Source organism: Malaya genurostris, chromosome 3 (genome assembly GCF_030247185.1).
Source record: "Malaya genurostris strain Urasoe2022 chromosome 3, Malgen_1.1, whole genome shotgun sequence".
NCBI classification, from domain to species: domain Eukaryota; kingdom Metazoa; phylum Arthropoda; class Insecta; order Diptera; family Culicidae; genus Malaya; species Malaya genurostris.
The window spans coordinates 29,679,569-29,738,304 of record NC_080572.1 but is presented as its reverse complement, the minus strand read 5'-3'; the positions used below and the strand labels follow the sequence as shown (position 1 = coordinate 29,738,304).

Sequence of the window (58,736 nt, the reverse complement as noted above, 5' to 3'; positions counted from 1 at the left end):
ATAATAATAAAATATTTGTTAAAATGGCTATTTTTTTAGTTGAATTCACCAATTAAACGTGCTGTCATTTCTAAGCTAAGGCACACTTCATTTCCATTCAACTAATTTTTTAGTTGAATTAGAGAAATAAACCGTTGTTTTCAACCAACGTGAATGGTTGAATTGGCTTCTGAGATTTGCACCTATATGGCGCTCTGTCACCGAGAAAATGTTAACACTGTAATGACTACTAGCCACTAGATGGCACACTAGAAAAAAAAATTCAGTCGCGGTTCTCTTTTCTATATTGGCAGGTATAAATACGATGTTGTATTTGAGAAAAAGATATAAACGAAACATAAACTTCTTTTTGGTAATTTTTCTCCTAAATCACTGTTTTCTTCATTCGACTTCGCGAAATCGACTCTCTCACTGAAAACTTTGAGCACTCGGAAAACAAAAACCGAATACGAGTAGCACATCGGATTTCGTAGCCCAGAAGGTTGGAAGATACAAAAAACATCATTTGACATATACAATTAGAGTGCAACATTCGAAAATTACTTCACTGTTCCGCGTAAAAACATTATTACGCACAATCGCTTCAAATGCGCACAAATTCTGAATAAATACACTTTCCACTAACAGTTTACGTCATTTTACATATCGGTTTAGAATTTTGTATTTGGGTATATCGTAACACATGCGAAAAACATCTAAACAATTTGCAAGCAGTTTCAACAAGACTGTCCCTTTTAGCTTTTTAATGGATTGTTTTGCTTTGACACTTCTCATGAGTTTTTGGCTAATAAACTAGTTAATAAAACCAATTTCATTTTTGTTTTCTTTGTGCTGTGCTTCAGTAATGATGGTGATAGAAAAATAGAAACAAATTTTCTGATTTTAATAACAAAATTAGTTGTCAATGAGAATTTCGTGTTGGATTGAAATATTGCTGGTTTGTGTCCAGGATATTCGCCAACTAAACACATTCTCTAAAAATAAGAGTTTTTTTTCAGCAAAGTAAATTCTCAATTTTAACTAATTTTATAGTTATTTTGGAAATTCTGTTGTTAAAATGAACTAATTCAAAAACAGTAATACGAATTAGGCGCAAAGCTAATTTCGTTCGTTCCGTGTAGAGAGAATCTCTCCGTATTGGGACATAGTTTTACGAATATAAGGATCGATGACGCTTGAGGGAAGATCATGCACACGCACTTCTATAGCACTATCTTCCATATATACTGGAATGTTGTACTTAATGTTCTCGTGCTCCACATAATGCACATTATTATTGTCTTTTGCGAATTGAATTGCATCCAACTCTTTATAAAACTGGATGTAAACAACATTATATGTCTTATCGCATTGAAGTAAATGCACACGTTTAATGTCAAGATGCATTTGCTCCTTCAGCAAACCTTCAAGTTCTCGTATCGTTCTCGTCGAATTTTGCACTGCCTGAAGTCAACAATAATTGTATTCTTTCGTACCGGCGGTATCTTTTGTTCGTTTGGGTCACTCATTTCGAGATCGTTCTATTGTTCACTACACAATACTGTACTTGGATTCTTCCGTCCCGAACGTAAGCGATTTTGTTTTATCGACTGACTTGGATGAGATGTGAAAGCGAACTGAATTACCGATATATCTTTGCAGTCTATCTACAACGATCTAAGCGAAGTTTTTATAAAGGCTGCTCGTGGTTATCTGTCTTCTATGCTGTCAACGCCACGAAGGAGCAGTTCTCAACATCTGTGTCCATTTATACTTTAATTCTTCAACCCTTTTATGCTTTACCAGAAAAAAACAATTAAAAAAATCGCAGAAAAACACGACACTTCGGAACCTAAAATTTATTCATTCTTGCGTATCCTCTTTGTGATACTCACAATAAATGAAGATGGGGGTCAGTAAATTGCAAACTCCTCGCATGAACAAAAAAAAAATCTGCGATTTGTGGCACAAAATCTGTGTAGCAAATTGGATTACAAAATCTGGGGTTGTCTATAATATATGTGAATATGGCACTACTGCGCACAATCAGCTTATGTACCTGCTCTAGAACCAACGAATGAAAACAACAGCCGTCCTAGTGCTCTGCTCAATAAATTGCACCAAACATAGGAACGAGTGCGAATAGCACCGGGTGAAACTCTTTCGTTCGCACACGTTACTTCAATCCTCATTTCATAACACTAGACACTAACATAACAGAACACCAGCACAGCCATGCTTCGAAAACTCGCACACAATCCCTCTGTTACCATATTCTAATCAATTGGTGAATTTCACGTGTATTCACGGAAACCGTTTATACTACTATATTTGTATACGGGATAAACATGTGTATGAATACATTTTTCGGTCCCGAAACTTATCCATAGGGCATCAGCTGCTACTCAATCCAATTCACATTTTGATTGAGCCCAAATGTTTACAAAGCAGTGTTGACAATTTCTTTTGTTTTTAATTTTTTTCACATTCAATTTTTTTGTGATTTTAATTTTCCGATAGTGACCATGAGCTTAACTCGGTGCAATGAACTTCATATCGGCCATTGGCTACACCCGATGCAACAGTTTTTCTTTTGATTCTTCAAAATTGACTATAAGCCTGACTTGGTGCAATGAACTCTACGTTGGCCATGGGCTCTACCCGGCGCAACTAAGGCAACAAATATTAGGCAATAACCTAAACTCAAGTTTTATCATTTTTTTAATGCACTAATCATTATAATTTTTTTTTTCGCATGCATTTGTTTACTTTGATTTAATATTGGCCATGAGCTAAACTCGGCTCAATCAATTACATGCTTCTGGCAACACTTGAATAAGTATTCCCTCGAATTTTTTTTCGACTTCTCATGTTCTTTGTTTTATTTTTAATACACTTGATCATACTTACGAAGCAATTAATTATTGTCGTACAGTTGAGGTCTGAAAAACGCAACCAGCGATAATCGTTTTTATCACGTGCATTGACCAATCCATAACGTCGCTACTAGTGCGCATACTAGTGCATCGCTACATGAATTAAGCGCGGTACTTGCGACATCATATATTACACGTAGAACGTGATAATAATGATTGTCGCTGGAAGTATTTTCCAGTTTTCAACTGCAACGAGAATACAAATACTTCAGCTGTATTCACCATGGCAGGATCGCCAATGTTATATTCTCCATTAGGCAGACATCCTCTTATTTTCTCAACTTCCGTTCGCGTTCTTTCACCATCGTGTTCACCCGTCCTCCAGCACTCTGACAACCCCCTACACACTAACCCAATCATACTCAAACTTTTTGTGGATATTACATAGTACAGGATACCACAATACGGTTTACTTAATTTTAGCTTATTGAACGAAACTCTCGCTGTTGGGTGGTTTTGCTTTTTGTATTTGACAACAATGGAAGGAGCGAATGAAAGAAAAGATTCAAAAGAACTCAAAATTAAGTATAAAGAAATCAAATAATAGGTTGTTTTTATTTTCCGTATACATTTGAGAGCAGTTGAGGTCGAAACTGGGTTGGGTTTTTGCTTCGAGAGAAAACGCCATTAGTATATTTCCAAACTATTTTTTTATATCAATAATTTTACCCCGGTTTTAACCATTTTGGTCGTTCACCGGGGGATAGATTTATGTTTGTTTCGACCTGGAATATGATTGGTTTAAACCGATTTCTGCCATTAAGGTGGGCACTATATAAAACGGTTGAAAAAAAATTGTAAATTTTCTTTATTTTACTATTCAGAAACAGAAAACGACAAAAATCGGTTTAAACCAATTTATTCCAGCTCATTGCCACAAAAAAACTAAAAATTGAGGATTGGATATTCGTTTGTGTTGTTCATTACAATGTAATAATAATTACATAATTCAATATAATGTGATATCCACATTGAGTATGAGTATGATTGGGTTAGCGTGAAGCAGTGGGCGAGAGTGCGGAATGACGGTGGAATGCGTTGAGTCAAAGGCCGCGAACGTGTTTAGAATATAAGTGGATATCTGTAGAAAGTAGAATATCACAATATCTTGGCTTGATGGTAGCATTAGAATTACTTATTCTTAAACCTGTGCAGTAACTCGTGTGCATTGTAAAGACAGTAACACAGCGGCGAGAGATTCTGGAAATTTCTGTATGGATTGTGTGTGAATACACGCAATTTCGGTGCACAAGGAGAAGTGCTCGGGCTACGGCAGATCGTTTTGGCTGTCATTAACCAACAAGTGCAAGTAGCTTAGAGCATATTTGTGCACTTCGTGCAGTGCACCAATTTTCTCATTATTTTCATTTCGATATAGAATTGAATACAAATGCGAATAAATAGAGAATATGTACAAATAATTAAAAGTAGATGATACACTCAATTTCTTCAAATTGAGAGGTTGTGCAGTGCGCGAGGTGCACATGAGGACGAGACGCCACTGCTTTATACCATTCCAAAACATCGTTGGCGTAGTGACAAGATACCAAATCTAGCCAGAATAGCGAGAGAGTGTGATGTCTGCATAGGAATCGTAATAATAGCTTCTTTAGGCATTCTTCACGGTATATTTCCTTGTTTACCGTTCTGGTACTGATGAGGATTTGATTTGCACGACCACAGGTGCATATTGTGATGTGATGTGATGTGATGTGAAGTGAAGCCACCATCAGTTCAAGGACTTGCCAGTGGATGCGGGTAGACTTACAGTAGCCCCGATATGACTCATCCACTCACCTTCTTACTATAGCTGTTACCGAAAAGCAAACAAAAAGGGTTGGGCGGATACGTAAGTAGAGTCACTTACTCGTATTCCGCGGGAATAAAAGATGCTCTTCCAACCATAATATCCAGTGCATGGATGAAGCATATCGCTATACATGCTTGAACCCGCCTGATGGTTTGTTTGAGAAGGGCGCGTCAGACTCATTTCAAACCTTCAGAAGGAAACAAGTTTCCTTCAAGTGACTTGGGCTGGCTATCCACAATCCCTCGTCCAGTCATCAATTCGTCCGATGCCCTGATGCTCCCTCCCCTTTACGCCTCCGTGCAAAATGTTTTATATTGATGAATACAATGAAACATAGTGTAATGAAATTAATATAACATAAAATGATATAATAGATTACAAAACAATATAATATAACATAATATAATATAATACAATGATATAAAATAACAGTTAATGTAGTGTCAGTTATGCTCTTATCTTCGCAATACTGCAGGAAGTAGAATATTTCTCTTCTAATAATAATAATAATATCCACATCTATAAAAATAATATATGTTATTATTATTGATGACAAATTAATAATAATAACAATAAATATAATAATGAAAATAACAATAAAAAACAATATAATATAGTACAATGAATTATATAATAAATAATAGAATAAATAAAATGATATGTTGCGATATGCTATGATATTATATTACTTGAATTTATATGTCATTTCTCATCCTCTCATTCTGCCATCAACGCATTCCATCGACCATCTGTCACCACAGACACACGTGTAGGCATGAAGCTCAGCTTGTGACGACCTTGATATTTAGTTGAAAGTTACTTTAAAAATGATAACTTATAAGGAAAACAAATTTATATTTTGCGCAGAGGTACGTAGTACTACTAATAATAAACCCTATAATATAATATAATATAATACAACATAATGCAATACAATATAACACAATACAATAGAATACAATATAATATAATATTATATAATATAATAAAATATAATACAATATAATATGATATAATGCAATGCAGTATAATACCATACAACATAGTATATAATAACATAAAATAGTGTAAGACGATAATATATGAAATAATATGCTATGATACAATATAACAGGTAATATCGCAGTGTAAGTTACGCTCTTCTAATAAAAATAATAATAATAATACATGATGTAATAAACAACACAATTATATGTTGTAATATACTATGATAAACACTGCACTTTAGGATGGGCTTCAACCTACAAGCCATTTCGCACCCTCTCATTCTGCTACTAACGCAGAAGGCGATAGCACCCAGTCGACGCCGTTCTATTGACCAAATGTCATCATAGACGCTCGGGGAGGCATGAGATAGGGACTTGTGAGGACTTAGTTATCTCACCATTTGACGACCACACGACCACAGGTGCATATTATCTCCCAAACCCTATATTTGTTGGAAAACTTGGCTTTCCTTCATCCTGAAATGCTCCTCTACACCGTTCCGTTTCATGACAGTATAAAATAACTTACGGAAAGCTGCTTAAAGTCTTTCTGTACATAAGTTCCATCACAGATAACAGATAACTTTTTTCCATGTCGCATAAATCACACGATAATTCAATCGAAACAATATAAAAACAAACGTGTCATTTTAACCAACACCGAAACAAAAATCTATCGTGAAGTGAATGTTGCACCCAAAATAGTGTCTTATGTGCAAGCGGCGCCCAAATCGTGGCGATACCTCGTGTCGATCGTAGTGACATCTGAAAGTGTTCGCCGTGCAGATTGAGCAAATTTTACACACAGTTCCTATGTGAGCCTGTATATTTGTTTTCTGTGGTTTCATCGTCCATTATCACGCAGGAAATCTTCGTCAAATATTCGCGATACAATTATTCTGTTTATCATTACGGTTTGGTGAAAACCTTGAACGACTTCATAACAGTTCGGCTGAAAAGTTCGTATCGTTGAATAGAAACACACATTTTTTTGCCAAAATTCGTTTTTATTATTCAACATAATTGCCATCAGAGGCGATACAGCGATTATAGCGATCTTCCAACTTTTCGATACCATTTTTGTAGTACGATTTGTCCTTTGCCTCAAAATAGGCCTCAGTTTCAGCGATTACCTCTTCATTGCTTCTAAATTTTTTACCAGCGAGCATTATCTTTAGGTCTGAGAACAGGAAAAAGTCACTGGGGGCCAAATCTGGAGAATACGGTGGATGAGGGAGCAATTCGAAGCCCAATTCGTTCAATTTCAGCATGGTTTTCATCGACTTGTGACACGGTGCATTGTCTTGATGAAACAAAACTTTTTTCTTCTTCAAATGAGGCCGTTTTTTTTTAATTTCGTCCTTCAAACGCTCTAATAACGCTATATAATAGTCACTGTTGATGGTTTTTCCCTTTTCAAGGTAGTCGATGAAAATTATACCATGCGAATCCCAAAATACAGACGCCATAACCTTACCGGCCGATTGTTGAGTCTTTCCATGCTTTGGGTTCGGTTCATCGCGTGCAGTCCACTCAGCTGACTGTCGATTGGACTCCGGAGTGAAACAAATGAATCCATTACAAAATCATTACAAAATTCGATTTTTACGTGTGAAACGCCGGTCGTTTCACATATTTTTATCATTCTTTTGTTTTTTGAAAAATTTAGACGGAAAATGTATACATTTTTACGTGACATATCAAAAACTTCGCAAAGTAAAATTTTCCGTTATTAAGTTATAATCTTGAAAAATTCAAGTTGAAATTTGATCGATAACTATATAAGAGAGATCGTATCTAGTTTTTTCAAGGAGGTGCAGAATAAACAAACTAAGTCGACTCCCAACTCGCCTGATTTAGTGGGCCCCTTAGTCTACAACCAATACAAATGATACCTATTTATAAAACAAGATCACATTTGATCACTGACATAGAGGACGATGTCGTAACTTACCCTCGTCGTGTCGGAAGCCGTTATTGATCCCTTATTTCATTTCACCGAAGTCGAAAAACGTACCAGCTATGAATGATGTTTTGAATTTAGATGTTATTATTCATATAAATACCTCTTCGATATTGATAGCAAACCACATTTGAGTAAACCAAGTTAGCAATGGAGAATTTTCGAAATAAATCACAAGAATACATTGGTTACAATGAGTTATAGACTTATTATTGTGCTCACACATTTCCTCCCTTTGTCAACCGAGTCTACCAGTATCTGCAATTTTAGTCTCAGTTAAGCCTAAAACAAATACTAGTTTTATACTTTAAAACGTTCTCTTAGCAAATATAAACAGCTACAATTTTATCTGTACTTAATTTGGTTAGTTCCATTATTGTTTCCAATAACTGCTAGTAAAGTGGCATGTTTCGGCCAAATGCAGACCAGAGTTTATTTCCCTTATAATTAACTACTTTCTTTGTTTCACTTGCCAGCTGCTTCCGACATTGCAGCGAAAATGTGCATATAGACTTTCCATAAACCACGTGTTTTCCACTTTCATTGCGTGTATTGTAAATATTTCTGAAATGACACTTTTATAGCGTGCAGCTGCTAGAATGATTTACACGTTGAACGGTTTTTCTGTATTCTGTATAAAAATATATGCTATATTTTTTAAAATATTTATGTATAATAGGCTCTCTTCTTGTTGGCTCCTGGTGTGTAACTATCGCAATATTTATTAATACAATCAAAGTACTCAATGCATACCAAAAGCCAAATGAACCATATGGTTATAAAGACTATACTCAAAAAACTAGCTAGCCCCACAGGTGAATCATGGAACAGTTGCGAATCGACAATTCGACCGTGTCCCGTGTGTTGAAATAGTTCAACGGGACCCAGATGATCTCATGACGAGCTGGTAGTGGAACAAAAGCGAAAAAATGCAACCCTACGAACGCTGAGAAGATAAGGGTTTCTTCAGGCACAATCCGTGCCTTTTGGTTCAGGAGAAAGCCAAAAGGTTCAATTCGCCCGTTTTGTTCATCAAACAGACAATAAAGCGAGCCGTATGTTTAATGTAACGAAGGGTCTAACCGAAACTATAAACAGGATATTATGGTCAAATCCCACACCAGGAAGGTGTACAGCGAGTTGTTGAATCCAAAATGTATTTATTTATTTCTCTCTAATACATCCGTCAATAAAAGGTCGTAATGAATATAATGTAGTCAAGTTATAAAATAGTTGATCATAAAACATTCTGCACAAATTTATGTGTAAGTACGCCGAAATAGGAGAGTTGTTCAACAGTACCAAATGTGAAGGATGGCTTTTATCGTATCAAAGAACGTTCACTGGCAACTCTTCAACGATTGAATCAGTGCCATCAAAGAGAAACGGAAATCATCGCAACAACAAAAAACTGGCATGGCTCATTTAACATAGAATCGACACTAGTGCGAGAGCGAATTTCTCTCGATGACATTTCTGAGAATCAAAGGTTAGCACGCTGCTGTGGGGATCCTCTATGAAGCAACAAACGGTCGCTTATTCTCGTTTCGCGATAGGGATGGTACTCGGAAGGCAAAGTATCGATACCTAGGGTATCGGGATACCGAAATTTTGGGTATCGATACAAGGTATCAAAAGGCAATAAAGTATCGATACCTGTAAGTATCAATTGATACTTGCGCAGCAATCATTTCCGAATAAAATAGAATTTTCGACTGTGGCGTTATTTTATGATGTACAGAAAGGTTTTTCCATAAATTTGTTATGCCAACAGAATACGCATATTTCTTGACACATATATTGCACTTCGCCTTTCGCGACTCTTGGCCCACGTTAAAGAATTTCCACATTATGTGCGTGTTTTGTTGATGGTTTTCTCTCATCGCACTCTCTTTCAGTGCACTTGTGGGACGAAGCGAGATTGTCGAGACCGAATTTCAACAACGGCTAGTCCACGTCATACCAATCCATGCACGAGCCTGGGACTTCGTCGAAGCCAAAAAATAAAGTTCTACTGGGGACTGATATAGCGTGATGCCTTTCACGCAGCCCACCTGGGTTCGATTCCCAGTGCTTTTTTGTGAGTGACGATGAAACACCGAGCACTCCTATCGTGCATATTCCACCGTTCACTCTTTCGTCGGCCAACTCATTGGCGTGCATACTCTTACTGAAGGTATTCCCCATAGATAGTCACACTTCTGCTCCCACTCGTACTCTCATACCGTGTTTGGTTTTGATCCAATGCCTAATATGCAATCTGATCAAGCTCGAAGCATGTTTTATACAGCAGTTTCAGAAATATTTAAACTATTCACTTGAATTTCATACACAAAAGTAACAGGAGCGCAGTACTTGGCTAGAGCGAACACAAACAAGCGTTCAAACCCGCCCGGTGGCAAGAATAGAGCGTTCTTTAAATTTTTCGCAAAAAGGTGTCAATATTGCATTAGATTAATGCACCCACGCACTACTAGATCATCTGGAATAAAATTTATTCCTTTCTTTCGTAATTGGCAATTTTTTAAGATGGAAGTTTTCAACGGTACCATATGCCCATGTCAGATTCAGCACAAGTTATGCATTAGGACTTTTTTTAGCATGTATTACTATCATACAGAAGAAAACATTACTTGATGAACATTAGGAAAGGTCTCAAGAGCAAATTACAGTTGTTCTCTTTGTTTACTTTCTCTTTCAATTATTACGGCCGATTCCAGTAATTCCCAATCAATTCTACAATGCATATCGAAAGTTGATAATTTTTGTCATTATCATATGTGAAGTGGTAATTGGGGAATGCTCTATGCATCCCCACATGGTAGCGGTCTTTTATATATTTTCGAAGGATCAGCCATACTCGTGCGGCTATCATGATGCTACTATACACTTCGATTTACTAAAATGAAAACTAACCTGTGCACCACACTGCTAACGTACTGAAGGAGTGCTTCCTCTTTGAGTGAGTACGGACATGATCTGAAATAGAGCGAGCTGACTCGGAGCAGTAACCAACTAGCAGTAAGTGTTTACTCCTACTGACTCTCACTCATCGTACCCAAGAAAAACATCTCTCATGTTTAAAATGCACCTTTTTTGAGTGACTCATAAGCGTGCGCGGAGGAGTGCGAGTAAGATAGAGTACATCTAGCACTCGCTCGAGAATGTGCTTCATGCACTGGGTTCTCGCTCTATTAGCAGCACTGGGAATTGACTTGCATTTAACCTTTGTATAAGTTGTGTCTATGAAAATGTCTGTGAATGCTCCACACAAGGGTTTTGAAATATTGCAACCTAGTATGAGAATCATCAAGTTGAATCATCGATTCGATTTTTTGCGATAATTGTCAGCTTGCGATTCTCTCTTGGGAAATTCCACACAGCAACGATCATTATCAGACTGTAAATATTTTTAAGGGCGTGAAATACTCAGAGTATGAAGTGGAGCGAAGAAATATAGCAAAATTCTCTCAAGGTTCATGCATTGAGAGACTCGAGTTCTTGTAGCATCTTCTACCGGATTGAAAATGTTGTATACAATATACATAGCAATATAGCAGCTTCTGTCAAATTTTCGGCAATCACCAACACTGCCAAATGTTCTGATGCATGCTGTTATCGGTTCATAGAACTGGTTAAACGTAGTAATCGTTGTGATGCACGAATATCAAGACTTGATAAAGGCTCCGGAGAACCCAGTGGCGTTTTTTTTTCACTAAACCAACGATGGGGGCGGCAAATCTCTTATTTTGCTCCGGGCGCCAAATTTCCTCAATACGCCACTGGGAGAACCAATATCGCCGTTTAATATTTTCGCAACAATAATTAATTGCTGAATTTTTCCGTTCCAGTGTGTCCAGACCAATTAGACGGCAGCGATCGGGTTACGGTGGAAGATCTAGCGGATTTTACCAGGGAAGGTTTCTAAGAGCGAGTCGAAATAATCTTTTCTGCACGCATTCAATTCGTAAACTCCAAGCTTGCTGATATGGACTCTAATCTATACCAGCATTTTCAAGTAGAACGATGCAAACTAAAATTGAGTTTGGAATCCAACATAACACCAATGTCATTAACACGAACAACTCTTTGAAGCGTTTGTCCGTCAAATTTATAGTCTAAATGTAATGGATTCAATATTCGGAGAAATGTTATGACCTGACATTTTGCTATGCTGACGGCAAATCCAGTTTCTTCAACAACAGGGAACGAATTCATCCAGAAGCTTTTGAAGACGCAATAGAGCGTACCTCAAGATAAAGTTTCAAATCGTCAGTGTAAACTAATTTGCAGCCACTACCGAGCAGCAAAATAGCGTCATTGAAAAACAGCGAGAACATAAGTGGACCTATATTGCTGCTTTGTAGTACATCTAATATGTTCGAGCACAAGGATGACATACAGGAATCAAGCTTTACTCGTAAGACTCCACCACTCCACCACAGGTAAGAGCGTAGCTTGCCAATGAGCTTTTGTGTTGCGCCCAGACGCGATATCTTGCATAAATGAATTCGGTGATCAATTCGGTCGAACGCCGCTTTTAGATCAGTATATACGGCATCAATTTGTACTTTTTCCTCCAAACGCGAAATACAGGTCGAGGAGAAATTCAGAAAAAAATACATGATCAACTGAGATGTTATATTTTGTAGAAGAGAACAATTCATTACTCACTATTATTTCGAAGAGCTTAGAAGCAGCAGACAAATTTGTTATACCACTGTAGTTCATTACATTGTTACGATCACCGCTGTTGTACACGGGAAACATATAAGACTGCTTCCAAATCATCGGGAAGATTCCTCCCTCAAATGATTTGTTGAATATTATGCAGAAAGGAACGGCTAAAACAGTTGCACAATGGCTGTAGACTGCTACTAGTGTAAGACCTGGCCCGGTCGAGAATGAACGTTTGAATTTCGTTACCGCTGCACCAACCATTTCAGAAGTAATGCATCGTAATGGACGACGAGACGTACTTTGAACTCGGCAAGTCCCATCAGGATGTTCCGAAGAAGTTCCGGAAGATGAAGGTTGTATAATTTGCCAAGAAATACTTGGAGTGAGAGTGACAAACTCAACAAGCCATACATAACGACCGACTTCAGAAGTGCCTTCCCACGGTCCAACATCTGTTTTGTGCCGTTACACGCAACCGGTGATCCAGTGGTGCAAAGCCAACGTCGTCAGAGCTTCAACAAACATCTTCCGGGAAAATACTAGGGAAGGTCTTAAAAAACGACAAGGATTTGAAGAACGAGATGATGAAAGTGTGGAAGAAAAATGGCTCAAGTGTTGCACAGAATTTGATGACTAGTGTTAAGTCGAAGGTACGGAAATTTACCCTAGGAGAGGAGGTTGAATAAACCAACTTAGAAAAACAAAACTAATATGTGTTTATTTGTTCCCTGAGACATAAAATGAATTTTTGTTGCATTTTCTTCGAGTACAGTCCTAACGTTTAAAAAAAGAAATAATTGCGAATTTTCATATAGAAATATGAAAATTTTAATTCATAATTACAAGGGTTGCAATAGTTTTCCAACCGGAGTTGTGTTTGCTGTCGTGATGCCTTATTATTGTTCCGGAGTATAATTAGTACAAATTAGTGAACGTGTTTACAAATTTCTATTTCATAGAAACTAAGTATTTTTTGATGAAAAAATTCTCTTTTTCAAATTAATTCTATTTCTGAGTAAATAATTTCACGATGATAAATGATTGTTTCAAATATAGCAAATCATTTGACAATTTACACTCTAATTTAAAAAAATGTGTCAGGGCAATTGAGATGTTCGAGTTTATGTTTAGTAAGCAATTGGACCTTACCAATACATCAGCGAATGCCGGAATTGAATGTATGCCAAATGTTTATTTATTAAGTCACAGCTTATTGTTTTACGCCATTGCAATATTGTTGGCAAGATACATGATATTAGAAAGCCCTTGGAATATTTTTCAACAAATGGAAAAGGCACTTATTGTTGAACTCCGAAACAACTGACAAGCATATATTGATACAGTCTCTTTTACTTGTTTATTGCAGTAAGATCACAAAAGTACTATCGATACGTCAACCACCGTACAGCCGGATCAAAATACTGGTAAACTTACCTTAGAATCCAAATGAACCAATTACAATAAAACTTCTCGAAGCTTGCTTTTCTGTTTGTTCACAAACATTACATGATTTATAGGGGGAAAATAAAGCTTTTCTTTTGATTTAAAAGATAAAAAGTAACCATATGGAAGCGCAGCAAGTAGAAAACCATAACTAACTAGTGATAGAAATGATCTTGTCAAGCTCAAAAGTGCGACTGTGCCTGTTCTAATCGATGCACAATATTTTTGTAGAATTCAATCTGTCCACCGATGAAGTTTCGAATTGTTTCCTTTAGATGAGTATCACGCTCCTGTCGGAAGTGCGCCATTTCCGCCAGCATCGCATAGGACATCACGTCCACTCGTCGATTCACCTCCGCCAACTGACTGTTCTCCATCTTCTGTTCGGATGTTAGCTTCTCGCAATCTTTTCGTTTCTGAACTGCATTTTTGTACTCGTTTAGCGAATCGGGGAAACTGTTCAGCAGACCACGATAAATGTGTAGCCGATCGGAGAACGGAATGAAATCGTGCTTTGGTTGATCGGCGAACATCTGCCCGATACTGATAAAAATTCCCGCCGCTTTTCCTACCGAGTTGGATAAACTAACCTGAGTAACCTGTCGTCGTTCATCGATGTCCAATGAGCGTGCTAATTCCGAAAGACCCTCGCCAATCCGTTGATAATCTTGTTTCCATTGGGTCTGGAACTTTTTTGTTTCATCGGTGCATATTTGGGCTAACGTTTTCACTGCTATGTTCATCTGCGGCACGAAAAGAACACATGAATCAACCTGTGGCTCTACTTGAGAGTGAAGAAGGGTTTTATCAGGTGGAAAAATAGCAGCACAAAATGTGGTTCCCACCAATGGATCTTTCTCGGCGGTTCGTTTACCAACTTTCCACTTTTTCTCATCGGTGCAGGTTAGAAAGTGCATCCAAACTGCACAGGTGGAAAGTACGGGATGCCGACACATCCAGTCCACGAATTCCTGCAGTTGGACTCGACGGTGCTCCACAAACTCTTCGTCATACCTACCAGAGATCTGTTTATCTGGTAGTGGTGGGATTGGTATGAGACAAAACTTTTCCACCAACCTTTCGTGAAGCCAATCAAAATGTTTATAACGACGGGATACCGCAATGTTGTTAAACGAAGGCGTCAACTGATAAGCGATAAAACTTTTAAGGCCATTAAACTTTTTCTCTTTCTTTGGCGAATCAACCGTAACTGTGTAGCCGTCCCGTATTGGTTTCCAAATAATGCCACTATCCGACTGCAAAATCTGCACACGATCACTTTCAGAAACTGCAGGAACGCTCAGCCCCATCAAGTATGTATCTCCACTCTTGAAAATTTTCGTAGACGAAGTTGTTCTTCTAGTTCCACCTACGACCGTTGAGGCAAGAGACACCGAATCTCCATCGTTGCTTCCCGCAGGTAGGGCAGGTAAGTTGGCATTCGCGTAATAATTACTGCTTTGGAAATTACCATTCTGATACTGGTTATTATTTGCTCCACCTGCATGACCACCACTGGATGGTCCAATCTCCGAATAAGTGTCGTTATCGTCGTCCCAGTCGTCTTCCCAATCGTCCTGCTGCTCTCCCCAATCATCCGCTGCTTGATCGTATCTGGCTCCCTGCTGTGGCTGCTGCTGTTGCTTCGCCGTTGGCGTAATCAGAGGTGGTGGTGGCATCTTTGGTGGTCCAGCATTGTTTGGCAACGCTTCCACGTACGCTGCCGGAAATAGTCCCCGCTGTCCGCGAGAATTAGTTCCTTCCCACCAACCCTCTCCCACCTCCGTGCTGGTCACTGTCAGAATTTCACCAACAGTAATGGAAATCTCGGCTGAATTGGGCTCTCCAGCAAAATCGTACAATACCTGAACTCGAGACATTCTGAAAAGAAATCAAATATAGAGAACATTTAAAAAAGACATTTTTTTTACAGCGCACCATATATATAGATGATACCTTCATTTGAAATTATATGCATAACTTTGTGATGAAGATACGAAGTTTTGAGCGTAGTATGACAAGATCAAATGAGACTGAAAAGGAATGAAGAAAAATGAACACAACCGGGCTGACACATTTGCTACCATGTAAATAGCCGATATAGAAACAATCAAATTGTGGGTGTGCAAACAACAGATAAGGATGAACAAGTGTCAAATTTTATCAGTTCACTTGGCTTTAGGTTTGCATCGAATGAGTTAACTACCCGCTAGAAAAAAGGTGTCAAATCTCTATTGGTGATGGAATCGCCTTGACCTGAAGTGATAGAAATATGCATGAGTAGGGAAGAGACCGATCGATACATTCGTGATAAAATGCTGGCCCTCATCCAAACTCGATCCGATTACAGACTTAGAACGCTTCATAGACACAACTTTCAGCAAACTGGAAACTGTGTAAAGGTGACTTCAAGAGTTGCGTCTACAAACTGACCTACTAACTAAGAATAGCTTCAACCCTTTTTTACCCTAACAATTCCATCCAATTTGAACCGAATGGGGCGAACATGCTAAATTTACTCTCCCATTCATGCCGCGGTGCTTCAACCCCACCGACATTATCGTCAATTACTTCGCATGGTCCTGTCTCTGACCAGCGATTCCAGTTAACTAGGAACGAGATTCGGCTGGTCAGTTTTGATGAACTGTGTTCTCTAAGCCATAACAGAATACAATGACTGTAGGTGATGCGTTTACCAAATGTAAGCCACTATAACTAATTAATCTTTCGGTTGGATGGAATCGGACACGCCATAAAATGTAGCGATGCTATTGATAGGGAGTTTTGATGAACTGTTACTGTCCATCACGACACGAGAATAGTGTGAGGAGTTTCGAATAAATTCATTTAGGGGACATTGCTTTCACAGACAAACCAACAAATGTAAAGTTAAGTCCGATAAGCAGCTGTGCTGAGGTGCCCGCTCATTTTTTTTCAGATTTTTTCAATTGATTTATATGACGCGAATCAGTGTGATAAAGCAGCAGAGCGAGTGTATCATTTGAAATATTTACAAAATATAAACAAGAGGGTGTTTGTGTTAAAGTACTGTTTTAGGGTACGTTTGCCTTTCTTTATAGAAAGAATATAGAAATACTGGAAAACCGACTTTTGATCAGAAACCACGGAGACCCCTAGTATTATATACCCATCGACTCAGCTTGACGAGATCAGAGACTGAATACCATTTTTACGAATTTGAACACTATTTTCGGTGCTTCCGGAATCAGAAATCGAAAACCAGGATAACCGGAGTTCATTTGATAGGTCGTCTACTAACAATGACCAACGATTAGGATAGTTATGAACCCAGGTAAGAAAAAAAAATTGTTTCGCCCCATTAAATGATATAAAATTTTGACCACACTCTTCACTCTATAATTCCGGTACCGAAAGTCTTATGCGAAAGAAATTCTAAAGTTTTGTATGGGACCATAAGACCTAAATTTGTGAAAATTTGTCACGATTTATCTGAGGATAGTTAGTAAGTAATCGGAAAATCATTTTTTTACACTAGTCACCCTGTAATGCCAAAACCGGAAGTCGGGTGAATTTGAAATTCTGAAATTTTTTATGGCATCCTAAAATCTTCTATTTGATTTTATCTTCGAGAAAAGACTTCGAAGAATCAATTCATAGACATTCTTCTATTCTTTCGGTCGCACTTATCGTAAAATAACTAAGATTTTCCTCAACCGCAGTACCGTGTTTTACCACAATCACACACCAGTAGCAGACATTCGTAACCGCACCGTGATTCTGGTTGAAAAATTTGAAAAATCCTGGTCATGTGTTCACGGTGCTGATGGACTCGGTTGTGTTTTCAAACCCAAGCTTTGGTGTTGGTTTTCGTTTTCTTTATAGAGTATATGAAATTAATCAAATCGCACTGTGTGTATCGTTCGTAAAGTTGTGTTGTGTTTTCTTCTTCCGTACCAGTACGTACAAGTTTTGTATCATCAGTTCAGATGACGGTTCGAAAGTTTTGACACACCCTGTAATTGTAGAACCGGATGTCGAATCAGGATGAAATTTTTCAGTAGCTTTGGAGACAATGAGAGCTTAATTTCAAATCAAGATCTGTTAAAATCTGTTTAAGCATCGCTGATAAATCGAAGTGAGTTCTACTTTTGGAGTTTTTCTTGAGTACTTTCGGTGATTCCGGAACAGGAAACGGAAGACCAGCAGTGCCGCAATATGTTTATATACCAACAATTAATCAGTCAGTTTTATGGGATTTGTATCTGTTTTTGACAAACTTTTGTGAAAAAGCGCTCATTAAATTGAACATTTTCCATCAAGATAAAATGTTCTAGAAAGAAGTCCTTTCCTTTGAATCTTAGTTTATGGAAATCGGTAAAACCGTTTCCGAGAAAATTGAGTGCACATTTTTTCCTTCATTTTCACATATTACCCTATAACTCTGGAACCGGAAATCGGATCAAAATGAAATTCAATAGCAAGCTATGGGATCGTAAGACCTTTCATTTGAATCTAAGTTTGTGACAATCGGTTCAGCCATCACGTTTAAAGATGAGTACAAGAACCAAGAACCCTTTAAATTATCTTATACATTTTATGATTTTTTTTGTGAATATCAAGACTTCTCACTCAAATCACTAAATAGAAAATATTCACTATTACTAGTGCATATAAGAAAAGCATTAAGCCTTTTTCTAGTCATCTAGGGTTTTGGTTATACGTAACCGATTTCTTCTGAGCGTACATGACTGTTTTTATTATTTTTTGGTATGCATATGATAACTAAATAAGGAACAACAATCCCTAAAATGGATGCTTGCCACTCTGGAAAACCAACAACAATCTATGCCTGCAATTTCAAAGCATTTTGTAACTTTCTTCGTTCCTTCCGGAAGTGAAAGTGAAAATCTCAGTACGGCAGTAAAATTATAAACACCGCGGCACAGTGAACCTAACACAATATCGTCATTACCATGGCTTCGGCCATAGTACAATAAATTGTCATACGGACATACGATGCTTAAATTAGAGTAATTTGCTTGCAAACAAGTCTGTTCAATGAACGATACCCTCAGATGAATTGGCAAGGAAACCTTCTACAATTGATCTGATTATTGCAGATCAATGTAACATTTGTAGTGAACTGACTTTGATTCAGATCATCTACCAATAACATTCAGGGTTTCAAATAAAGCAATGATTATTTCAATTAATTTTATATTATATATCTTAGACTAGAATACAGATCTTATATCGAAAGCAATGTAAACCCTGAAATTTTATTAAAAATTTTCCCGATGTTTTACCTTGAGATTTTGCCATACATTTTGCAAATGTGTTGAATACTTATTCTAAAACTTGATAAAAATCCAACAGAAGCATCCAAATTATCCTTATTTTTTAAAAATTTCTTTGTGCTGTTATGGTAACAACTAAGAAAGCTCTGATGTTTCCAGATTGATTTCAAACTGCTGTTAAAAAACATTAAAAAAGGGTTTAGCGAGATATGGGGTGTTGGCCCAATTTCCAATGGAATGTTCAACATAGAACCTGTATGGAACAATAAATTGTTTAACCACTTTTACTGAGCATCTTGCTTGAACGCAAAATTGGGTATTGTCTCCTACTATTCACATGGTGAAAAAAATCATGATCATAACAACTGTTACTCATATTTGAAATATATCCCGGTTTTTTATCAAAATTCCCGACTTTTTCCCGGTTTTCCCGGTCAATAGCCACCCTGAATAAAGCACGACAGTTCCACACAAATATCGATGGATGTAATGTTGTGCATTTTTTCAATTTATAAAACATCTCCGTGATTTCTTAGTACGAAAGTGTTTACATAAATGTAATCAATTAAATCATTTTTCAATATATAGCTTACTCGTCGTATTCAATCGAAAAATACAAATATACTTGCACGTAAAAAAGAACATTACATTATCCACATTATCCCCCTCGAGTCCAGTTCTACTTATCTTGGTTTGCGCTTTCAGTTTTCATCAAATATTCATACGAAAATCGCTGATCAAATATTGCATTATTTAAACTATTTGAAATTTTGGTTCCTACATAATCAGTTCGGACAATCCCAAGGGTTTTTGAATAATGTTTACATCGCATTTAATTTAAAAGTGTCTATTTTTCGCAATTTTGTCGTTTTCTTAAAGATTTGTTTTCCTAACCTTCCGTGTTCCTCTACATCTATTCCCTCCTAGTAACAATTTATCGAAAAAAAAATTCAAGCCAACTGAACATTTCATACGATGATTTCTTAGAATATATACACACTTATATTTTATTGCTGAATTTCGGTAAAGAAATACCGAGATTTGCTCAGCCGTTTTCAGCAATCGGCTCGGAAAAATGTATAATTACTGAGCATTTTGACAATTCTAAAATTGTTAACTGTCAATTATTGCCGAGCTTGTCAGCAATAGTTTTGCAATTAACTCGGCAAAAGCGATCAACATTGAATCATGAACTGCCGAGAAATCACTACTCGAACGTAAAAAGGATTTTTTAAATTATTGTATGAAGTAAAGTTCACAATAGATTTGTAGGTTGGGGAATAAGGAGTATTTCATTGATGTTTATTTTAATTCAGAGCACAAAAAAAATCGAGAGACATTAGATGACAAATGTCTCGCCGAATTCCAGTTAAACTAACACACTGTTGAAAATTTCGGCAAATGGTTTTGCTGACTTCGGTATATTTGTTTTTACTGACAAGGTCAGCATAATAGTATACATTTTTTTTTTGTAAAAACAACGCGCTTCACCGAGATATCACAATATTATTTTAACGAATTCCTGAATAGAACATGTGAATTACTGAACAATCAGTAACATGTCGGCATTGGTTCTATAACATTTCCCCGAAAACCATTCTCCAGAACATAAAAACCCGAAGCTTTTTCCCCAGAAATTCATTGCCCAGAAAGTACTCATCTCCAGAAATACAAACTCTAGAAAGAAAGAAAATCCAGAAAAAAATCCCAGAATGTACCAAAGTCCAGAAAACCATACACTCGAAGGCATTAGTCGCTAAAACAGTATTATTGGTATAATATCGTTTGGCATGATGGTTATTTGGTATAATAGTTATTTGGCATAACAGATAAACATGCTGCTTAATAGAATTTGTTCTAATTTACTGCGATTTTGAAAGGTCTAATGCGGCTACGCCTCATCGTTTTTAATAACCTGCTGTCCGACCTCGCTGCCGCTCGTTCGGACTTAACTGAGGGATAGCTCCTAGCTTTGGGTAATCCGGGCAAACGCACGCAACTAGACAGAGGTGATTTCTGCGGGGGCGCTGCCCCCCCGCAGTGGCCGGCGCTTCCGACGGCGGGTCGCCGGCGCACTCGCGGCCTTCGGCCGTCTCGACCTGAATCATCTATGACGAAGAGAATATTGTGTAAGCATTGAATAAAATAATTATATAAAATGGTAGTGTGCTATTTACTACCCTTTATCACTAGACCGAATTAACGACGAAAGGTTAGCTTGCTACTATAATCTATATGCAGAAACAAATACGCAATTTAAAGAAGCTATGTTTGAATTTAAATAAATATAGCTAAATGATTTCATACCCGTTATATAATTTGATTATTTTTTATCAAACTCGTTATTTTCAGAACCCTCTTTTTCAGACTAACAAAGCTTGAAATAAGTATAGTTGCCTTGGAAATTACAGTTAATGAGTATTCAAGAAATTTTCGCGAACATTATTTTCGTTGGACTGGTTCATTCTAGTCAGGCGCGTACCCAGAAAAAAAATTCGGGGTGTGTTTTCATAATATTGGGGAGACCGGGGCTAAATCGGACAATTTTAGAAATTGTAAAAACATCCATTAAAACTGGGTTTTTATCGAAATCATTTCTACCGCGTCATCTCCAAGCGCGTTTACAAAGTCAATCTATGAATTAAAATATTAGCAGGTTGATAAGATATTTAAGCTGTCCAGTTTAACAACGTGTCCGGTCTAACTCCTGTATCCCCCAATAATTTCTTAAGTTTCGGAGGGGGGTTTAATCTCTCCCCCCATGTATACGCGCCTGATTTTAGTAGATGCTTTTCTGGTAAAAGATCTGTTCCTATGTTGTTTCTGTATTATTTTCCATTATGGAGAAACAGTTTCTAGGTATTTGCTTCTTCTGGGAGATGGTATTCTGGGGAATGGTACATTCTGTTGTATGTCTCTACTAATTGATACCTTCGTGACTATGGTTTTCTGGAGAATGGTACATTCTGGGGAAAATACTTCGCTGCTTTCTCTTCTGGGAAATGGTTTTCGAGAGATTGTCGTACAACCGTCGGCATTCATCATACTGAACTCGAGAATCGCTTTTAACTGTCTAGGATATTTTATTTCAATGCTCTGATCTATACAACTTTCATTATAATGATTGAACATAAACAATTGTTGTATAACTACCACAATTAACTTCGCTGTGCCCGATTTGCTTGTAGTTTCATGAAAAACGTGATTATTTTGCGAATCATGCATTACAAAAGAACAAATTACATCGCATCTATTCCATCACAGAATACTCACATTTTAGCAAGAATTCAATTGAGATTCTTACTAACAACTACAAAACGTGCCTTATCTAAACTATTTGACTTTTACGTTTCCATTCGAAATATTTGTTTCTCGCGTAATTTTTTTTTTTTTGCTTCAATCTACGGAGAACACTTGATAGTTTGTACAGTAGGATATCAAAACGTGCCTACATACGATATCGTTCGGCCACCGAAGTACGCAATACGCTTGTTATCGCGAGTATGTGATTGCATTCATTAGCACACATTCTGTCGTAGCAATCAGTATGTGTCAGTGGCAGTGGCAGCGGAATGTCAACTGATCATCACATTGACGTTTCCACAGCACATCATCACTCACTCGCTATGCGAGTTTATGTATGGTAGAGAAACAAGTTCGGATTTCATTCGGGCTCATTGGGAGCTTGAATTGTTCGTATTTTGTTTCAATGAAAGTTGCCCACAAGAACATATTAAAAGCAGCCTGTAATGAGTAAAACAATTATTTGCTATCAATTATGTACTAATTTAAAGTTGACATAGATTTATGACCGTTCCAGGAGATTGACTGCATACAAATAACCATATCTAGTGTCAACAGATGCAACTCTGTTCCTTGTATCGAAACATGAGTTCCTCGCATTCAATCTGTTGAATCCAGTCGTTGTGATGATAATCCGATACAAAGCACCACCCAACGGTGTTTATCAACAAAAGCATTGAGTATATCATCACCGATAGCGGCCCATTTATCCATCGTGAAATGAACCGTCGTTATTAATTAGTGAATCATGAAATATTCTCGCCTATTTCTGTGCATTATTAGACCATGGAAGAATAGGTGCAATCGGAAATTATATCGGCACAGGGATCGCATAACATACCTTGATGAACAAGACCGCCTGAATGGTCGCAGTAAAATGAAACAATCAAAACCTTTGTTAATCCACCTAGTAGTGTAATGATGCCTTTCTCATATTACTTATATTTTCAAAAACAACACTAGAAGATTCGGCCAAGATGTTTTTTTCAAACTGGAATCAAATCAAAACTTTCTTTGGGTATAAACTACCATAACCTTTTCAATTTGTGGCAACCCTGCACGCTATACGAAATTGAACAAAGCACACTATGTGCTAGGCGGTGGTGTTTTCTTCTTTCGTACCAGCACGTATCGTTGCGTACAGGGTTTGCTTTATTTTGTGTGACAGTTTGAAAGTTGTGACACTAATCGCCCTATAATTTCGGAGTCGGAAGTGGATGAAATTGCACAGTATAATTTAAGACACTAAGAGCTTTAATTTGAATCATGATTTGTGAAAATCGGTTAAAAGGTCGCTGAGAAATCAAAGGGAGTTCCGTTTTTGTAGTTTTTCTCACTATTACCAGATTGTTCGGAAGCGGAAATCGGGAGCAAGTAGTCTCAAAGTAAATTTACATATCCACTAACTAACAAGGTCTGCCAACTAGATGAATTTACCAGTAAGTGTTATAAAAATTTGCACCTCGTTTCACCATCACTTTTGAAAAAATACTCATCGCTCTGTAATTTCGGAACCCGAAGTCAAATCTGGATTAACTTTTTGGGGACATATTCAAGACCTTTTATTTGCATCTAAGTTTGTAAAAACCGGTTAAAAAATTTCTGAGTAAATTGAGTGCGTCATAAGACCCTTCATTTGAATCTGAGTTTGTGAAAATCGGTTCAGCCATCTCTGAGAAAATCGAGTGACATTATCTGTCACATACACACATACATTCACACACAGACATTTTGTGATATCGACGAACTGAGTCGAATGATATATGACACTCGGCCCTCCGGGACTCCGTTCAAGTAGGTTTTCACAGAGAAAGGCAACAACTGAAAATTAAAACTGAAGTTATCGCAGAACAAATTTGGATTTGGCTACAAGTCCGGAATCATAGTTTAATGCTAAGGAGATTTATCATCCTAACCTAATTCGTTTAACTTCTTTCGTCAGCCTCTCAGTAGAATAGTTTCAGTAGGCAAAAATCCTTCCTTCAAATTTTACTATTTATAGAATAAATGAGATAGATTACTAATTATAGAATCAGCAGGAAACATTTTCCCAACTAAGAGGGCTTCACTTGTCGAACTGCCGATTTCAATTTCCCGGTTTGCGAGATAAACATTCCCGGCCTTTAGAATTGGCCCAAACCGCCTCTTTTTAAACTGTGATAATTCGCTTATCAACACGTTTGTTCAATGAACCCTGATTGTGATACAAACCATAAATTCAATAATTGACAATGTCATGTCCGACAAAATATTCAAAATATAATTTCACAAGAAAGATTTCACACAGGCAAGGTAGTCTATTTCGTTGTTCCATATGTCGGGGATCAACATAGCACGAGATAAATCACGTCGAATGCCAAGAATGTCGAGTCCAATCAATAATCCACGACTTTCATAGCAAGGCAGCTCGTAAGTGTTATTCCAAGGTAGCTGTCGGAGAGCAAATCGAACGAATCTGCGCTTTAGTGATTCTATTCGGTGGGAGCCGTTAAGATAATATGGGTTCCATATCGTAGAGCAGTACTCGGGCGTTGACTCTAAGCAGTAAATGTCTGTGAAATGTTTTGCTAATCTCGTTACATTTAATAAACAACGAGATGTCAAGAATTGATATGCTGCTTGAAAGACAATTGCTCGCCTAAAATTACATCGAGAACCTCAACACATGTGGTTCTGTTGTTCACTGCAGTAGTTATATCTTATAGGAACTTTTTTGCATGTTAATGTGATAATGGAGCATTTGTCAACGTTCAAAGCCTCTGATTTACCTCACACCACTTTGCACCCTCGTTGCTTCGAACTATTTGGAATAGCTTGAGATCATCAGTGAAAGATAAACGTGGACATTGAAAAGAAAAATTCACATCGTTGAGGTACAAAAAAAAGATCAAAGATCCAAGATGGCTGACTTGTAGGATCCCAGCTGAAGCGATAAACTCTTTGAATATAGTCATTTATCTTGATTGCTTAACGGCGATTATTGAGATATGAACGAAACCAACGCAGCATGTTAGAACCAAATCCCAATCTGTTCAACTTAGCTACTGTAATGGCATGGTTAATTTTGTCACAGACAGTGGAAAGGTCCGTGAAAATAACATCAGTTTGCAAACCGCAGAACAAAGCATCCGTTACAAACGTCGTGAAGGATAAGAGATTGGTAGTCGAAGGCCGTTTCGGCATAAACCCATGTTATGTTTTGAATAGTTGAATATACGATTCCCGACGTTTTTGGTCTGGATAGTCCTCGAACTCACGGAATTAAATTCCTTGTGGCCAGCCCATGTTGCTGACATCAGTTCCTTTGGTCACCATCTTAACCACCTTGTGATCATATGACAATTCAAGATATGCACGAACCGTTTCATGTATGTTATTAGTCATATCAGATGTTATGCGCAACAAATAAAGCAAGTATTTGCTCGCCGATCTTTCGCAGATGAGAACACAAACAACATCCCTTCTGATTGCTTCTATCCCGACACGCATTCGAAAGCCTTCTGTATCAAGTCCGGTCCACGACAGCTTGGCTGCATGACGAGGATCATTCTAGTTCTCGGTATAAAAGTACGTGGAGTTTGTTTCGAAAATTGCTTTATTTCACTTTTCAAGTTGCTGATCGCCTCAATGAGTGACTCTAGAAGTGACTTATCATCAGCAGCTTTAGAAATCGAGCAAAGATGCGAATTATCAAACAATGCGTAACAAACATAAAAAGCAAAGTCTTGGCATTACATTCCTTTGGTGGAATTTGGCCTTTCTGTTTCAACAGACTTCGCAGCCGATTCTTAGTGTACAGAATCATTGCATGGCTAGTACTATGGATCCTACTGACACTAAGAATCCTTCCAGGTCGGGGCTCGAACAGACGACAGCTGGCTTGTAAGACCAGCGTCCTATGCATTGAACCGCCAACCCGGGACAACCCAATTCTCAACACATGTTCTCGTATTCCGTGTTCGAGTACTACGGAAAATTCATTGTGCGCATTACTGTGTACCACTGCGCACTGTTACCTTACCTTGCGCACTATTAGCTACAAAACACGATTATTTTGCGGCTTTCGTGCTCGTAAGCAACATAATAATTGTAATCGTTCATTGGAGGACATTGAAAAATAAGGTTTTATGTTTCCGTACACTTGTTTATGATCGTGATAAAAGTAATATTTTATTTGTAAAACTTCGAAAAGCTTAGGTGCGCACTAATCGCCACCTCTCCCCTACACAGGGATTTTGTATTTAATATTGTCACACTCAACGTTGTGCACCTCGTTGTTAACTGAAACGAATGCAATTGCATCACTTTCATTTCATTTGAAACATAATGTACACAAAGTTAGATACCTTGTTGAATTGAATCTCAGTTACATTATTAGTGTCTAGATGCATTCGTTCGTTAAGTGAGACTTGAATTTCATTTTCTGCTGGTCTAACCTTGCAGCGCTTGAAATCAATACAAATTGAATTTGGTCTTGTAGGACAAGTTTCAGGCTTTGTTAATAAATCGTATTTACCCATTCCTTACACTCTATTGTTCACTACACTGTATTGTCTTCGTTTCTGAAGTCTCGACCGTAAGCAATTTTTGACTGTGTCGGATGAGATGCAAGCACGAACTGTGATGCGATATTAAATAGCTCAAGAGGACTCAGGTAACGTTAGAACAGGTCACATAAAACTTGAATCCACAATACCCGCGGCATGAAACTGAATCAATATCGAATATAGCCTGGCAGCATTTGGCACAGTTATTCTCAACACTCATCGTTACCGTGTTGCACCGGGTTCACTCAAGCCACACAGGAAGGACAGCACTTGTGAAACGGCTGTTAATTGTTCAGATAGCTGTGCAACGGTTGCTGTTTGGAATCAGCAAGCATCGGTGGGATTAATTGTTGAAATATAAACGGAACCGCAAAACAACCTAATTTTAAGTACATTCCACCCAATTTGGGGGTTCCGTTCAATAACCTAATTGTAGGTGAAGTGGCTCTAGGTAGTTTCCGTAAGGAACGTGCTTAAAATACTTAAAGAAGAGTTATATTTACTCTACAGTTGAGTAGTATTAACTCAATTTCAGATTGAAAAGGTTTACTTAATTTTAGCTTATTGAACGAAACTCTCGCTGTTGTGTGGTTTTGCTCTTTGTATTTTTAACAAATGAAAGATTCAAAAGAACTCAAAATCAAGTCAAATAAAAGGTAGTTTTTATTTTCCGTGTAGCGAATCGATGACTAAAAACACTACAGTTGAGTACATTCAAAAGAAAATCGAACATAGATTCACTGAAAAAATCAAACCATATTCTAAAAATATTCCACAGTATCACTGAAAAAGGATGTAGTTAACATCCGAAATATGTATCTGTATTATTACGTCTGTTATACTTCGTATATTGAGGTATGTAAAATCAAAAGAATTCAATGTGGTTTCGAATTAGTTCTCTCATTTTACATTGCATCAACCGTTCGTGTTACAATTAGCAAATTGTGGTTGTTGTTTGATGAACAAAATTTTCATGGCTACAAGTTTATACCAACGATTGTCTGAAAAAAACGACCATTTATCCCCGAGTTCTATGTTGTTTCGGTATTACTTGGTATCTTTCCATAATGGTAAAGCGGATCAGGAATGGTATGCTTGAATAATTTAAAACTGTTAAAAAATCTGTTTTCTTTCATTTCTTGTATACATTTTGGATACACGTGATGTGTAGAATAACATTGGGATCCGGAATCCTTATCGCTTTGGTTACGGTTATAATCAATGCTAGAGGGATGAATTATTATGTGGTTGAAAGTTGTAGTGCGTCTCTTAATATCGCAAATATGTTTACGATGGATCACGACGTTGACGAATCGGCTCCAGTTCGCCATATTCATTATTGCAAATCTTGCCTTCTGTAAAAATAATAAAGGTAGAAAATTAATGTACCCGTAGCTGACTCCTAACCAGAGAAATTGTTTTGTCCTTTTAACTATCCTGCATAAAAAGACAGCCCTATTGACGAGAAGAATCAAGCATACTTCGCTTAACTTGGCCGCCACCGCATTTAATTGTAATCATATCTCTATAGAAACCCATCCAACAGAAAACAACACGCACGGCATCGCAAGTCTATCTTCACTTTCTGCTTTGCCGTCAGATGCTGATTTGAGATTTTGTTATTGTCTCTTTTGCTGCCTATGGTGTACATCAAATGATTTTCAAAAATATTCTTTTCGTTGCTTTAGAAATAATAATAGGAATTGATTCATGATTGATTTTAAGGAACAAGACCCTTTGCAAGCGTAATGTCAACAATGTGAGCGTAAAAACGAATTCCGGCGCTTCTTTTCCTGATTTTAATTAATAAAATCTTACATGTGGTTGAAAAATAAACCAATCAGTTCATTCTGCTTAAAATTTCAATTCAAGAAATTCCCTTTTTTGTTAGGGAATTAAAATCTACTTTCATACAATGTAAGCGATTTTCCATCAAACATTGGTGAAAAATTGATCAAAACTGATATTTCATCCAAAAAGTCAGACTTAACATTCATTTGAAAATAAATTATTGTTAAAAAAGATTGTTTGAAACTCAATCGTGTAAGCCACTTTGATGAACTGGTTGCACTGCATATATGAATACATAGATCTATGACATACGTATCAAATAAAATGTACGTAATACACAAATTATCAACACAAGTTAACTTGGTTTACTCTTGATCCCTAAAAGTCAAAATTTGTTTTTCCTTGTATTTTGACAAATAGAATTGCAGCCATCGTCATCGCACACGTACTCCCTCTATTAGTCAAACATATCGTTAGATAGCTTATTTTCACAAACGCAGAAAAATTCCGGTTGTTTCAAACTGTTACCAGGTGGTGAGGGATTGAGATTTCAACCGTGGAAGCGAACGGTTGAGGTCTGAGGACACAGGGCCACGTGTTGAGTTTTAAATCGACCACGTGGCTCGGTCAATTCCCTTTGCGCATCGTATTTCTCTTGTACTCTCTCGTATATGAGCAAACTGTACCGGGTTGCCAGCATACATTTTATTATTTTGATGAGAAGTTTTATCACATTAATCTATCGTATGGGTTAGACATTACATGATTTCAATGAACAATGAAAAAATATTCAACTTTCACAAAAATTGAATGTCTGTGTGTTTGGCAGCCTTGTCGACCCAATTTTATTTCTCTCTCCTTTTTCAGAATGCTATCAGGAAACCAAAGCGAAAAAAAAATGGTGGATGCATTGAAACTGACTTTGTTTCACAGAAAAATACAACACTTTATTTTTATCGCGATAACATATATGTTTTTATGTACTAATCGCATCTAAACTAAATTATCTTGACTTTGTCACGGTATATTTATGATACAAGCCTTCAAAGCCGAGATATTCGATGAACAAGTAGAGGTATGCATTTCCGAGCGTTCCAATTTTCAGCAGTTCTTCAGTCAGAAAAAAATACAACACGACCGCTAAACTCAATGAATCATTCTGAAAATTTTACAGAATATTCTCAACTAAATTCCGAAGACATTGTCAGGTGGGTTTTTCTATATTCTGCACCGTTTCCAAGAAAATTTAATTTGAAACGGGAAAATAGCAATAAACCTACCACTTTACGGTAGTGTCCTCAGCCCTTAAGGACAAAAAAGATCCTAGACGTGTGAGAAGCGAAGAGTGTACGGTGAAATCGGCTGTGAAAGCCCTGGTCGCGGAGTACCTTCTTGGACTCCAGCTAAAAGTAAAGGACCGGTCAAATTGTGCCTGTCTCGCCCTGATCGGCTACCGGCCGCCACGGCTAATCGTAATAGGAGAAAGCAGGCTGTCTTCGCGGGTCCATCGGCAATTTGGTCAAGGATAGCTCCTCCCCGCTAATTACCAAGGACGACCACGTGGCTTGCGAGCCCGCTCGACTATTGGCAACGGCATCGGAAGAATATTTGACGGTCACATCAGTCATCACCTGGCAGCAGTATTAGCCACCTAACATTGTCAGGCGCTCATGGATGACCCGGATAATTGGTCTCCGCCAGACAAAATCATCTCCGTTACGGCCACCACCCCTCAGACGAGATCAGTTTGTAGAGTAGTAAGTAGCAATAAAATTGTAATTTTGTTTAATCACCGGAACCGACAATCTCGAGCCGAAACCCCCCACAACTTTTAACGACCCTGGGGCCCGAGGACTAAAAGAGGGTTTGAGTGCCCACTCCGGAACGTCCATACCAGGCGTTGGGGTTTAGGCGACATCCATTCTGGATCCGCAACCAGAGCATCCTCGGGGGCTAAGAGTAGCCGCTATTCGAAACGGTAACAAAACCGAGATTCAAATGAAATATGCTTTTTTTAACTAGAATATTGCAAACAAATGTGGGTCATTTGAAAAATCGATTGAATCAAACCAGAATTGTTACTTTTACTATATCAACAAAAAGGCGGGTGGGTAACGTCACGGACATAACTGGAGGACGTGAATGTCATTCTATTTAATAAGAACTAAGCGTCGGTATTAGTTCACTTCGTGGGTAACCCATTAGACATAATTCCAATTGGCGTGAAATTTAACGCAATACCCTTTGATGTAATGCCTACACAATTTACTCGAAACTTTCGGTTCTTCATAAATGATTTAGAACCAAGCTGACTTAGTGTTATGACTAACAGTTTTCATTTTGTTTGTGCTTATGATTAGTACTTATGTACTATTTATATTATACAAAAACTTATACAGTAAAGCCGCATATTGCGAGGACCCGGCCTACCCAATGCTAGGAGCTTTCCTTCAGCCCGAATTGAAAGGACCCTATTGATTTATAATTTTTCAGGAATCAGAACAAATTGGCTCAAATGGCACGTTCCCCTTGATATTTGGAGATTTGTGCCTTATTTTTTGCTTGTCCTAGATGTGTTTTTCCTTCGAATGTGATGTATTTTGCTATTGAGTTGAACGTCATGTGTTAAACACTGCTTTTTCAAGTGCAAATAAGAACAGCACGAATGTAAGAACATAATGCTAACATGCAATTGTTTATAAGTGTATTCTATAGCTAAACCATCACCCCGTTACTGACCGTTCAACAAAACGCGTGCAAACGCTATAAACAAGCTACAAAACATTGTATTACAGGTATTACATGTTAAAATATACTGTAATCGCTTCGGTTCAATGAAATGTAGATTATAAAATTATAGATGAACATCAGAGATCATATATCATCTTAAGATCATAGAACAATCATGCATTGTAATAAATTCAAGTTCGCTCACATTCTTATCAAATATAAAAACAAATAGTGTTGCAAATAAATACAATTAATGAAGGGTACTTGTATTTGTACGTGTTACAATAAGAAAAATTGAAAAATTTGATTAAAGTTATTTTTCCTCGGCAAAGAATCATAATTAGCCATCCGACGAAAGACCTATATAGGTTTAAACCGGGGCTAAAAGAAATTTTATTTTAAAGATTAAAAAAAACTAGGTTAAAATTGAGGTTAAATAACCAATATAAAAAAAATCAAAGTGATAAGCAAAATCTTGTCAAGAACTACAATTACTATCAATTCAAATAACCATTTATCCGAAACCATGGAATTGTTGATCAATATGAATATAAAATGATTTTTTCTGTTGAAAAATGGTTTTCTAGCGTCTAATGCCACCAGGTGTACGGCTTTCTGGGAATTGTTTTCTGGGAAATTCTATAGAATCTATGTCGCACATATGAGAAGATTGACATACTTTTACAGCTTCGTATCAACTTTGAGTGGTCAATCGATGCTTTCTAAAATTTTTAATGTACAACTTTTCAAACACATTTCATAGAAAATGTAAAAATGTTCATTCTAGAAATTTGTTCGGTAAAGTATTATCACAGGCAACAGTCATTCAAACTATAGCAAAATTCTTCGAAAAACAACTAAGCAAGGCACATTTCCAAAAAAAATTCAATATAAAAGTGTAACGAAACATTACACTAATAATTTTAAGTATAGGTTCGAAAAAGCACCACTGAATTCTATTAAGCAGCATGTTTATCTAGTTTTTTTTCCGGGTTGGTGGTTAAATGCACTGGTCTTACAAACCAGTTGTCGTATGTTCGAGCCCCGACCTGGAAGAATTCGTAGTGTCAGTAGAATCGTAGCCCCAGCCATGCAATGGTTCTGTACACTCTGAATTGGTTGCGAAGTCTGTTGAAACAGAAGGTCAAATTCCACTACAGGAATGTAATACCAAGACTTTGCATGTTTATCTGTTATGCCAAATGATCATTATGCCAAATAACTATTATGCCAAATAACCATTATACCAAACGGTATTATGCCAATAATAATATTCTAGCGACTACACACTAAGATTTAATTCCTTTGTTCGGTAATATTTTTGACGAGAACTTTCGGTAATCTATAGAAATAACCGATATTTCGGTACATGGGTTTTATTTTACAACAATTATGCAAATTTTCACCGAACGATCAGTTTAACGTAAATTTTCATTACAGAATTCTGTATTAGATATACAATTGATACGGTAAACCTGAACAGTCGCCGAATACGGTAAAAATCATACTGTCCGTTTGGTAAAGTTATCTTCCAATAACCGAACTTCTGTAAAAACTGATTGTCATGACACTAACTGTCAAACAGTTATTAAAATATTCAGTGAGTGTCTTTTTATTAACCAAACGAAAACAATGTTGAAGGGTTCATCGAATCGATTGAGGTACAGGTGATAAAAGTTTTTAAGACGTTAGAGCCACTAACAGCTTTTTGTTTACTTATAGGCAGAAAATAATTGTGTATCACTTGTCCACTTGCTGCCAACACAAATCGTTCAAGGGTAATTTTTGTTGAACTCGACGGATTGTGCAGTGTTTTGGAAGGCGCTCATAATTCCGGCCAGTCGGAACATCTGACACTTTTTAAATTTCTCGTGGAATAAAACCATTTTCTTCATTCGTTTTTGTGAATATGTGTTGTTTTTTGAAATCCGAAAATCCATAATTTTAACCAAAGGAAAACAAACAAACAGAAATTACCGAACAATCTGTTAGATCTATTTGGTTTACAGTTTACGGTAGTTGTTTGACAGTTCAGCAATTACCGAACGATCGGTAATGAATTCAATTACCGAACTGATTACCGAACGTTCAGCTGTTGAAAATTCGGTAAAAAATTACCGAATACTGCGAAATTTTCTAAGTGTGTAGATACAACCTTCGGGTGTATGATTTTCTGGACTTTGGTACATTCTGGGAGTTTTTTTCTGGAGTTTGTATTTCTGGGGATTAGTACTTTCTGGGCAATGAATTTCTGGGGGAAAAGTTGCGGTTTTTTATGTTCTGGAGAATTGTTTTCGGGGAAATGTTATAGAATAGGGGTAGGAGCACTCAAATCAGAAGAGATTATAGCTGAGCAATGTGATGAAAAGTTTTGCAATTTCGTTTATAACATTAAAAACGTGCTTTATCCACCTAGCAGTGAGATGATACCTTTTTTTTCAATCAACATGTGTTTTACGTGTAAATGTTCTTCGTTGAGTTTAGTTTTCATGAAATTATTTTAGTGACCGTCATTTTCAATGGATTGTAATTAAAATTTTGAAACTGCAACACGAATCGAAGATAGAAATTGTATGAATCGTTAAATTATTCCTTTCAATCTAAACGTGTGACAATCGATTAAGCATTCCATAAGTTGTAGAAGTGGGTTCGTCTTTAAAGTTTTTGTCATTATTTATGGTACTTCCAGAAACGGTATTCAGAGACCAGCATAACACAAAATATTTCGTATGTCCATGAATCAGCATGACGAATAAGTTGAAATAGTTATGAACCAAACTCTGAAGATTTTTTAGTATCGTCATCCAAGGATGGCTTTTATCGTACGCTCACTCGCAACTCTTCCACGATTGAATCAGTGCCATCAAAAAGAAACGGAAATCATCGCAACAACAACAAAAAACCGGCATGGTACATTTAACATAGAATAGACACTAGTGCGAGAGCGAAATTCTCTCGGTGAACCGTCTGAGAATCAACGGCTAGCACGCTGCTGCGGGGATTCTCTCTGAAGCAACAAACGGTCGCTTATTCTCGTTTCGCGATCCGATTTTGTATGGGCAGTGGATAATTGCGATAGAATCATTTTACTATTGCCGCTTATTCTAACTATGTGCATATAACCTTTGTATAATTTGTGTCTATGAAAATGAATGTGAATGCTCCACACAAGGGTTTTAAATATTACAACCTAGTATGAGAATCATCAAGTCGAATCATCGATTCGATTTTCTGCGATAATTGTCAACTTGCGATTCTCTTTTGGTAAATTCCACACAGCGGCGATCATTATCAGACTGATTTTTTCAAGGGCCATGAAATACTCAGAGTATGAAGTGGAGCGAAGAAATGTAGAAAAATTCTCTCGAGGTTCATGCATTGAGAGACTCAAATTCTTGTAGCATCTTCTACCGGATTGAAAATGTTGTACACCCAAACCTCCATTTACGAACCTTATATATGTATGTATGTATGCTTACAAACTCACCCGTCTGCATATATGTGTATATATTTATACATATAAATGATCGCTTTTACTTCACCAATATTTATATGTATTAAGAAATACAAATCCTTGCTCACATGCGTACGTATAAGAATACAAATATACATATATAAAGTACGTAAATGGAGGTTTGGGTGTATACAATATAGATAAAAAACGAGCAGCTTCTGTAAAATGTTCAGTAATCACCAACACTGTCGTCATCTTCTATGACGGTTTGAATTTAAAAAAACTCTTAACCCTGTAATTTCAAAATTGGAAGTCGGAACCGGATAAAATTCACCAATTTTGGGCGGGACTATTTATATAGCTAATTTGATTTTGAATTTTTGTTTATTAAATTCGTTTTGGCCTTTTTTTAGCATCTCTATACCCGATACTTTCGGAAACGGCATTCGGAAATCGATTGATTTCGCCTAACCATTTCATTAGATTCGAAATTTTTGAAAATCAGTTAACTGAAATAAGTTCGACTCTAGAAATCTGGGAACGCGATAAACCCGATAAATTTGTGTGAGTTTTTTACACTGATCACCCTGTATCTCCTGAACCGGAAGTCGAATCTGATTAAAAACAAGCAGTTTTTATGGGACGTCAAGATCTTTTATTGGAATGTTAGATGGACGGAATCGGTTCAACCATCTACTAACAAAATAAGTGACATTGCTTTAATTTTATTACATATATCATCCTGTAGTTGGATCCAAATGGAATTCAGAAACCTTATATGAGAGCATAGGACTGTTCATACGAGACTAAGTTTGTAGAAATCAGCTCCGAGAAAAATTAATGAAATTATTTCTCACAAACAAATTTGCTTGCTTCTAAATATGAAATTGTTTGAATTTGAAAATACGTGTTCGAACGATTTTGTTGCCAAAAACGAACCGTGCTAAAATAGAAACGTAGTGAAAAAGGGTGCTGTGTATAGTTCTTTAGATAAAAAATAAACAATTGCATATTAAACAGTATTGAAAATCGTGTTTCACTTTGCTCCGAAACATCGCTTTATCATCAAGCGCGTAACTACTGGAATAAAGCGAAAATCGCTTACACAAAAATATCGATTAAAAATGGACGGATTTTGACAATCTTTGGCTTGATGGATAGCTATCACCGTGCGTAAATTTCTAAAATTTTTCTAAAGTTTGAGCGAATTCTATACCTATTATATATATATATATATATATATATATATATATATATATATATATATATATATATATATATATATATATATATATATATATATATATATATATATATATATATATATATATATATATATATATATATATATATATATATATATATATATATATATATATATATATATATATATATATATATATATATATATATATATATATATATATATATATATATATATATATATATATATATATATATATATATATATATATATATATATATATATACATACATAAATTAATAAAGGTAAAAAGACAAATAGAGTAACATATATGACATCGACCGTTAAAGTATGATAAAATACACCGTGTCCTATACTGTTCCATCTGTTACTACTATGACTCACACAATTCTGCGAATGTTAGAACCGGTTACAGGCAAGCCAGCAAATTCTAAACGTACCACTTATCATGCCCCAAACACATAACTGGAAGCAAAATAGCTTGCACGAATAATATAACACCAACAGTGCAATGCAATGCAATGCAATCGCAGAAAAAAATACCAATAATGCATAACAAAATAGCAAAGTCAAACATAATAATGTATAACAAAATAGCAAGGTCAAACAACAGACGAAACAGTAAGGGTTTTCTTTGTTTAGTAGGACAATGTTCTTGCAACGGAATCAAGAAAACTAAAACTATGACAGATCACGCGGATGCTAATCAAAGCGAGCCGTTTTAAATTAAATGAACTATTAAATTAGCAAACAAGCATCAGCAGCAGTCTTTAGTAGTGATTGCAAGGCGTTTCCCTACTGCCAGACTCCAGCATCGCATGTATTTGTAAATCAAACATGTTTTCGCAGTTATTTGCAATTTGTTTTACACGCCGTTGATGAAAACATGTTACAAAAAAAGGTTTGCATCAAACAGCGAGTTAAATAAGTAATGAAAACGTATTTTCCATAGCTTCTTTCTTGGATATTGCTACGCCGAGTCGTGAGTAATTTTAATATGACGTCAACTTATTCATTGCGAAAAGAAAAACTTACGTTTGGTTTTCCCGTTCTCCTACCTAATCACACTTGTTTTAGTTCGCTTGAATTTGCACCGTTTTCTCTTTCGGTTAAAATTTACTTTACTATTCAGTTTGTATATTTTACGTTCTATAATAAATGAAAATTTAGACGTTCAACCAATACTGACTGATACCTATTCGTCCATCCGTTCATATACTTCATTTTCCTGTTCTTGTTCAACACATTAGCCTGACATATTCAAAGTTTGACATTCATTAGGAGTTTACCTGCGAGGGGTTCCCAAACGGGTAATGGAGCCTTGTTGTTTGTAATATAAACATATGAACAGTACCCTCTCAGCAAGCGGTTCTATTCTGTTGGTCGTTGAGCGCTTGTTGAACGGCATACAGCACGAGATATTCGTTCAGTTTGTTGTTTTTTCTCTTCTAAAAATAGTAAGAAAATTAGGTGTTACCTTTATATAGAAAGAAAATTTGTTGTTATTCTACGTGAAGTAAAAGTATTGTACAGGTATGTAGTGTTAGTTTAAAAAAATTAGTGGAAAACACTTCAGAAATTCTCCAGTAAAACTAGTCCAACGGGGCTCCAACTTCCCATATAAAAATGGCTCAACAATGGTCTTCTGTCTGCCGGGTTTGTTGAACGAAGAAAATGGCATTCGGTTCAACGGTCTGTTTCAAAATCGGCAAACGAAGGTCCCGTGTTGGCCTCCCGTTGAACGATTGATTGGACGTTCATTGAACCACTGATCCAACGTATTGGACCAACGAGGACCACCGTTGAACGTTTTTTTTTCTAAGAGGGTGGAGAGGGTCGGGTTTTCGGATATTTATACCCGAACTCGAACTAGCAAAGTTTATGCAGGTTCGGGTCGGATATTTTTTTAAGCGGGTTTGGGTCAAACATTTGGTGGATATTTTTACAAATAAAATTTTATGAGCCAAAATAAAATCAATCCTAAAGTGGGCCAAAATACCTCTGTTACCCTATGTCGTTCAACGAACGCTCAACGCCCAACAACATCTAACCGCTTTCTCAGTGGGGAACAGGACCCTCGTTGCACTCTTTAAATAATTTACTCAAAACAAAAAATAATCCTACGGATGTAGAAACAGTGGAAGAGCCCTATCCCGCTTGTGAAGAAATCTGGCAACCGTCAGAAGGCTGGCTGCATTCCGGCTGCTGTCAAAATTGTCCAGGCGAAATTGCGTCATTATCTCGCCGTACGTGTTTTGTTTATTTCCCTCCTCTTTCTTTTTTTTTATTCGACTTCATTTGATATTCGTCAATCCCGCATGTACGTACAAAAAACGAATCTTGAGACGAGGTAAATGAGATTGAAATATGAGTATGTTTGGTAGTGAGAAAATAATGTTATTGGCAATAACATTTTCCATGATTAGTATATATGAAGGGCAATAACTTATTGCCTTTCATATGTATCTTTTATTGAAAAAATAAAACCAAGACGTTTAAAATGTAGAACCGATTCAAAACGGTTCTTCCAATCTTGTATGGCAAGAATCCGACAGAAAATAACCGTTAATAACCGCTTGGTGAAATTCTCTGCCGGAAAGGGTTGTTGCATTGTTGCCAGACTTTTGCAGGAATTCTGGCAGACATAACCAGCCGTCTGGGGGGAAATCTGCCCGCCGCGTACAAGTGGGATAGAAGAGTAAATCCTGACTTAAATTTTGCTCCTTGGACTAAAAATTAATTAAATTAACAGTAGAAGTAACTATTGGCCATTGATAGTAACTGGTGGTAACTAAAATCATTCGGAAATGAGTAATATTGGCTTTGCTGATAGCTGCACATTCGTAATTTTGAAATTATTCTCGTTGCAGTTGAAAACTGGAAAATACTTGCAGCGACAATCATTATTATCACGTTCGACGTAAAAATTATATAATGTTGCAAGAACCGCACTTTATTCGTGTAATGGTGAACTAGTTTGCGCACTAGTAGCGACGCTATGGATTAGCCAATAAACGTGATAAAAACGATTATCGCTGGTTGCGTTTTTGAGACCTCAACTGCAGCGACAAAAGTTTGTTTTTATCACAAAACAAATTTTTATCACAAATGAGTCGTGGATTGTAAGAATCGTGCAACTATTCACGGAGATATCGATTTTTTCACCCCCGCTTGGAATTCAAAATTACACGACGAAAAGAGAATTGTAACAATCTCGATGTGATATTCAATTTATGTGAAAAAATTTAGACGCACTAAACATCAAATGCAACAATTTTGTTTTCGAGAAATATTGTAGATAAATCACACGTTATTACATCCAAATAACCTATTGAGTACATTACCACAGACTAACAGACATGACACTATGGCAAACTAAGGCCCCGTGTTGGCCTCGTTGATAGGACTAACGAAAGACCAACGTTGAATGTTTTTTTTCTAAGAGGGCAGGCTTCGTAGTAGATTTGAAAATGAATCGTCGCAATAAATTATGGGATTACGTAGTTATATAGAACTGTGAGTCTGTGCCATTCGTTTGTACTAAATTCTGAATGTTTTGAAGCATTTTATTTCTGGTTCAAATTGATCAAAATGATACTGCATAACGATTTTCATTGAATTCCATTGTTATTGTTAAATTTAGTCTGGATTGCTTCTGAGATTCTTGGAAGCAAGATTAGACCAAAATATCATGCTTTAGGCTAAATTAATTTGTAACTATTGAATTAGGTTACACGATTATTGTTTGGTTCAATAATAGGGTCTGTGGGCTTATGCTGAGAGATAGTTCATTATGTTAAGTCATATATAATGAAAAATAAGTATCTATGATTATCATCATAACGCAACTTTGAACTGAATCCATTCGCGAGCCACTGTTTTGCTTGTATGTAAATGGAAATTTCAGTATGCACACAATCCGTGACACATACATCTATAAGCGTACAATATTGAAGCTTTAGAACCAAGTTTAATGAGGCCAATCCATCAAGTTAAATAAGGCAAATCAATCACCGAGATACAAGCAATTCATATTAGGTCCGAAAAATCTATGGCCGATAGTTCTAAATTGGCCTGCTTGTTACCGGAGAATCAAAAACAGCTAACTGATATATAATATACTCAAGTGAACACGGTTGCAACACACCGCACACATACGAAAGCGACTATCCAGCGAGCGAATGAATGTAACTTTCAGTTTCGTCATCCACTCACTACTCAAACACCTGCATCGCTCGCAGCCAGAGGTTTACTAAAGCATGAATGTGTTCAAGTATATATTTATAGAGTTCCTTTTGTGTGATAGTTCATATTGGGTAAATCGGACGAGAGGATGACATTATGGCAAGCTGTGATTGGCTCGTGAGAACATAGATCAATTCAAACTGATTTTTCAATGATATACTATTGCAATACTGAAACGACGTTGCATACATGTTTAAGTTAAATGTTTTCGAATCAATTGATTGTTAAATTTTATCAAATCATCAACAAATGATTGAGGGTCTATAGTTCAAAATTATGGCAGAAAAAGGTTACACGGCTATTTTTGAAACTTTTAATTGACACCCGGCGCCGTATAGTGAAGCGTATGGCATTTTTAATGCCAAAAAATATCATAACACTGCTCGGTCGATTAAGCACGTTTTTACAAGTTAATGTAAAACGAAAATCAGTTGTCATTTTTACGATAATTTTCACTATGAAACTAAGAAAACTGTTATTGCGTAAAATGCTAAACAATCGATGTTTTCATAACAAGTATAACCAATGGGTAAGCAGCAGTAATATTGTTTATAACATTCAAAGACCTATCATAATAAATGATAAATAAATCATAAATTTATGATGGTTGGTTGAACTTGTCGAATGGGTGCACCAAACTAAAGAATTATAATAAAAATAAATCATAAATTCAGGTAATATAATATTGCAAACATGATTATCGCTAAACAAGCTTCTTCTGCTATACAAGTTTTTTTTAAACACTTCTTATACATGATACTTTTCCCACACGAAATATTCAGTTAAAAATTTTGCACCGTTCACAGCAAGGAAGTTCCGCGTTTTGACAATTACTGAAAATACGAAACCATTAGCACAAAAATATAAGCACAAATGTAAATGAATACTCACAAAATATTCACACAATTCAAACAAATCTTATCCGGACAAAAGTTGCAGCTGATTCCACAATGTTCACACAATTCCAGGTTGCAATTAATGCAGTCAGCATGAACCAGTGACAATCGGTCACAAATGCGACATTTACGATCCGTCTTCCTCTCCAGCCAGCTGGGGCACTACTTGAAACCGATTTCAATGAATGATTCAGTTCGAAACTTGACTATTAGGTTTTTTACCGTCACTGTTAACCACAATCGAATGAACACATTTTGACAGTTCAACAGTACTGTTTGTAAACAGAGTTTTTTTTTGTTGGTCTGTTGACAAATTGGATGAGACCATTTACGGTCCATATCGCCTACATAGAGTTACATTTGTTCACGATTGGATACGGTTTGTTTTTGAGATTTATTAAATGAAAGTGACTAGATGCAAAGTGTAAAGACGATTACTTAAGATGTGTTCTTCGATTTTTGTTTGAGCTTGTTTGTGAACAGTACCGCTGAAATGTCAAGCATGAATGCTTGTTCATTTGTGACGATACGATAAAAAATCTAATTTATGTAACGACACACTTACATTACGCAAATCAAAATCTATTTCACCTCCGCCTATCAATCGCACATGGGCCAAACATTCAGTTTGGCAAACTTCTGGGGGAAGGCGATGAATCTTTGATCCTCGAAATAACATATTAAGGGTTTTATCTGAAATGAAAATTATTATATGTCAATATTTACACTCAAGATTAGAGGATTTAAAGTCAACGGAGGCACAAACTTTCCTTGTAATACATTTTGGTGAGGAAAGGGTTTCGATCAGCTGTACAGCCCTGTCCAAAATGCAAAACCTCGTTAATACTTTGTATCAGGCCGAATTAGCGCATGCGCGACATAAACGCCTCTTTCAATATGAGGAGATTATATTATTACCAAAACACTTTTGATTATTTATTTATGTTGGTTTTCTTACCTTTCGTAGGTGTCTTTTGTTGTCATTCTACTTTATTTCATTGAAAATAATAGTTGTATTATCTATATTCCATTTCGTGTGTTATATATTTCTTAGTATTTATCATCTTTCTTAATCAACATTCCACCCGACTAGCAGTGTTTAAATGTGAATACAAAATAAATCATTCAAATGCATTCAGAAAAATCTAAAATCTAATAAAAGCTTTGGTAAACGGACATTCGCAACGGCTTCTTGAGTAGTAGGGTAACAGAGGTATTTTGGCCCACTTTAGGATTGATTTTATTTTGGCCCACTTTGAATAAATATCCACCAAATGTTGTAATATCTTTGAAAAACCCTTCCGCAATAGGTAATTTAATGTGTTTACCTTCAAATTTATGTAACATGAGTTACTTCACATCAATTAAATCCGATAAAATCGATAAAGTTTGTTAGGTGGGCCAAAATATATGAAGTGGCCAAAATACCTCTGTTACCCTAATATGGGCCTATTAATGTGTGGCAAGATTGTCCAATCATGGACACAATCAAACTTAAGTTTCCACATACAAATTCCAAGAAAACTGTCACCACTGAAAAACGCAAAAGCAGAGGACGTATTAAGGAACTAGAAACCTAGGACAGGACCAGACAACTGGCTTCTTTTTCCAGAAAAATATTTCTCTTCTTATTCCGGTTGCTCCCTGCTGTAAATAATAAACGCCTCGCGATCACTGTTGCCAGTAGAGATAATTATTCATTCTGAAAACTTTTTCCCCTTATAACATGCAATTATTTATCATTTGAAAACACTTAGACAAATGTTATATCGGTCAAAAATATAACTCTGGATTCATTTTGATCAGATGTTTGTTTTGTAGAAAACGTTCAGTTAAAACAGCTTAATAAAATTTTTCTAAAACACTCAATTCTGGGTAATTAATTCTTGGAGCTTTTTTTTCCATAAATACGTTTATTTCTTAAGGCAGTTTACATAAGTTTTTCTTCGCCGTAGCATCACTTTTACATAATATTCTTATCCTAATTTAATTCTAGCATAGTCACAACGTTTTGAATTTATTAAAACATATTCTCTTATAGCTTAAATATCAGGTAACTCGTCATTAATTATGAAATCTACTCGGAAATATTATTTGAACCAAACGATTAACTTCTATAAATTATAAAATAAGCTGTTATTTTCAGACATTTTGTTGATAATTTCATAAACTGTTTCGAGTTTGTTTGTATCATTACATAATTTTTATTCTAATTTAGCTATTGGTTGAACTCATGGACGCAGCTGGGATCAGAACTAAGTCTTAAAAGGGGCCTTTATTAAATTGAAACTCCAATTTTCTTTATGAAATGATAAATAAGTTTCATGTATGAAAGGTCACGACAAGCAAGAATGTCTCGAACTGGGATATTGGATAGTCTACCTTGGGTACGCAAAGAATTTATTAGTTGAGATCTGACATCACGATACTCCACGCATGTTCAAACGACATGATCAATATCCCGATAACCTTCTCCGCAAGCACAATGATTAGTCTCGGAGAGCCCAATTCGAAGGAGATGTGCATCTAACGTGTAGTGATTGGACATGAGTCTGGACATCACACGGATGAAATCCCTACTCACATCCAGTCCCCTGAACCATGCCTTTGTCGATATTTTCGGAATAATTGAGTGCATCCACCGACCCAGATCATCTCTATCCCAAGATGCTTGCCAGCTGGCAAGTGTTCTTTGGCGAGACGAGCTATAGAATTCGTTGAAAGCAATCGGTCGCTCATAAATGTCACCCTCAATAGCACCACGTTTGGCTAAAATATCGGCTCTTTCATTGCCAGGAATGGAGCAATGAGCCGGGACCCAGACTATAGTGATTAGATAATTATTGTTCAATATGTGGTTCAGGCACTGTTTTTTTTTGCCCAGGAAAAACGGTTCATTTTTGCCAGCAGCGTTTGAGCGAATGGCTTCAATTGCACTCAGACTATCTGTGAAGAGGAAATAATGGTTTGGAGATAATGTGACGATTACACTCAAACTATAATGAACTGCTGCTAGCTCTGCTATATAAACAGATGCAGGTTCTTGAAGCCTAAATGAGGCCGAAACATTATTGTTGAACATACCAAACCCTGTCGCTTCTTCAATTCGCGATCCGTCCGTGTAAAACATTTTCTCAGAGTCAATATGCCTGAACTTACTTGAAAATATTTTTGGGATTTCCGTCGAACGTAGATGATCCGGGATTCCACGCACTTCGCGCTGCATGGATGTATCGAAAAACAAAGTTGAGTCAGGGGCACTTAGGATGCTGACACGGATAGGAATATATCTTGAAGGGTTGATTTCCTGTGACATATGGTTAAAATATACTGTCATAAATTTTGTTTGAGATCGAAGCTCGACTAGTCGTTCGAAATTATTAATTACCATGGGATTCAGCACCTCACATCTTATTAGCAGGCGTGATGAAAGCTCCCAAAATCGATCTTTTAATGGAAGAACTCCCGCCAGAACTTCAAGACTCATTGTATGTGTCGAATGCATGCAGCCTAAGGCAATTCGCAAACAACGGTACTGAATTCGCTCAAGTTTGATAATATGAGAGTTTGCAGCGGAACGAAAACAAACGCATCCATATTCCATCACTGAAAGTATCGTTGTTTGATACAATTTTATTAGATCTTGCGGATGAGAACCCCACCAAGATCCTGTTATTGTTCGAAGAAAATTTACTCTTTGTTGGCATTTCGTTATCAGATACCTAATGTGTCCTCCCCACGTGCATTTGGAATCGAACCACACCCCGAGGTATTTAAAAGTTAAAACCTGTTGGATCATTCTTCCCATCATATGGAGCTGAAGCTGCGCGGGATCATGCTTTCTTGAAAAGACGACTAACTCTGTTTTCTCCGCAGAGAAATCGATACCAAGATGAACAGCCCAAACGGACAAGTTATCTAAGGTATCTTGCAATGGTTTATGCAGATCAATAGCTTTGGGCCCAGTAACTGAAACCACGCCATCATCTGCCAATTGTCTTAGTGTACATGGGGTTACTAGACAGCTGTCAATGTCATTCACGTAAAAATTATAGAGGAGCGGACTGAGGCATGAGCCTTGCGGGAGACCCATGTAGCTAATTCTGAATGTTGCCAAATCGCCATGTGAAAAATACATGCACTTCTCTGACAAAAGGTTGTGCAAATAATTATTTATAACCGCTGGAAGTCCATGTTGGTGGAGCTTGTCTGAAAGAACATCAATGGAAACTGAATCAAATGCTCCTTTAATGTCTAAAAATACAGATGCCATTTGTTGCTTTTGAGCGAAGGCAATTTGGATGTCAGACGAAAGTAATGCAAGGCAATCATTCGTCCCTTTATTTCTACGGAAGCCAAACTGAGTATCTGACAACAAACCGTTCGTCTCGACCCAAGTGTCGAGACGTCGTAGAATAATTTTTTCGAACAATTTTCTGATGCAGGACAACATCGCAATGGGTCTATATGAGTTGTGATTGGAAGCTGGTTTCCCCGGCTTTTGAATGGCGATAACTTTCACTTGTCTCCAGTCAGGTGGAACAATATTTTGCTCAAGAAACTTGTTGAACAATTCCAACAAACGTCTTTTTGCGAGGTCGGGCAGATTCTTCACCAAGTTGAATTTAATTCTGTCCAACCCAGGGGCGTTATTGTTACAAGACAAGAGTGCTATAGAAAATTCCATCATTGAAAATGGGTTATTAATAAAACCATTATTTGGAGGAGATTCCCGTATAATGCTCTGCGTAGGAACAGAATCTGGGCAAACTTTCCTAGCAAAGTCAAATATCCATCGGTTCGAGTATTCATCACTCTCATTGCCCACGTTACGATTCCTCATTCGTCTGGCCGTATTCCAAAGAGTGCTCATTGAGGTTTCTCTTGACAAATCTTCGACAAAATGTCTCCAATAGCTACATTTTTTGGCTCGAAGTATGCTCTTGTACTTGGTTTCTAAAACCATAAGTTTTTCAAAATTCTGAGGAGTTCCTCCTCCCCGTTTTAGAAACGTCTTGCAAGCATTTTGTTTTGCGAGTTTAGCCTCTGAGCACTCTTTGTCCCACCAGGGGATTCTTGGAGCTTTATTAACATTATTATTAAGTATTCAACATATTCTATTTGAGAAAAATAATAACATACAGAAGTATCCAAAGATTCGGTGCTATTCTCAACCATTTTCAGGCTTTCTCTTTGTATCATCCAGTGATTGTTAAATGTACTCGTATACTTTCCGCATCGACAGGACTTAAAAACAAATTGAACTTAAATCCTATTCAAATTAATAATTTTGAAAAGATGACCCGAAAAATAAAATAACCAATATCAAGCTACATTGTTACCGACGATACTGACAACACTTTTTCTACCACCCTGTAGTAATATTGATTTCAACAACTTGTACTTGCTAATGTCAATTTCAACCAATCACGAGCTGGCCCGAAATTGGTCCTAAAAGTGGTTTAACAATTGTCAGGTCCTGTCCTAGCTAGAAACGAAAGGTTTTTTGTATGAGCGTTTGTGCGAAGAAGACGATTCGACTTAGTTACATAATGCCACCCCAGCTCTCCTCGCTGTCCTTCAGCGGAACTTCAAAAAGAGAATAGCAGTAGTATTTTTCCTTCAACTGATGGTTTTTTCACGAAGAATAGTCTATCTGTAGAAAACAAAGCTGCTTCTGTGCCCCTCAATAACGTTCTTCCAAGGTTTTAAGATGAGATTAAGAAACACCTTATCTTGTGGAATCAGATTATGAGGATGGCAGTGATTATGATGGCCACAGAGAACAGACATCTAAGTAGAGATTACAATTTTTGTAAGAAATTCAACGGTTGTTAGGGACTGCCTTGTCCCGTCCGATTTCGAGGAATTTGAAGGTGTATCTTCTTCTCTGCTGGACGAATTTTAATGTTAGTATTTATTGGATTTCATATACCTTATCTTAGATGGTAGGTGTTTCTTAATTGTATTTTTTCTTGTTTCATTTAATCATGAATTCTCATACTCTTCGTGAATTTCTTGTTCCATTCGGAGTTCCTCCTCGAGCTCAGGCAATTGTTTTAACCGAAAATAAAGAAATAATACAAACATAAGAATTAGCAGCTCCTTGACAGTGCTACCATCCGCTCAGAAACTTTTGTGCATCTGGTAGACACTAGAGATTGGAATTTGACTTTCCTGTTTCAACAGACCGCAGTCGTTCATAGCGTATAGAATCATTGCATGGCTATTACTATGATCCTACTTGTCGTGACCCCATGTGTAAAATATTCTACAAAGAGCTGAATTAGTGCATCGAGCATCTGTGCTTCTCATCTCTACTACTGCGAGGTATCTGGAGTAAGTATCAACTACTATAAGAAAATCGCCAGAACCACAATTAGGGACGGCCAAAAAATCTATTTGTAATATCTCCCATGGACCATCTGGCAGCTCGCGACTTGATAGAGGAATAGGATTTTTTCTTGACATAGTCAGGCATGTTTCACATTTCTTTACAAATGTTTCTACATCCTTACTCATTCCGGGCCACCAGAAAAACTCTCTCATTATCTTTTTCATCGCAGCACATCCTATGTGTCCTTGATGAGCTGATTTAACGGCTTTTGATCGAAGAACGTTAGGTAAAATAATTAAATCGGCTTTAAAAATCATTGACCCATAAGTTCGTAATTCATTTTTTTGTGCTTCAAAGCGGCGTAGATTTTCCGGCCATCTTTCCGTATGTATAGCCATTCTAATTGACCGAAGTTCATCGTCTAGTTCTGATGTTGATTCCATTTCTTGCCATGTTATATCCATTGATCCTGCGTCTAAGGCATATAAAAGATGTTTATTATTTTCTTCGTCGAAAGGCTCATCAATCTGAGTCCTTTTTATTAATCGAGATAATGCGTCTGCCACATTCAAATGTCCTGGGATACGTTTAATAGTGAAATCATATGCTTGAACTCTTAAGGCCCATGCTTCGGCGCGAGAAACAGCTCTTTTGCTTATTTTATGACCGTCTCCGAAAATGAATTCATTTGCCTCGGAATCTGTACGCACAGAAAATGTCTTGTTCATGAGATAAAATGAGAATCTCTCTATGCCCCATACTATAGCCAAAGCCTCTTTTTGTGTGTGTGGATATTTTTGTTCAGAGTTAGTTAGAGCTTTTGATGCACAAGCAATAACTCTAGGGATGTCCTTCTCATTAAATTGTACTAAAACTGCACCCAAGCCGACGGGAGAAGCATCAACATACAACTCCGTATTATCTTTGTAGTTGAAATATCCTAACTTTGTAATGGACTTCAATGCTTCGTTCTTAAGAAAATGGAATTCATCTTCTTCATCTTGACTCCAATAAAATTCAACAGCTTTTGCAAGATTTCTAAGTTTTTCTGTTTTGTCCGCCCTGTTCTGGATAAATCTTTCTGTAAAATTCATGAGTCCAAGGAAGCTCTTAACCTCCGATGTAGTTTCTGGTCTACGGAATTGCTTAATTGCGGACAATTTACTCTTCTATTTTCATTCCATCGTGTGACATAGTAAATCCCAAAAATTTCACCGATTGTTTACCAATTGAACATTTTTTAATATTTATATTCACGTTATGCTCCTGTAATCGGCTTAAAACGTTATTAAGATTTTGGTCGTGCTCTGCTTTATTCTTTCCAAAAACAATGATGTCGTCTAAATAGTTGCGAGTTCCTGGACAGTTTGCCAAAACTATAGTCTGGAGAATTTCTTGGAATATGTCAGGAGCATTACAAAGTCCGAAAGGAAGTCTTTTAAATCTGTATGTTGCTTGTCCGGCAAAAAAATTGGTTAAATGTCTTGAATCTTCGTGAAGAACCACGTGGAAAAAAGCACTCGTTAAATCTATTGTAGAAAACCAATTAGCCTCCGACAGATCTGCCAGTATACATTCTAAAGTTGGCATACGAAATGGAGTTCTTATAATACATTTATTCGGTCCTCTTAAATCCACCACTAGTCTGATATCGTTTTTACCTTTAGGCACAACTAATAAAGAAGAACAGAAGGACCTGTCCATGTCTTCAGTGACAAATTCGATGATTCCAGATGCCAAAAGATCAAAAAGTCTTTTTTTTGTTTCTTCTTTGAAAGCTGGTGGAATGTTTGTGTAAATGTTTCTAGATGGTGGTTTCGTTGAATCGTATGATAGTTTAACAGGTGGTACATTGAATACTGGAAACTCTTGTGATGTATTTATCACTCGAATTTCTCCTTGAAGAAGCATACTGGAAAATTGAAATACAGGAACATTCAATTCAATTTGTAGAACACTGTAACGGATTGCTGTACTTCGACTCATCAATGCTCTTCCGTTAGCGACAGCATAAAATTTTTCATAAAAACGCGGGCGATCTTCCGAAACAAATAGTTCAGCTACGAATGTTGCAATTACAGGAATTGCATTTTCAGACGCGTAAGCCTTTAATGGTATGTCGGATCCCTTTTTCATGCTAAGCAAGGTTTTTTTTTGCGGATTCACTTGTTAATAACCGATTAAAATCTTCTGTACTGATAGTGTTAACTTCAGCTCCCGAATCAATTAAAAACGATATTGGGACTCCGGTTATACAGGGTGATTTTTTAAGAGCTTGAGAACTTTTTTAAACAATAAAACGCATAAAATTTGCAAAATCTCATCGGTTCTTTATTTTAAACGTTAGATTGGTACATGACATTTACTTTTTGAAGATAATTTCATTTAAATGTTGACCGCGGCTGCGTCTTAGGTGGTCCATTCGGAAAATCCGCTTTTTTATCGACAAATTTTGTTCAGCGATGAGGCTCATTTCTGGTTGAATGGCTACGTAAATAAGCAAAATTGCCGCATTTGGAGTGAAGAGCAACCAGAAGCCGTTCAAGAACTGCCCATGCATCCCGAAAAATGCACTGTTTGGTGTGGTTTGTACGCTGGTGGAATCATTGGACCGTATTTTTTCAAAGATGCTGTTGGACGCAACGTTACAGTGAATGGCGATCGCTATCGTTCGATGCTAACAAACTTTTTGTTGCCAAAAATGGAAGAACTGAACTTGGTTGACATGTGGTTTCAACAAGATGGCGCTACATGCCACACAGCTCGCGATTCTATGGCCATTTTGAGGGAAAACTTCGGAGAACAATTCATCTCAAGAAATGGACCGGTAAGTTGGCCACCAAGATCATGCGATTTGACGCCTTTAGACTATTTTTTGTGGGGCTACGTCAAGTCTAAAGTCTACAGAAATAAGCCAGTAACTATTCCAGCTTTGGAAGACAACATTTCCGAAGAAATTCGGGCTATTCCGGCCGAAATGCTCGAAAAAGTTGCCCAAAATTGGACTTTCCGAATGGACCACCTAAGACGCAGCCGCGGTCAACATTTAAATGAAATTATCTTCAAAAAGTAAATGTCATGTACCAATCTAACGTTTAAAATAAAGAACCGATGAGATTTTGCAAATTTTATGCGTTTTATTGTTTAAAAAAGTTCTCAAGCTCTTAAAAAATCACCCTGTAAAACCGATAATAATACCCTCATTATCATTATGTTTGTAAAGATCATTTACACGATACACTTCATTATACTTTTGTTGTAATGATAGAATTCTATTATTTTCCAAGCAATTATTTATTTATTTTTATTCTTCTGAAAATTTATTAATTGTTTTTTTTTAATTTAAATTTAATAATTGTGAACATTATTGCGAAGAAGCACTTACACTTACAGGATTCGATTCACTATCATCATTATCACTATCCTTAGTAATTGCCAAAAGTTTACGGACTTTTGGTACTGGATTATCGTTGTTATTATTATATCGTTTTGATGGAGCTGGAACTGTTTCACGACAAGCTCTTGCAATATGTCCTTTCTTTTGGCAGTTCCTGCAAAATTTATCAACTGCGTGACAAGCTGCGGGTAGATGATATGTGCTTGTGCATCTCCAACATGGATTATGAGTTCCATTCTGCTGTTTTACAAATACGTTTTTTGGGAAACCATCTTTACGATGAAAACGATTCTGGGAACGAGACTTAAATCCATTCTCTGTATGGGTCGACACTGCAGCTAATTCTGCATGATTTGTTTGTTGATGGTTTTTTGCAAACAAATCTTCATTTATTCTACTTATCTCACAAGCACGAACTTTTCCTAATAGATCAGCCAAAGAACCACATTTCCTCATTATTTTTCGACCGATTTCCCTAACGACAGGGTTTATAGCATGAGACTGGATAACGTCTAATACGTTCTCTATCATGACATCTTCGCTGTAATCACAAAGCTTAGCAACGTTAACTATTCTTTTTACGTATTTCAAGTCAGATTCGACGGAGCCTTGTGCCATTGATCGAAGCTTTTGTCGCTGCATTAGACAATAATCACGAGATCCAAAAAACTCTTTTAGTCGAGAAATCGCATTCGAATATGGTTTTTCATCTTCGGGTGGGAAATTTATAGAGTTCTTCGTTCCTTCAAATATGTCAAGCAACTTGGGTCCTGCTTTTATTTTAAATATACTAAACTTTATTTGTTCATCAGCTACACCGGCGAGTATCATAGAAGCGTCAAGTAGTTCCTTCCACTGCTCAAAAGATTTTCTATCAATTTCTTCCTCATTGTCAATTGCTTTACACTCCGGAACATGCAGTGAAGCGAATGATAGATTGTTAATTGAATTTAGGAATAGGGAGTTATCGGCCATTGAGTTCTGATCTTTGCGTAAAATTTGGTGTTGATTGATATTATCGTCACGGTTCACTGGATCTGCTGGCTGATGTAATTGGTGTTTATTGGTTTGTATTTTCTTCAATTTCTTTGCCAATTAAACAGTACGTTTCTTTTCTGTTGCCAATGCATGTGATAAAAGCAATATCTTGTTTTTTGTAATAGTCTTCATATTTCTAAAAACAAACAACGTAGTAAAACACTCGAGTTTTTTTTTTTTTTAATATTCTAATTGGTCAAAATTATTATCGAAATCTGGGTCACTTTTCTACCGTACGCTTTATAAAAATAAATTCTTAGTTGGTGGTACCACTAGAAATCCCGTTATTTTCACTCAGAGAAATACTTATTATTATTTTATTAATGATCACGCGAAGCCATCATATTTCAATGAAGCTAAATTAATGAAAATCGTTAGTACTGAATATTACACAATTTCCACCCAGAGAAATTTGAACTATTAAATGTTTCAGTTGATGGCCACTCAAAGCCAATATATTCCCACTCAAAGGAATTACTGGAATTCGTTAGAATTCAGAGCTACTCGAAGCTTCACTATTTCCACTCAGAGAAATTTAAATTGTAAAATGTTTAAATTGATGGCCACTCGAAGCCAATATATTCCCACTCAGAGGAATTACTGGAGTTCGTTAGAATTCAGAGCTACTCAAAGCTTCACTAATTCCACTCAGAGAAATTTAAATTGTAAAATGTTTAAATTGATGGCCACTCAAAGCCAATATATTCCCACTCAGAGGAATTACTGGAATTCGTTAGAATTCAGAGCTACTCAAAGCTTCACTATTTCCACTCAGAGAAATTTAAATTGTAAAATGTTTTAATTGATGGCCACTCGAAGCCAATATATTCCCACTCAGAGGAATTACTGGAATTCGTTAGAATTCAGAGATACTCAAAGCTTCACTATTTCCACTCAGAGAAATTTAAATTGTGAAATGTTTAAATTGATGGCCACTCGAAGCCAATATATTCCCACTCAGAGGAATTACTGGAATTCGTTAGAATTCAGAGCTACTCAAAGCTTCACTATTTCCACTCAGAGAAATTTAAATTGTAAAATGTTTTAATTGATGGCCACTCAAAGCCAATATATTTCCACTCAAAGGAATTACTGGAATTCGTTAGAATTCAGAGCTACTCGAAGCTTCACTATTTCCACTCAGAGAAATTTAAATTGTAAAATGTTTTAATTTATGGCCACTCAAAGCCAATATATTCCCACTCAGAGGAATTACTGGAATTCGTTAGAATTCAGAGCTACTCAAAGCTTCACTATTTCCACTCAGAGAAATTTAAATTGTAAAATGTTTTAATTGATGGCCACCTAAAGCCAATATATTCCCACTCAAAGGAATTACTGGAATTCGTTAGAATTCAGAGCTACTCAAAGCTTCACTATTTTCACTCAGAGAAATTTAAATTGTAAAATGTTTTCATTGATGGCCACTCGAAGCCAATATATTCCCACTCAGAGGAATTACTGGAATTCGTTAGAATTCAGAGATACTCAAAGCTTCACTATTTCCACCCAGAGAAATTTAAATTGTGAAATGTTTAAATTGATGGCCACTCGAAGCCAATATATTCCCACTCAGAGGAATTACTGGAATTCGTTAGAATTCAGAGCTACTCAAAGCTTCACTATTTCCACTCAGAGAAATTTAAATTGTGAAATGTTTAAATTGATGGCCACTCGAAGCCAATATATTCCCACTCAGAGAAATTACTGGAATTCGTTAGAATTCAGAGCTACTCAAAGCTTCACTATTTCCACCCAGAAAAATTTAAATTGTGAAATGTTCTAATTGATGACCACTCGAAGTCAAAAAATTCCTTCTCAAAATTATGAATTTCAACATATCATTTTAAAAAATTGACAATTCTTGAACGTTTACCTTGCATACATTTTAAATATTTCGTTTTACTCACATTTTAGAAGTTTTCACTATTCTACCAAAGCCAGTAGATCGGCGTCTTTTCGTTCTGATTTTTGATTCGGGATATTATGAATTCAAAACCAACATACCTTTTTCAATTGTTTCAAGAAAATTGTTTGAACGAAAACAGCTGTTTGATCCATGTTACAAATTTTGTTTTTGATCACGATGGTATTGAAAAGCTAGGCAAAAGTACTGCACGAAATATACGTTCAGTTTGCTGAGTTTGTTTGTTCTTGTTTTTTCTTATGCAAAAATATTGATAAAATAAGGTGTTACCTTTTTATAGAATGAAAATTTGTTGTTATCCTACGTGAAGTAGAAGTATTGTGCAGGTATGTAGTGTAAGTTTAAAAAAAATAGTGGAAAACACTTCAGAAATTCTCCAGTAAAACTAGTCCAACGGGGCTCCAGCTTCCCATATAAAAATGACTCAACAATGGACTTCTGTCTGCCGGGATTGTTGAACGAAAAAAATGGCATTCGGTTCAACGGTCTGTTTCAAAATCGGCAAACGAAGGTCCCATGTTGGCCTCCCGTTGAACGATTGATTGGACGTTCATTGGACCAACGAAGGACCACCGTTGAGTGATTTTTCCAAGAGGGTAATTACTAGATATTAGTTAATTCGACTCAGTTAGCTTGGAAAGAAACTAGTCTCCAATTTAGGAAATATTGATACTAAAATGGGTCTTTGAAATAATTCAAAGTTGGAATTAGAATATATATATATATATATATATATATATATATATATATATATATATATATATATATATATATATATATATATATATATATATATATATATATATATATATATATATATATATATATATATATATATATATATATATATATATATATATATATATATATATTACAGGTTTTTACGTTTTTTAGTTTAACATATGGACCCCTTGAATCGAGAAAAATGAAATAATAACACAGCTGGTGCTACTAACGGTATTCAAATCAACATTCGTAGGTTTATGTTTATTTCAATTGACGCATTAGACATAAACCTTCCATAGTACAAAACCTTCTAACCTTGAATTTGTTTCATCTTTCGCTCATCTTGCTGATCCATGCGCTGTTGGTTTATGAACATCTTACGTTGAAGAACTAATGCTCCTCCATCGTCATCGGACCTCAACCGTTTACGATTGCAACTCATCACATTCATTAAGAGAGTGTCGCACATATTTTAAGTGGATAGTACAACTAAATAACTAAAATTCACGAAACGAATGTTTGCAAGTACAATTTTTACAAGTTAGCGCAAACTCAGCTTGCAACTCAATTGACATAACCTCTAGCACCACCTATACCCCCACAGTTGATAGCAGTGCTGTCAACTGTTTTTTCCAAAAATCTGTATTTGGCGAAAAAATCTATCTGTACAATATTTTTCTCGAAAAATCAATCATCAATTTAGTGCGAAAACTGATTTTGCGACCAAAAAAAAAAGGTCGCTCGACCTGGTTTGCCCCTATGGAATCCAACACAAAAACTGAAAATCGGTATTTATCTGTATGAAAATTGAAATATCGGTATTTTGAGAGAGCATATCTGTATTCCTCGGCCCCCTGTCACGACGCCATCTTGATGAGATCAAAATCGGAACTTCAAAATCAGCTGATTGCAACGTAAACAAACAAACAGTAATACATTTGTTTTACGCGTTTACCTTGTTTAGTGCACGAAAATTAGTGAATTTTGAGTCGACTCTCTCACAATAACTTGTCGGTTTACCTAAAATACAGCAGACAGTGTTTTGGGACATCAAGTGGAGATAATCTTCACAATTTGAGAGTCGCGATGAGTATCAAAACATCGCAGTGTTTGGGGCTCGAAACGCAAGGGGCTCAACGTAATCGGTATACTTTCAAATGGCTGGTGCTCACATACCGGTGTCAGATGGATGGTATTCCTGTATCGAGACAAAAATCGGTATAAATACCAAGAAATCGGTATAGTTGATAGCGCTGGTTGATAGGTTACGCTAGGCAACGTTGACGAATGGACAGGTGGTGAGATTTTTCTATGTGTGAATGCGGTTTTTTTTTTGGAAAAACATGATATGGGGAAGTAAACACCGAGCGTTGCAAGACCATCCGTCGAATCACGTTCAGTTGATATAATCGAGAACAAAGTTTTATTTCATATTTATGAAGACGGGAATACTAGATAACATGTAGAATTTAAACTACATACCCGGAAACACCACATATTAGCTCTGAAATAAAATGTTAAGCCATGTTTTGTTCCGATGTTTACTTGCGTGGACCCCAGCGCCATATTTTAATCCGTGAGAAAATAACAAACACAGCCAATACCCTATCTTGCCACCAGTGTTTATACTACGCTATATGCTAAATCGACGTGAACATATCGAAAGGTCACATAAACCAATGAGAGTTTCTCTTCTGTTAGGGAGTTAGTTTGACGAATACTTACAAAATATTTTGTAGAATGAAAGACAATATTTCAATATTTTAACAGTACCAAGTAGGTAGCGAATATTTGTATAATAACGCATATACAATCGGAAGAGAAAGCAAACAGAGAATCTGGCAATGGCTTTCAAGCCCTTTTTAAATGTTCACATTAATATATTACACGCTTAGAAAAAGTTACTCAGAGTTTGAGTACTAGTTACTCATTTTCAAATGATACATGGAAACGTCAAAAATTGAGTAGTTATCATCAACGATATTGAGTAACTTCTACTCTAAATTTGAGTTTTTGCCACGTTTGAATCGTTCTTACATATTGTTTTGTTTTCATCAGGAAATATATTGGCCACCCATTTCTCATTAGAGTCACCGTTCATTTTTCACTGGGCATAGAATCCTTAATACACTAAATGTAAGGAAAGGGGTGCCAAACTAACTTATCAATAGCTGAAAAAATAAATGATCTGAGCGGGAGGTGTTGACTTGAATGATCTTGAATGAAAAAAGGGAAAACACAAAAGGACCCCGAAAGTAAAACTAGTGAAATTTGTATAGATATGAAGTACTTTTTTTTAACTGTAGGTATTTAGTCTCAATAATGATGGAAATCTTTGTTTCGTGATTTCGTTGGAAACGATGAAAATTGTGAAAATCGTTCCACTTCATTCTCTAGATATGTGATCCTGTTGTCGTTTTTCCACAAAAAATAGGCATGTCACTATAAGTAAATTCTTCTTACAATAAATTTTCGAAGGGCATACCTATATTGAGCTGTGCGAACTATTTACTATCAGTACTAGTTGGTTAACGTTCGTTAGGGCTTTAGAGATGCACTGTTTCTTGACAGAAGGCAGTATGATGTGAATTCAATACATGAACCATAATGTTTCCCGTCCTACAAGAAATTAAAATAAGAAAAAAAACCATCCAATATAATTCTTCTTAATTATTGTTTTGCTTTTCGCATAACACTTATTAGCTGTTATACTAAAACGAGTAGTAGAAATTGGCCAAGTCTCATATGCTATTCCATTCAGTTTGTCGAGCTGAGCATTGTCTGTGTGTTTCTCGAAAATGACTTAATCAATGTTGACCAACTCAAATTTAAATGAAAGGTCTCGTGGTTCTACACAGAATTCCTGAATTTCATCCAGATTATACTTTCGGTTCCGGAATGTTAGAGTAGAGTGTGTTAAAAATTGTGTAAAAATATTTAAATTGGTCCCGAAAGTATTCCAATCGGTAGACATTATCAGTAGGCAGCCAAACAAACCGATTCCGGCTATTATTGTTCCCAGTTTTCGAATAAAGACGGCATATAATAGTCATATACTCAAAAAAGTATCACAACTTTTTCTTTCACTTGGCTTCTCCAATATATATTTCCGCTCAGTCATTGCAAAAAAAAAAAAAAAAAAAAAACTATCACAACTTACTTTTCTCAGAGATGGCAATACGGTATTCCTAATCTTAGTGTCAAATGGAAGATCTATGCTCCTACCAAAAATTAAGCATATTTTCCGAATGCAATTAAAATCGTCGTTTAGAATACTATGTAAAAGACATATTAAATCTTTAAAATTTGAATAAAAACTAGTAGAGTTTGTAGCTCATGTTAGTTGATGGTCATACGAACCAACTTCGATTATATTGGTTCTCGGGTTCCAGTGCCTGAAATACCTGCAATAGTGGAACTCAATTCGTTTTCTCATCGATGTCAGAGAACTGTTTCATTCTGTAGGTTATACTACAGGGTCCGCCATGTAACTTTTTTTAAACATGCAATAAAACACAAACGGTTCATCCGATTTCAAAATGTACTTTTTCATATTAAAGTACAATCCTTCCGGGTAATTGTGGAATATAGTTTCATTCAAATGGCTGCCTCGGCAGGCCTTGCAGTACGCCATACGGTCGGTCCAGTTTTTTAGTACATTTTCGATTGTATGCATCTTTATTTCAGTTATGGCTGCACGATTGTTGTTCTTCAAGGCTTGAATTTTCTCTGTGTTGTCCACATAACACTTATCTTTGACAGCCCCCAAAGATAATAGTCTAACGGCGTCAAATCACAGCTCCGAGGCGGCCAAATGACAACCGAATTTCGACTGATAATTCGATCTTCGAAGACTGTGTGCAGAAGATCGATCGTAGCGTTGGCTGTGTGGCACGGAACGCCGTGTTGTTGGAACCAAATAGTGTCCAAGTCTTCCTCTTCAAGTAACGGGAAGAACCAATCGCTAATCATGGCGCGGTAGCGCTTGCCATTGACCGTGGCGGCGGCGGCTCCTGCCTCATTTTCGAAGGAAAATGGCCCAAT

At 36.6% G+C, this 58,736-nt stretch overlaps 2 protein-coding genes across 5 annotated transcripts; both read right to left on the bottom strand.

The window, feature by feature from the left end:
* Positions 1 to 7,862: 7,862 nt before the first annotated feature.
* Positions 7,863 to 39,210, bottom strand: LOC131439537 (sorting nexin lst-4). 4 transcript variants are annotated; one of them, XM_058610669.1, is made up of 2 exons: positions 37,416 to 39,210; positions 7,863 to 15,678 (listed from the first exon to the last, which is right to left on the bottom strand). In XM_058610669.1, the coding sequence occupies exons 1-2, from the start codon at positions 37,532 to 37,534 to the stop codon at positions 13,980 to 13,982; spliced, it is 1,818 nt and encodes a 605-aa protein (XP_058466652.1). In that variant the 5' UTR covers positions 37,535 to 39,210; the 3' UTR covers positions 7,863 to 13,979. The 4 variants fall into 4 exon arrangements, with proteins under 4 accessions (XP_058466652.1, XP_058466653.1, XP_058466655.1 ...); XM_058610670.1 differs by lacking the exon at positions 37,416 to 39,210 and adding an exon at positions 37,162 to 37,379; XM_058610672.1 differs by lacking the exon at positions 37,416 to 39,210 and adding an exon at positions 22,350 to 22,607.
* Positions 39,211 to 41,036: 1,826 nt separating this feature from the next.
* Positions 41,037 to 55,281, bottom strand: LOC131439538 (uncharacterized). The gene is made up of 4 exons (XM_058610673.1): positions 55,008 to 55,281; positions 41,833 to 41,960; positions 41,263 to 41,429; positions 41,037 to 41,204 (listed from the first exon to the last, which is right to left on the bottom strand). Exons 1-4 carry the CDS (start codon positions 55,159 to 55,161, stop codon positions 41,150 to 41,152), a joined length of 504 nt encoding a protein of 167 aa, XP_058466656.1. The 5' UTR covers positions 55,162 to 55,281; the 3' UTR covers positions 41,037 to 41,149.
* Between the last annotated feature and the right edge of the window lie 3,455 nt (positions 55,282 to 58,736).

What these genes read in the sequence shown, in the direction of transcription:
- LOC131439538 (XM_058610673.1), bottom strand. Translation starts at nt 55,161, where the DNA reads ATGTGCGACACTCTCTTAATGAATGTGATGAGTTGCAATCGTAAACGG. An exon ending in AAAGATGAAACAAATTCAAG is followed by an intron (nt 41,961 to 55,007) that starts GTTAGAAGGTTT and finishes TTTTCATTTCAG; the next exon opens with ATAAAACCCTTAATATGTTA. An exon ending in TTGAATTGTGTGAATATTTT is followed by an intron (nt 41,205 to 41,262) that starts GTGAGTATTCAT and finishes TCGTATTTTCAG; the next exon opens with TAATTGTCAAAACGCGGAAC.
- LOC131439537 (XM_058610669.1), bottom strand. Translation starts at nt 37,534, where the DNA reads ATGCCGTTCAACAAGCGCTCAACGACCAACAGAATAGAACCGCTTGCT. An exon ending in CGTTTGGGAACCCCTCGCAG is followed by an intron (nt 15,679 to 37,415) that starts GTAAACTCCTAA and finishes ATTTCTTTTCAG; the next exon opens with AATGTCTCGAGTTCAGGTAT.